Source organism: Tursiops truncatus, chromosome 4 (assembly GCF_011762595.2).
Source record: "Tursiops truncatus isolate mTurTru1 chromosome 4, mTurTru1.mat.Y, whole genome shotgun sequence".
Taxonomy (NCBI): Eukaryota; Metazoa; Chordata; class Mammalia; order Artiodactyla; family Delphinidae; genus Tursiops; species Tursiops truncatus.
Genome location: NC_047037.1, coordinates 101,224,681 through 101,296,769, shown reverse-complemented (window position 1 = coordinate 101,296,769; position 72,089 = coordinate 101,224,681).

Sequence of the window (72,089 nt, the reverse complement as noted above, 5' to 3'; positions counted from 1 at the left end):
ACTGTTTTAAAATACTTTTAAAAGATATCTTCATTTTAGCTTTTTCCTTTCATTTATTTTATTTTCACTTATTTATTATCTGTAGTTACAGCTTACATGCAAATAAAATTAAATCCTAATAAAACAGGTCCTGATCAGTGATGAGCCTATTTCTTCCAACTCGTTTTTTGTTTGTTTTTAATTATCAGAAACTCTCCATTCTTAAAAGTGAAACTTCAGGTTGTATTTTTATCACCGTCATCATCATCATCATCATCATCATCATCATCATCATCATCACTGTTGTTATTCCTATTAATTCTATAGTTTCTGCTTTTTTAGTAGTATTTTTTTTGTTCTGTTAAAATACACATAACATAAAATTTACTATCTCACCCTTTTTTAAAAATTTAAGTATAGTTGATTTACAATGTTATTAGTTTCAGGTATACAGCAAAGTGATTCATATATATATATATATATATATATATATATATATATATATATATATATATTTCTTTTTTCTTTTTTGTTCTTTCTGATTCTTTTCCCTTATAGATTATTATAGGATATTGAGTTCCCTGTGCTATACAGTCGTTCCTTGTTGGTTATCTATTTTATATATAGTAGTATGTATATGCTAATCCTAAATGCCTAATTTATCCCTCCCCTCCTTTACCCTTTGGTAATCATGAATTTGTTTTCTATATCTGTGAGTCTATTTCTGTTTTGCAAATAAGGTCATCTGTGTCATTTTTTTAGATTCTACACATAAGCGATATCATATGATATTTTCCTTTTTCTATCTGAGAGAAAAGAAAGATTATCATATCACTTAGTATGATAATCTCTAGGTACATCCATGTTGCTGCAAATGACACTATTTTATTCTTTTTTATGGCTGAGTAGTATTCCATTGTATATATGTACCACATCTTCTTTATTCATTCATCAGTTGATGAATGTTTAGATTGCTTCCATGTCTTGGATATTGTAAATAGTGCTGCTCTGAACATTGGGGTGCATGTATCTTTTCAAATTAGAGTTTTCTCCAAATATATGCCCAGGAATGGGATTGCAGTATCATGTGGTAACTCATTTTTTAGTTTTTAAAGTGACCTCCATACTGTTCCCCATAGTGGCTGCACCAACTTACATTCCCACCAACAGTGTAGGAGGGTTCCCTTTTATCCACACCCTCTCCAGCATTTATTATTTGTAGACTTTTTGATGATGGCCAGCCTGACTGGTGTGAGGTGCTACCTCGTTGTAGTTTTGATTTGCATTTCTCTAATTATTAGCAATGTTGAACATTTTTTCATGTCCCTGTTGGCCATCTGTATGTCTTCTTTAGTATCTCACCCATTTTTAAGTGTACAGTTCAGTAGTATTAAGTATATTCAGATTGTTGTACAACTATCACTATGATCCATCACCAGAACTCTTTTCACTTAGCATAACTGAAACTTTGTCCCCATTAAACAATAACTCTCCGATACCATTCTCTCAGCCCCTGGCATCCACCATTCTGTTTTCTTTTCTTTTTCTTTCTTCTTTTAAAAAAATACCCCCTATACCTCCACATCCTAGTCTTTGGTAACCACCATTCTACTCTCTGTTAATATGAGTTTGGAGTTTTATTTTTTGGATTCCACATATAAGTGAGATCATATAACATTTATTTTTCTGTGTCTGACTTATCTCACTTAGCATAGTGTCCTCTGTCTTCATCCATGTTGTTGCAAAGGAAGGATTTCTTTTTTTTTTTTAAGGCTGCGTAATATTCTACTGTATGTGTGTGTGTGTATATCACATTTTCTTTATCCATTTTTTGGTTGATGGACCTAACATCCTAACCTAAATAGCTTGTTTCTGTATCTTGGCTATTGTAAATAAACTGCGGTGAACATGAGAGTGCAGATATCTCTTCGAGATAGTGATTTTATTTCTGTTGACTAAATACTCAGAAGTGTGATTGCTGGATCATGTGGTAGTTCTAGTCTTAAGTTTTTGGGGAACCTTCATACTCTTTTCATAGTGGCTGTGTCAATTTACATTTCTAACAACAGTGCACAAGAGTTCCTATTCTCTCCATCCCTGACAATATGTGTTATCTTTTGACCTTTTGATGGTCACCATCCTAACAGATTGCCTTTTCATTTTGTTGATTGTTTCCTTTGCTGTGCAGAGACATTTTAGTTTGATGTGGTCCCACTTGTTTATTTTTGCTTTTGTTGCTTGCACTTTTGGTGTCAAATCCAAAAAAATCATTGCCAAAGACCAATGTCAAGGAGCTTTTCCTCTATGTTTTCTTCTAGGAATTTTATAGTTTCAGATTTTCTGTTTAAGTCTTTAATCCATTTTGAGTAGATTTTGTGTGTGATATAAGATAGGGGTCTAATTTCATTCTGTTGAATGTGGCTATCCAGTTTTCCCAGTACCATTTATTGAGGAGACAATCCTTTCTCCATTGTGTATGCTTCATGCCTTTGTTGATTTTTTTGATTACTGTAGCTTTGTAATACAGTTTGTAGTCAGGACATGTGATGCTTCCATGTGATATTCTCTTGCTCAATTGCTTTAGTTATTCAGGATCTTTGGCAGTACCATATGAATTTTAGGCTTTCTTTTTTAAATTATTTCTATGAAAATGCCATTGGAATTGTGATAGGGATTACAGTGAATCTGTAGATCACTTTGGGTAGTATGGGCATTTTATCAATATTAATTCTTCCAATCCATTTCATTTATTTGTGTCTTCAATTTCTTTCATCAAAGTCTTTTAGATTTTTCACCTCCTTGGTTAAGTTTAGTCCTAAGTATTTTCTTGTTTTTGATGTTATGGTAAATGGGATGATTTGCTTAATTTCTCTTTTGTAGTTTGTTGTTAGTGTATAGAAACAGAGCTGATTTTTGCATATTGATTTTGTATCCTACAACAAAACTCATTTATGAATTTTAAGAGTTTTTTGGTAGAGTTTTTAGGGTTTTCTATATATAGGATCATGCTATTTGCAAACAGAGACAATTTTACTTTTTTCCTTTCTGATTTGCCTGCCTTTTATTTCTTTTTCTTGACTAATTACCCTGGTTAGGACTTCCAGTACTACGTCTGAACAGAAGTGGTGAGACAGGGCACAACTTATCTTGGTCCTGATCTTAGAGAAAAAGCTCTCAACTTTTACCATTGACTATGATGTTGTTGTGGGCTTGTCATATATGGCCTTTATTATGTTGATTCCTTCTGTACCTAATTTTTTTGAGAGTTTTTATCATGACAAGATGTTGAATTTTGTCAAATGCTCTTTCTGCATCTGTTGAGGAGATCATGTGATTTTTATCATTTATTCTGTCATGTGGTGTATCACATTTACTGATTTGAAGATGTTGGACTATACTTGCATCCCAGGGATAAATCCCACATGATCATGGTGTTTGATCCTTTTAATGTGTTGTTGAATGTAGTTTGCTAGTATTTTGTTAAGGATTTTTGCATTTATGTTCATTGGAAATATTGATCTGTACTTTTCTTTTTTCTTGTAGCATTCTTATCTTACTTTAGTGTCAGATAATGTTGGCTTCATAAAACAAGTTTGGAAGTGTTCTCTCCTCATCAATTTTTTGGGAAGAGTTTGAAGAGAATTAGTATTAATTCTTATTTAAATGTTTGGTAGAATTCACCAGTAAAATTGTCTGGTCCTGGGTTTTTCTTTGTTGGGAGATTTTTGATTACTGACTCAATCTCCTTCGTCATTATTGGTCTGTTCAGATTTTCTCTTTCTTCATAATTAAGTCTTGGTAAGCTGTATATTTCTAGGAATTTATTCATTTCTTCTAGGTTTTCCAATTTGTTAGCATATAAGTTCATGGTAATCTGTTATGAACTTTTATATTTCTGTTGTGTCAGTTGTAATATCGCCTCTTTCACTTCCGATTTTACTTATTCAAATCTTTTCTCTTTTTTCAGAACTTAGTCTAGCTATAGGTTTGTCAGTTGGCTTTTCTATTGGTTAACTAATCTCTATTTCATTTATTTCTGCTCTAATCTTTATTTTCTTCCTTATACTACATTTGGGCCTAGGTTGTTTTTATTTTTCTGGTTCCTTGAGGTGTAAACGTAGGTTGTTATTTGAGATCTTTTTCTTAATATAGGTGTTTACTGCTGTAAATTTCCCTTTTGGAACTGCTTTTGCTGTATCCCTTAAGTTTTGGTGTGTTATGCATTCATTTTTGTTTGTCTCAAGGTTTTTTTTAATTAATAAACTTTATTTTTCAGAACAGTTTAGATTTACAGAAAAATTGAGCAGGTAGTACAGACTTCTCAATGCGGTTTCCCCTATTATGAACATTCAAGATATTTTTTGATTTCCCTTTTGACTTCTTTTTTGACTCATTGGTTGTTCAGAAGCATGTTGTTTAATCTCCAGATATTTAAAAAATTTTCAGTTTTCCTCCAGTTATATTGATTTCTAGTTTCATACCATTGAGGTTGGAAAAGGCTTGACATGATTTCAATCTCTTAAATTTGTTAAGACATATTTTGTGGCCTAACACTTGATCTATACTATTGAATCCTTGTGCATACTTGAGAAAAATGTATATTCTGCCATTATTGGGTAGAGTATTCTATGTCTGTTATCCATTTTTCTATAGTATAGTTGAAATCCAATATTTCCTTAATTGAATTTATGTCTGGATGATCTATTCATTGTTGAAAGTGGGGTACTGAAGTCCCCTACTATTAATGTATTGCTGTCTAGTTCTCCCTTCATATCTGTTAACATTTGCTGTTATATTTAGGTGCTTCAGTGTTTGGTCCATAAATATTTACAATTGTTGTATCTTCTTGAAGTATTGCCCCCTTTACCATTATATAATGATCTTCTTTGTCTCTTGCTACAGTTTTTGACTTAAAGTCTACTTTATCCGATGTAAGTATAGCTACCCCTACTCTCTTTTGGTTTCTATTTGCATGAAATATCTTTTTTCATCCCTTGGCTTTGCTTTTAGTCTCTGTGTAAAATGAGTCTCTTGTAAGCTTATAGTAGGGTTTTGTTGTTATTATTATTATTTTTAATCCATTCAGCCACTCAGTGTCTTTTGATTGGAGAATTTAGTCTGTTTATATTTAAAGTGAATAGTGATAGGTAAGGACTTACTATTGCCATTTATTTAACTGTTTTCGGGGTATTTTGTGGATCCTTTTTTCCTTGCTTACTCTCTTGCCATCTCCCTTTGTGATTTAATGATTTTATGCTTTAATCTCTTCACTTTACCTTTTGTATATTTACTATAATTTTTTGCTTTGTAGTTACCTTAAGGCTTACATGTTTTATAGTTATAAAAGTCTGTTTTAAGCTGATAACAATTTAACTTCATTGTATGCATATAAAAGCTTTACATTTTTATACTCCCTTCTTTTTATGTTTTTGATGTTATAATTTATATCTTTTTATATTGTGTATCCACTAAACTTTTGTAGCTATAGGTATCTTTAATAAGTTAGTGTTTAACTTTTATACTAGAGTTAAAAGTGGTTTACACACCATGATTACAGTATTATTTTGAATTAGACTATATATTTGCCTTTACCAGTGAGTTTTATACTTTTACATTACTAACTAGCCCCCTTTTTTTCAGCTTAAAGAACTCCAGAAGAACTATAGCATTTCTTATAAGGCAGATCTAGTGGTGATAAAATCCTTCAGTTTTGTTTGTCTGGAAATATCTTTATCTCTCTTTCAAATCTGAAAGATAACATAGCTGGATAAAGTATTCTTGGTTGGAGCTTTTTTCTTTCAGCACTTTAAATATACCTTATCAATCTGTTCTGGCTGGCAAGGTTTCTGCTGAAAAATCTGTTCATTGTAGGGGGTTCCCTTATATGCAACAAACTGCTTTTCTCTTGCTGCTTTCAAAATTCTGTCTTTAAACTTTGACAATTTGATTATAATGTTCTTGGTGTGGGTCTCTTTGATTTGTCTTATTGATATTTCTAGGGCTTCTTGGATCTGGATATTTATTTCTTTCCCCAGATTTGGAAGTTTTTAGCCATTATTTCTCTGAATAAGCCTTTTGCCCCTTGCTCTCTCCCTCCTCCTTCTGGGACTTCCATATTGCATATGTTGTTCCAGTGATAGTGTGCCATAAGACCCTTGTGCTATCTTCACTCTATTTCATTCTTTTTTCTTTTTCCTCCTCTGATTGGATGTTTTTCATTGAATTGTCTTCAAGTTTGCTGATCTTTTCTTCTGTTTGATCTCTGTTTTTGAGTCCTTCTATTGAATATTTCAGTTCAGTTATTGCACTCACCACCAGCTTTATGGTTTTGGTTTGGTCCTTTTTTATATTTTCTGTTTCTTTGTTGAAATTCTGTTTGTTCATGCATTGCTTTCCTGATCTCAGTGAACATCTTTATGACTTTTATTTTGAGTTTTCTCTCTTGGATAAATCACTTATCTCCTTTTCATTAGGGTTGGTTTCTGGAGATTTATCTTGTTCTTTTGTTTGGAACATATTCTCCTATTTCTTAATTTTCTTCCACTCTCTCTCTTGGTTTCTGTGCATTACATGAAATAGTCACCTCTCCCAGTCTTGAAAGGCTGGCCTCATGTAAAATGTAATCTTTGCCAGTCAGCCTGGCCTGAGATTCTGGGTGCTTCTCAAACCTTTCAGTTTGTTCCAACTGCCATCTTTGTTCTTAGTGGCCCCAGGAGATTAGTGTGTGCCAAGTCCTGTCAGTGGCCAGAAGGTGGAGAAAATGCTACATCCCTGTTCGCACTCCCAGAGGACTACTAATTTTCTGCCCTGTCAGCTCCCAGATGCATGCTAATTGGAAACCCAACTTTTAGGCAGCAGCTGGGAAAGTCAGAATGTTAGATTTGCAATCTAGCCTCCATCAGGAAGAAACTGGGAGCTGGGTATTTTTGCATACTTGTTTTGTGCTAAGCCTGTACGAATAGCCACAGGGACTGCTTGTGTAACCATATAAAACTGCTTCTCTGTTCTCTTTGGTCCTCGGGGACTTGTGAATGCCACATCCTGTTAGCTCCCAGAATTAGGTGATTTAGGAGCTAGTCTCTCAGGTGGCAGTTGAAGAAGTTGGGGGACTTGTGAATGCCACGTCCTGTTAGCTCCCAGAATTAGGTGATTTAGGAGCTAGTCTCTCGGGTGGCAGTTGAAGAAGTTGGGGCAACAGATGTATGAACTAGATCCTTCTAGGGAAAAGCTGGAGACTTGGTTTTATCTTTGGAGTGAGCCTGGGGGAGAAGGTGTGGGAAGGGTTCTTTCAGGCTCCCAGAAAAGCCCAGTGAGCTTCCAGATGCAGGCTGATTAGAAGCACAACCCTCAGGAAGCACCTGGGAAAGTACGTAGTAAAACCTTTTCCTAGGAGGAACTGGGAGTTGGGTATTTTTGCCTGCCTGGGGGAACAGCTGTGAGAAATGCTTATGAGCCCATGAAAAACCAACTCTTCATTTTCTGTGCCACTGGGGGACTTACAAATGCTGAGCCCTGTTGTCTCTGAGAGCTGGGTAATTTCTAAGCCAGTCCTCATAAAAATTGGGGCACTAGATATGTGGTCCAAACCCTTTGCTTCTCAAGGAGAACATGGGTATTAGCGATTCTCTACTGATTGTAAGGTGCTGTGCTGAGGGTGGGATTTATGGTGTGAGTGTGTCTCCACTTTTCCTACCCATTTCAATGTGGGTGTTTTCTCAGTTGCCTGCTGTGTAGGAATCAGTAACTGTTTTCTGCATTTATTTCAGATATAATTAATCTTTATGTAGCTGTTTATTTGGTGTGGTCCATGGGAGGAGGGAAAGATGGGAGCCTGCTATTCCACTGTCTTTCTAATGTCTTCCTCTTGCAACTCTTAATGAAAGAAATTCACTCAAACAAAAGGCGCCAAAGAGTCCTTTGGAGTTTTAAACGGATTTGTTCTGTAGTTTGCACACAAACACGTAAACTTGAATCTTCTCTTTTACTTCTTGTTTTATTGTAATTTATCACATATTTAAATTAAGAAATGATAGTACATGTTCATTATGTAAAACTTTGATCACTATAGAGATGTGGATTGAAGAAAGTAAAGGTTCCCATAAACCCATCCCTATAGATAACTTTTATCAACTACTTGATGCATGGTCTTTAGTTTTTCTATATATTATTATTATTTTTTTTGTGTGTGTGTGTGCTACACGGGCCTCTCACTGCGGCGGCCTCTCCTGTTGCAGAGCACAGGCTCCGGACACGCAGGCCCAGCAGCCATGGCTCACGGACCCAGCCGCTCCGCGGCATGTGGGGTCTTCCCGGACCTGGGCACGAACCCGTGTCCCCTGCATTGGCAGGCGGACTCTCAACCACTGCGCCACCAGGGAAGCCCTCTCTATATTATTTTTATTAGTATTATTTTATAAAAATTAAAATCATACTATAAATACTATTTTACAACTCACATTTTACTTACATTCTATTTGAACATAGCTGTTTAGATCAACTTTATTCTTTCTCGTGGCTGTGTTTGTATACCTTTGTTTAACCAATTCTCTGCTGTTGGATGTTCTTTCCTTAATCTTTGTCTATTACAAACATTTTCCTAATTAATATCTTATACATGTATCTTGATGCACTAGTGTGAATGTCTCAGTTTTATAAAATTCCCTAAGTGGAATTGATGGGTTGCATGATATAAAACGTCATAATTTTAATATATATATATTGCAAAATGGCCCTTCAAAATAGCGGTATCCATATAATTCTAACAACAATGTATGAGTTGTACATAAGAATATCAATTCCTCTATTTCAGTGACTGACAATGGATAGATTAAAAAGTATATTTCACTATGGTTTGGTTTTGTTATTTGTGTGTTCTGTTGTATATAAGTTTGAACATAATTTAATTAGGCCATTTACTTATCTCTTTGAGTTGTCTCTTTACATCTTGACACACTTTTCTTTTAGGGTGTTTGATTTGTCAGAGGTCTCTTTCTGTCTTGTCTCTCTGTCTCTGTCTCTCTCTCTATATATTTACATAGGTACATTAAATTATTTATTGTATATGTTGCAATTGTTTTTTTTTCCCTTTTCCATTTACTTTTTAAATTAATTTGAATTATATTTTATGGATATAAGTTTCAAATATTTATGAAACCAAATCCATCAATCTCTTTTTAAAGATCTCTTTATGGTTATAAACATTTAAAAAATCTCTTTATTCAAAAATAGATAAAATATTTTTCTATATTGAAGTATAAAACTTTTTGTTTTTTATTTTACCTTTTGCATTAAGATTTCTTATTCATCTTTTTATTAAATTTTTATATGCTAAAAATAAAATGGCATATTTTTATATGCCATTTCTACTCTAGGTATTGATCTTAAGTAAAAATAATATTTGAACATTTATATTTACAAAATAAATAAACAGATTTAATAAAGAATTTCTTTCAGTATCAAACTCTAATAGTGTATCTAAAGTATAATTTACCAATGTCCAAGTTATGCTGAACTCTTCAGAATCGCTTCTATTGCATAATTCAAGTTTTCTAGTTTCACCATTGGTTCTTATCTTTCCTTCTTGACACCAGAACTCTTCTTTCAGTGAAGTAGGGCTATTTCACATATTTAAAAATGCATTTTGCCTTTATAAGTTTCAGCAAGAAGGTGGAAATGAAAGACAATTGAGGGTGAAAGATGTAAGAATAAAATGTAACCATAAAAAGCTCATTAACCCAAGGAAGAAGTGAGAGCCAGCCAGGCAGCCAACCACATTACTAGCATCTGTCACTCGTTGGTACCCATGAAACAATACTATTACATACACTTTTCTGCTAAGGGCAAAAGATTTACTTTTGAAAAACAATTCTATTAATTCACTATAAATAAATAAGAACAGATTGTCTTGCTGACAATTACCATCAAAAAGCATCTTTTTGCTGTTTAAAGAGCTTGTCTAGATTATTTTTTTCTTCCTATATCTGGTGTAAAAAGTTAGGCAAATTAAACATGCATTGTGTTTAGGAAGTTGCAGAAAATGCTTGTCTTTACAGCATTCTATTTCAGTTCTCCTGATTGTACAGCATAATTAAAGTCAAGTCCTCAAACACAAACAGCTTGTCAAACACTTCTGGAAGTTTCTCCTGCCTCAGGCCTTCAGTGGCAAGAACACATTATAAATACTATAGGTGCTCTCCACTTAAGGGAATATGTGCTCCAGAGAGTTTGAGACGTGCTTTCCCCTTGACTTTGTATTTACATAAATAAAATATATAGGATCTCTGTGAAATAGTAATGAGGATGATGATGATAATGATGAATATGATGGTAATTATAATAATGTTACTCATATTTGAGGAGTCTCGACATAGTAATATCATATAATAATTATCATTCATCAAGTATTCTGGTTACTATGCTATATAATAAGTAACCCTAACATTTAGTGGTATAAAATAATGATTTATTTTAGCTCATCAATTCTGTGGATTAAAAGTTTGGAAAGGGCACAATAGAAATGACTTGTCTCTGCCCTGGGATGTCTGAGGTCTCAACTGGAAGATTCCAGGCTGAGAGATGGTATGATTTAAAGGCTCCTTCACTCATATGTCTACTGGTTAATGATGGCTGTCAACTAGGACCTTAGCTGGGGCTTTCAGCTGGAACATCTACACATGACCTTTCCATGTGTCCTGGGCTTCCTTACAACATGGTTGTTAGGTTCTAAGAGTGAACCAGAAGCCATATTATCTTTTATGATCTAGCTTCAGAAGTCAAGGTACTTCTACTACCTTCTTTGTGTTAGGAGAGTTACAAAGATCTACCCAGTTTTAAAGGGAAGTAAAATAGATCCCACCTCTTGGTGGAGGGGTGCCAGTATCATACTATAAGAAGTCAGTGTGAAGTAGGTGGAATGGGATACGTATATATGCCAACCATCTTCAGAAAATATAATATTCCACAATGAGAAATTATCTTTTGTTAAATACTTAACATGTAACATTTTATTTAAATGTTACAGTTATGACACTGGTCTCATCTTTAACTTACAGATGAGAAATCTGTAAGATCAGAGAGTTTAAATAATTTAAGCAAAGTCATATAGGTAAGTAGGAAAGCCATAATTCAGATTTTGGATATCTGTTCCAAAGACAGTGTGCCCACTTACTACACTGAAAGTGATTATTTACTGATACGTTTTTAAAAATAATTCTCAAGTAGGGATTTCTGTTAAGGGTTTAAGTGTTAAGGAATCAAGATATGCTTGGAAAACTTTGGGTGATAGTTCAGAGAAAAGAAACACTGGAAAATAAGAAAGAACAGGAACGAGCCTCTACAATTTCAGGGCTGGGAATTCATGGATAAATAGATTGTCTTTGGGTCCTCAGCAATACCTTTAGTGGCCCAATGGCAGCTCCAGAAAACTGCCTTGTTTTTTGACTAGTCACTTTCTGTCCTTAGTGTCTACTGTGTGTCTGCCTCTATGTTCTTACTAACAACAGTGAACTCTTGGTGTGTGGTTTACTCTATTGTCTGAATTCCTGCCTTTGCTTCACATATAGACTCTCTGTGAGAAGATCTGATTTAGTCTACTAGTCAAAACTCCACAGAGAATACCTTCATTGGTCAGCCTCTAGAGGTCAGCACCTACTTCTAGTCCAGTTAATTCAGTTTCAGATCACATAACCACCCCCTCCCCCCGCAAAAAAATCCTAGTCCAGAGTTTCAGATCACATGACAAAATCATGAACATTAATTCCAAAGGACCAATCCTTTGTTACTTTGCTCACATGGCAACTTTTGGTGGGGTTAGCAGTCAAGATGTCATAAATTATTTAATTCAGAAACGTTAAATATAGGAACTTAAACTGTTTCAGAGCATTCTAACCTCCAAGGAAGCATAAGATTCTTTAAATGATGTATTTTTTGGGCATAGCAATTTCTGGACATTTTTGCCATGAAGTTCTAGGCACTAGTCTTCTTAACTGAAGTGGTTTATAGTAGCTGCTTATAACAGGCTCTACTCATTTTTTCTGAGCACCACTGATAAGAACTTGAACCAAGAGTTGTCCCAGTTGGCACTACAGTCACCAAGATTCTCTGCTAAAGGCCCTGAAAAAGTCACCGACAAAATTACCTACTTGATCAGGTTTGAGGGGTTGCCATTCTCTGCTATCCCGGTGTTAATGACTTTAATCAGTATGAAATAGACAAGAAACATTGGTGTTTTAAGATTTTCTCATTAGAAGGTATGGCCAGCTGTCTATCAGGAAAGCTAATAAGTTAAAAAATTCAGAAATTTTGGTAAGTGGATCAGGCAGACATTGAAACTTTAAACTCTGTTTCATCCCTCAGAATCTCTGTGGAGTGCATAATCCTGAAAAGAGTTAGTAAAATTGTGACTAATGGAAGATATATAAACTCTAGACCAGTAAACACAGAAGCTGGAAGTATTGAGAACTGGTTAGTTAACAATGAATTGATTCGTTATTTTCAAATGATTAGTCCTGGAACCTAGGTTCTTATGAATATTTCTAAAATAGAATAAAATCAATATTCTATTCACTTGTCACAAATAACTATGGCCTTTAGTTACTAATACCGTTTATTTCAAAGCGGTGAGCAGATGTCCCTAAAAGCTCCCATTTGCTGGTGACAGAAGACAGCCATAAAGCCGACTTTTCTATTTGTGGTTAGATTTCAAAATGCTGAAATAGACTATAATAAAGTGTGCTTTGTTACTAGAAAACTGTGCAGCTTGTGTGGCTTTTTACACTCTACATTTTTTTCTTCTCTCTTTAGGGATATCTTTTTTTCAAACTTAATTCTCAGCTAGCTCATATTGAGTAGATCTCTGTAAATTATACCACCCTTTAGCTTGTTAGTGAGTCCAGAAGACTGAGATTCATATTTGACATCTTCTTTCTCATTCTCCACATTATATTTACCACTAAATCCTCATAATTTTACCTCCAAAATGTGTTTCAGGCCACACCCTTATATCCATCTCTACCGCCACCTTTCTAATACAAGTGAACATTATTTCTTGCCTGAACCACTGCAATAACCTCCAAATTCATCCTCCCATTTTCTCTTGACCCTCTCCAATCCATTTTCTACATAAAAGCCAAAGAATTATTTTTAAATCTTTAATTGAATCCCATGCTATTTCCCACCTTAACATTTTTAAGTGGCTTTGCATTACCCTTAAAATGAAATCCAAACTCCTAATTTTCAGCTACAAGATCCCCGTTGAAATATCTTCCCCATTAAGGTTATGTATGATGGATAATTTTTACTTACTTCTTCAGATTCAGATATCTGGGTGGGAGCAGAGTGACACCAGGGCATTTACACACTCAATTATCTCTCTGCAGTTGGTTGTGCCAGCTCCATTCAGATGGACAACTAACTACTCCACATTCTCATAACTGCTCACTCCCTGCTCCTTCAGGCCCAGAGTGATAATGTTTTCTGACTGTTAGTATATGACTGATAAAACATCTGGTAGTGGAGGTGCACTGAAAAATGGATTCTTGGATTGAATAGCTCCATACATTTGAGAAACTCATAGATATTCTTTTGGTAGGGAGGAATAGAACACTAGTAATCTATGGCTTACCGTGTCATCATCATTACTCAATTTTTCACTCGTGCAGCACAGGCTTAAGTGCAAGTAGAAAGCATTGGAGTAGGAGATCAAGTGCTGTGGCACTTGGTCTTATGGTAGCAATAGTCTCTGTAAAGATTGTGGATCAGTTGGCTGTTTCTGAAGTCCTGGAGATCATACAGGATAAAAGGGACACATTCAAGGTCATAAAAATACAACCCAGAGTATAAGATGGAAGTCAGAAACTTTCAAGGGCATCTTTGAAGGAGTCTTTCATTTCCTGTAGTCACAAGGCAGATATGGCTGAGGACCAAGCCCAAGGCCTGATTGTAAGAGTTGCGGAGCTGTAGTGCCAACTCAAGGCTCAGTCCAATGGGGATAAAGGAATCTTAACCCCCTACCCTATCTGCAGGAATAAGACTTTCCTTGAATGAAATTTTAATGACTGCTCCTGGGTGAGTTGTCTCACTAAGAAGTGCCAGTTCTCCTTGGTACTTACTGCCACTCTCCTTCATGGCTCCTCTGCCCATAATGAGTTAGATCCCACTATGGACCAGATGGAGACATACAAAGCCTGCTCTGGAAGAGCATAGCGTACACATCCAGAGGGTTGTTGGCCACATCAGTTTGTATTAGTAGCAGTCAGGAGCATGTATAAGTGTGGATTTTATGGGTGTTATTTGATGGGACAAAAATGATTGATATGTACATACCCATGAAAATTACAGAATTTAATGTGGTGCTTTAAGCACCTAGGGGTGATTTTGATCAGTTATAGGCTGGAGTCACTGGTGGCCTACCATCAAAAAAGTGTTAATGCTGGAATTTCCCTAGCATACTACAGAAGGAATCAAAAGTCCCAGGGAGATAGGAATATTGAATTCATTTAATAGCACAAACTGCTCAGATCCTCCTCTAACCATACCTATCAGGAGGGCCAGGAACACTTTCTCAAAAAGGCATTAAAAAAAAAGATGCCTTGGTGAGGGGTCACTGATGTCCTTGAAAAATTGTGGTGGTTGTACTCTGTAGGCTGGAGGTCATGGTGGGGATGATGATTAGCTCTCTCTCCTTAACTAGATAAATCCCAACTTTGGGCTTGTAGATTTCAATAATAGCTGAGGATTGATGCTCTGAATGGCACAATTAAAGAGCAGATAATAAAACCCCATTTCCAATATCTCCAAATCCTGGTAGTGCACACTCCTGTTTGACATAAGGTTGTAAATCAGAAGTCTCGGAAATCAAAAATATTTATTCTTTATTGATATTAAACAATTTGGTGATTTTTCTCCTTGCGTCTTTTTAGTCATAGTAATTCTAAATTCTGTTTGCTGCTTGCTTTTTTAACCCTTAAACCCTTTCTCAAAAATCAGGTCCAATTTATAAAATTTATGTTGTGTAAATATATCATTTATATATTAATATAAAACTTACACATATGTATATTCCAATTGGAGTTAAAAGAGGAATGTAGATAAGCATGTGGGAAAGGTTAAGAAGATTTTAATAGGCTCTGAAGAGCATGGTTGGAAATCCATTGGTCAACTAGGCAAGGTGATTTGCTTTTAGAAATGTCCTTTCCCTTTCTAAAAGGAAGGTGATGAGTTATTGCTATCAGAGGCACTGTGTCCTCCAAGAACTCATAAATAATATTTAGTGGCTCAGGGATTGCTTTAGTCAATTCCTTAAGTACCTTGGGATGTGTGTTATTAGGATCTGATAATTGGACGGAATCCAGTTTTTTAATGTAATCTTTGATATGAAACTGAACTGTTTTTACCACCCTATCACATATCTAGTTATTGACTGGTATTGAAAATTAAGGAAAAGTTGCTTTGCTAGTATCATTAGTGTACTTGTTTTTTCTTTTGCTATAGGTCTAGTAAAATAAAAGTGAATTTCAAATTTATTTTTCAGGCTTCCCATGAAGAGAGAACATGCATGTCAAGAGAAATATTTTATAATATGATGCTATGAATAAGAATTAATGAAATTTATCAAATATGTCAGTGGTTGTTTTCTCATGACAGTAGATTTTAATTCATAGGAAAATACTCACCAGCTTGCTTGAAATTGAGTATTCAGAGGTTTACATAACAGCCATAACAACAAAAATGAAGACTAATATTTGTTGAGCATTATGTTCCAGGCCCTGTGTGTTAAGAGCTTTATACAGGTGATCTCATTGAATCCTCAGGTCATATTACAATCTATGTGGTATCATATACAATTTCACAAGTGAGGGAACTAGGCTTAGAGAGGTTAAGTAAATTTCTCCTGGTCAGACAGGTAATAAAAGTGGCTTAGACAACATTGAAACCCAGGCAATGTCTAAATCCACGGTCTATGCTAAACTCTTCCCATTGATGTTGTTTCTCTCTAATTATGGTGTTGGGGACAGCAGAACTAGGAAAAACGGGCAGTTAATACTCTCAAAGAAGTGTAAAATTAGATGTGAAAGGAAATTTAGAAGTTATCTAGTCAAATCATCTTCTTTTACTGATAAAGAACATGAGGCCCAAATAGTACAATGTAGAATCCATATTGCCTGGGTTCACCTACTGCAAATTAAGGGAATTTAGGTCTCTCAATTCCTCAGTTTTCTCATCTGCAAAACGGGGATGATAGTAATGGAACTTACCTCAAATTGTTGCTCCAAGAGTCAATATCATTCATGTTATTTGTATCTAGCTTTCCCTCTTCCTAAAGTTTAAGAACAAGAGAATTCATGAAGTGTAAGGGTTAGGAAGGATGAGTAGATACACAGTTCTCTATGTGTCATTTTATAGTATCATTCCCAGAAATATTAGAATAAAGAAGCATCTGGCCAGGAGCACACATAGCAAAATAAAAAACTAATTTCATATTGGTAGCAGGGGTGAAGGCCATACACACACACACACACACACACACACACACACACACACACACACACGTATATTTTCTTTTTGATTTCTTAGGGTAATTTGTAGACAGGAGGAGGTTTACTATCTTTATCAAGTTGCACACTTTAAAAGTAGCAGAAAACCCAACCAATATTTACCTTTCCAAACTAAACAGTCATTATCTTGATTAACAAGAAATGCTAAGTCAGCAGTTGGTGGCACTGGTTTATCTATAATCCTATTAGAGTTGCTGTCTCTAAATTGTATTGGCCTTCCTGTCCTGGTCTCAAGATTGTTGTTGCATGTCCAGAAATCATGAGCTGTGTTAACAAAAAGGAAGGAAGGAGGGAAGGAATGGAGTGAGCCTCCTCTGGCCCTTTCACTGGGAAAAACAAAAGCCTTCCAAGAAAACCCTAGCTCATCTAATATCTTGTTTGCCAGAACCAGGGCTATCATGTTTCCAACTGGTTTTTCCATGTAGGCAGCCAATGGACAGTGGAGTTGGGAATGGATTTTGACTAGTCAACAGTATTATTTAGATTTATGATTATTATATATTGATCACATTTATATATTAGCTGGGATATATATTAATGGAAATGGGGAAAGAAACTGCTACTTACAGAGTAACTATTAAGTTCTAGGTTGTACATTAGGTACTTTATGGTCATTATTTCATTTAATCCTCAAAACAACCTTGAGAACATAGATGAATAAATTGAGATTCAGGAAGGTGAAACCCATTGCAAATATCTTATATTACATAATATTCTTTGAACCTGGGTCTGACTAACTTGAAAGTCTATGTTTATAGTTGGAACATGAAAAAATGAAGAAAGCTGTAGAATAATAGCCACAAATTAGTGAATGCTTACTAAATGCTAGGCATCACAAAAACTAACACATTTAAAAATAAATTATCACTTCTATCCTCACAACAATCTTTTGAGATATTTTTATTGCTATTTTATAAGTGGGTAAATGGAGTCAGGGAAGTTGACTAGCTTGTTCAAGTTTACTCAGCTAAAGATTTGAGGCTGGGGTTGGTATCTAGGTTTCACCTAAATCCAAATAATTTGCTCTCAAGCACTGAAACAGATTTCCATTTATCATCTATATTTAGGAGAGTGTTGTTTAACCTCCCATCTTAACACGTGATGATTCTAGACATATACAGAATATAACAAACAGGTAGGTGTTGAAAATGTACACTTGAGTTCTTCCCCATTTATCTGTTAGAAATGTCAGGATAAAGTCCCAGGTGAAAGGTTTCAGGAGAAGAAAGGAAATATATGTAAGGTAAGGGATGTCTGGCATAGCTACTCTATCTTACCTGATGGTCTGGAATAGCTCTAGGTTGGAAAAGACAGTTAAATAGAAAAAGTTGCCTGGAAGCAACTTGTTCTATCCTTTGTGACTACAGTGCCATATATTCTTTATTTAAATCTTTTTAAAATGCTCTAACCAAACAAACCAAAAACCGCAACACCCTAAGACCAACATTTCTCCACAGCTGAGTGATAGCTTTAACATTCTCTTTGCATGCTAGAACATTCCAGAACCAACAGCTTTATGGAAGTGAGAAAAAGGCAAGTATAAGGCATTATCTTTGTTAATGATGAGATGATAGTATATACTTAGCAGGAGGTTTAGAATGGTCACTGGGGGGTGGAGGGATGAGGACTAATTTTTCCCCATATAACTTCTCATTAATTTAAAGATGCTCTAGAGGCCTAAATCCCTTCAAAGGCAGTCATGAAGGGTTTCAGAAAGAGATGTTTCAGCACAGTTCACTGAGCAGAGTGAAAACATTTGCCCTGTGGATATTAAAAACCTAGGGAAAAAGAGTACCTACAATAGCTGACAGCAAACACCAAAGGAAAAAAAATAAAGTAAGAAACAGGTATGAGATTTTATTGCCAGCACAACTATGAGGAGTTTATAAAGGGAATTTGTACCTCAGGTGTCTGGTCAGAACATCTGAATAATTTTATTTCTCAAGGTGTCTGTCAGTGGATCTGTTCATTTTTCCTTTGGTCCATGCTATGGGTGAACTTCTCCACTCTAATGATTAGGAAAAGTGACTTCATGCAACACTAATCCCAAAAAGAGGGTAATTAGGCATTTTGAATCCCCCTGGTTCTCTTCAGTTTAATAAACATTCCTTTCTGTAGTTTGAAGCTATAAATACGTGACATTATATTGTAGTTTGTAACATAGTTTTTTTTTCCATTCTTGCTGCAGGACAGACACATACAAATTGAATCTTTGTGTTTTTCTGAATAATTTAAATATATAAAACTTTATTCTGATCTTCTAATATTAATATGTTCAATAATGGCATGACTTTATTCTAATGATAATAATTACAAATAATAGTCATAACTAACATTTTTTGAGTTACTGCTAAGTGCTAGACTTGTAAATATTTTGTAAGCCTAATCTCACTTAATTTTCTCAGCAACCTTATGGAATATGTGCCCTTATTATTTTTATTTCACAGCTGAGAAAATGATCCCCAAAGTGATATGTAACTTGCCCAAGAGAGCATAGCTTATAAGTGGAAAACTTAGATCTGAGTCTGGAGCCTCAACATATAAGACAGTGCTAGAGAAATTTAGGTTTTACAGCTATCTGAATTTAAAACTTCCATTTAAAAATTGTAAAACTATACTGAATTATAACAGTTTCCTGTTGGGAAAGTAGAAATGTTTATGGACACTGCTCCTTACAGTTCATAGTAATGACTTTTGCATAGCTGGTGCTCCAGTGAATGTTTGGTGAATGAATAAGTGAATCAGTGATAGGATACAGAGGAAATGCTAATGCCTGTGTAATTTAGAACAATTTTATTTTTTTATTATCTTCAATCATATTCAAAATATTGAAGAGTCGATAGTTGCTGGTTCTAATTTCAATGCGATGCATTGTTGACCACTTATACATGGATCATCTATGTTCCATGTTATTTTTTCTATTGAAAATATATAATATGTTTTGGACCACCTTTATCTGGATTCACCCTGGTCCTTTTGACAGAGACACTTGTTAAGGGGCACACGATCAAAGCTTTGAGCTGATTGAGCAGACAAAAAACATTCATGTGGCAGCAGGATAACTCCCCAGAGAGACAGGCTTTTCTATTTGATTGCTACCCAGAAGAACAGCTTTATGAACCTGCTCCTCATAGCAATTTTTCTTGCTTCAGGAAATCATGTCACAGTCCCAACCCAGCAAGGTGACCTTCACATGGATTTTGGGCTGTTCTTGCCAGTGTTCCCATGTTGTGCAGATAATTGAGAGTTGACTAAAATATATACATTTTCCTTTAGGGTAATCAGTGGAAATAATGGCTGTCAAAGAAAAGTAAATCACTTTCTCCTTGAGGTTTGAAAAAATTGAATTCATAAAACTTTAGTGTGTAGTATCAAATTCTTCAAAAAAAAAAAAGAGTACGATACTAATTTCATAGTTCCACTTTACTTCTTCAATGTGTAAAGTCCAAACAACTCAGCTTGGTATTCAAATCTTCCAAGCCCCAACCCCAACATTTATTGTCAGCCTTAAATCCAACTTCTTCCATAATATGTTATATAAGGCCAAATTAGACTATAAATTATTTCCTGGAATTCACTATATATTCAATTTTCATCTCTATGGAAATCCTACTCATTTTTCTAGGATGCAAACTCATTTATGAAGTACTGACTGATGCCTCTAAATAGAGATGATTTTTCCTCTTTTGAATTTCTTAATACTTTATGATTCTCTTGTAACACATACCAAGTTTTATTTTTACTGCAGATATTTCTATATTTGTCATTTGCAAATTCTTGTAGAGCCTAGGAAATAGCCTGTGCTTCTGGAAGGAGAGTATGTTGGGGAGTGGTAAATTGATACATTGTGGGCACTGTGGAATTAGGTATGATGTACAAGAGTCAGAAAATAGGAGGTTCAATTAGCAGAGAATTATTGGTACTTAAGGAAGTCCATTTAAAGTCAACCCAATTTGAAAGGAGATCAAACTTATATAATAAATTGTTAAAATATCTTACTGGTATTTTATCTTGAGAAATGAAAATACTTTTTTTCTTATATTTAATTTATATCTGAATAACAAACCTTTTCTAATTATTAGACTGAACAAAGAATTATTTAAGGGATGTTTTTCCCCTGGTATGATTTTCCTGAATAAATTGTCACATTATCACTTCATTTGTGACTCTGCAGATCATGATTTAGAGTATCACTTTACAAAATTATTCATCAGTTTTCCCAAAGCCTCTCTAGGTTCTTTGATATTCAGATTATTTCCTATTAAATTTCAAATTGTGTTATCATCCGTGTTGACCTCTCTTCTTCAACTTCTAAATGTCTAGACTTGCCATTTCCTAATTTGATAATGATGGCTCTTGTGATTCAAGCAATCTCCAATGTCAGTCTCATTATCTTCATGAAACTGTGCTTATATTACTAGAAATTCAATATCTTTTAAAAGTACTTCACATTATATTTGTATTGTAGGCCGATACTCAATGAAAGACTGTCAGGCAAAAATGTTGAATTTAAGAGCTGTGAAGTAGGAGTAATGTTTCAATTGAAAATAACCTTATAAGTGATCTGTTTATTGTGTATAATTTTATGTTATTCTCCCCACTACAGCTTTGGACAATGAACACTCAGATGAGAATTGTCTCCTGTGGTTTTTTGAATTGACCTGCTTTCCTGCCTATTTTTTCCTTGGTGTTCTACCCAGGGTCACTGAGTTAAATTGTGCAGTTTGTGTCTGCAAAAGGTGCCTAACTGAGGGCAATTGGGCAATTGCTTTCTTTCACTAAGTCTAGTGTAAACTGCATCTCCTTGGAGAAGAGATAACTTTATCTTTGCACAAGGTCCATGTTCACCAGTGGCATGCCTTTAAAAAAAATTAAAGACACCACATAGGTTAAAGCTTGCCTTGGTCCCATCATTCTTCTCTTGCTTGCTCCTCTTCAGCCATGCATATCATCTTGCAGGTTCTGTATACTCTGTGCAAACTACCTCACCAGGGCCTTTGTACTTGCTGTTGTCTCTTGCACCTGAAGTGCTCTTGATGAAAATATTCACGTAGTTCTCTAGCTCCTTTTTTCAGGTCTCGGCTCAAGGATCACATTTTCAGAAGGGTATTGTCTGGCCATCCTACCCCAAATATCATCATTCATCATTTTCTATTCCCTTTTCTTTTTTACTTTTCTTCTTCACACCGCTTTCTTTTTTTCTTTTATAGCACTGAGGTTATATTACATATTTTCAGCCTTATAGCACACTTAGAAGAGTATTCAATCAATACGCTTGAATGAATGATTTTCTAAACCATCAGGTAATCTCACCTTCAACTCTTCAGGTTGAAGGAAAAGACAGCTTATTTCTTAAAAGTTTTAGAGCCATATGGTGGATCTGTTCTTAACAGGCTTAGCAGTTTAAACAAGTTTTATTTTGGTTTTTAAAAAAATTTTTTGCTTGATTCAGAAATTACTCTAGGGAAATTTACCATCAGTTTTAACCAATTGATCACTGTTTAATCCCAAGAAGTTTTATACAGCTTCTTGCACCTAATAAGGATTTTTGGGTCACCTACTACCATGCCCTCAAAGAAAGCCAGATGTGACTTGAATTGGAATGAAACTGTCCGATCTGATATCATTCAACTGTAGTTTTATTTTGCCCATTGCTGGTGGCCTATGATGATCAAGTAACATTGTGCATCAGTGGAAACTCGCAAAAGATTTGCAGATATAGCAGCCAAGAGAGTTTATATCTGTTTGGTATTTTAGTGCATAGTGTTTCCTGGACAACTGAATGAAGCCACTTAGAGATGAGCATTATTGTTTCAAAATTAAAAAATATTAAATCGTACAAAGTTTAAAAGAATAGTACAGTAAGTACACATCTATCTTTCCCTTAGATGTTCTAATTTTTATGATTTTGCTGTATTTGCTTAAAAACCTCTATCAATATATACATTTTTCATTTGTACCCTTTTTTGCTGAAATTAAGTTGCAAACATAAAGATATTTTACTCTGAATAGTTCAACGTGTATCTCACAAGAGCATTGACATCCTTCCACATGAACACAATATCATTTTCATATCTAAGAAATTGAATATCATCACAAAAGTATCTGAGATGCAGTTCTGTTCAGATTTCTCCAGTTGTCCCGATTGTCCTTTATAGTTGTGTGAATGTGGCTTTTTTTTTAATACCTTTATTAGAGTATAATTGCTTTACAATGGTGTGTTAGTTTCTGCTGTATAACAAAGTGAATCAGATATACATATAAATATATTCCCATATCTCCTCCCTCTTGTGTCTCCCTCCCACCCTCCCTATCCCACCCCTCTAGAGGGTCACAAAGCAGCGAGCTGATCTCCCTGTGCTATGCAGCTGCGTCCCACTAGCTATCTATTTTACATTTGGTAGTGTATATATGTCCATGCCACTCTCTCACTTCATCCCAGCTTACCCTTCCCCCTCCCCATGTCCTCAATTCCATTCTCTACGTCTGCGTCTTTATTCCTGTCCTGCCCCCAGGTTCTTCAGAACCATTTTTTTTTCTTTAGATTCCATATATATGTGTTAGCATATGGTATTTGTTTTTCTCTTTCTGACATATTTCACTCTGCATGACAGTCTCTGGGTCCATCCACCTCACTACAAATAACTCAATTTCGTTTCTTTTAATGGCTGAGTAATATTCCATTGTATATATGTGTCACATCTTTATCCATCCATCTGTCGATGGACACTTAGGTTGCTTCCATGTCTTGGCTATTGTAAATAGAGCTGCAATGCACATTGTGTTACATGACTCTTTTTGAATTATGGTTTTCTCAGGGTATATGCCCAGCAGTGGGATTGCTGGGTTGTATGGTAGTTCTATTTTTAGATTTTTAAGGCACCTCCATACTGTTCTCCATAGTGGCTGTATCAATTTACATTCCCACCAACAGTGCAAGAGGGTTCCCTTTTCTCCACACCCTCTCCAGTCCAGCAGTTATTGTTTGTAGATTTTTTGTTGATGGCCATTCGGACTGGTGTGAGGTGATATCTCATTACAGTTTTGATTTGCATTTCTTTAATGATTAGCGATGTTGAACATCCTTCCGTGTGTTTGTTGGCAATCTGTATATCTTCTTTGGAGAAATGTCTGTTTAGGTCTTCTGCCCATTTTTGAATTGGGTCGTTTGTTTTTTTGATATTGAGCTGCATGAGCTGCTTGTAAATTTTGGAGATTAATCCTTTGTCAGTTGCTTCATTTGCAAATATTTTCTCCTATTCTGAGGGTTGTCTTTTCATCTTGTTTATGGTTTCCTTTGCTGTGCAAAAGCTTTTAAGTTTCATTAGGTCCCATTTGTTTGTTTTTATTTCCATTTCTCTAGGAGTTGGGTCAAAAAGGATCTTACTGTGATTTATGTCAAAGAGTGTACCTTTGAACACTGTTTTCCTCTAAGAGTTTTATAGTGTCTGGCCTTACATTTAGATCTTTAATCCATTTTAAGTTTATTTTTGTGTATGGTGTTAGGGAGTGTCCTAACTTCATTCTTTTACATGTAGCTGTCCAGTTTTCCCAGCACCACTTATTGAAGAGGCTGTCTTTTCTCCATTGTATATTCTTGCCTCCTTTATCAAAAATAAGGTGACCATATGTGTGTGGGTTTATCTCTGGGCTTTCTGTCCTGTTCCATTGATCTATATATCTTATTTTTTTGTGCCAGTATCAAATATCTTGATTATTGTATCTTTCTGGTATAGTCTGAAGTCCGGGAGCCTGATTCCTGCAGCTCCATTTCTCTTTCTCAAGATTGCTTTGGCTTTTCGGGGTCTTTTGTGTTTCTATACAAATTGTGAAATTTTTTGTTCTAGTTCTGTGAAAAATGCCACTGGTTGTTTGATAGGGATTACATTGAATCTGTAGATTGCTTTGGGTAGTAGACTCATTTTCACAATGTTGATTCTTCCAATCTGAGAACATGGTATATCTCTCCATCTGTTTGTATCATCTTTAATTTGTTTCATCAGTGTCTTATAGTTTTCTGCATACAGGTCTTTTGTCTCCTCAGGTAGGTTTATTCCTACGTATTTTATTCTTTTTGTTGCAATGGTAAATGGGAGTGTTTCCTTAATTTCTCTTTCTGATTTTTCATTATTAGTGTATAAGAATGCAAGAGATTTCTGTGCAGTAATTTTGTATCCTGCTACTTTACCAAATTCATTGATTAATTCTACTAGTTTTCTGGTAGCATCTTTAGGATTCTCTATGTATAGTATCGTGTCATCTGCAAACAGTGACAGCTTTACTTCTTCTTTTCTGATTTGGGTTTCTTTTATTTCTCTGATTGCTGTGGCTAAAACTTCCAAAACTATGTTGAATAGTAGTGGTGAGAGTGGGCAACATTGTCTTGTTCCTGATTTTAATGGAAATGGTTTCAGTTTTTCACCATTGAGAACGATGATGCCTGTGGATTTTTTCATATATGGCCTTTATTATGTTGAGAAAAGTTCCCTCTATGCCTACTTTGTGGAGGGTATTTATCATAAATCGGTGTTGAATTTTGTCAAAACCTTTTTCTGCATCTATTGAGATGATCATATGGTTTTTATTCTTCAATTTGTTAATATGGTGTATCACTTTGATTGATTTGCATATATTGAAGGATCCTTGCAGCCCTGGCATAAATCCCACTTGATCATGGTGTATGATCCTTTTATTGTGTTGTTGGATTCTGTTTTCTACTCTTTTGTTGATGATTTTTACATCTATATGCATCAGTGATATTGCTCTGTAATTTTCTTCTTTTGTAGTATCTTTGTCTGGTTTTGGTATCAGGGTGATGGTGGCCTCGTAGAATGAGTTTGGGGGTGTTCCTCCCTCTGCTATACTTTGGAAGAGCTTGAGAAGGATAGATGTTAGCTCTAAACATATGATAGAATTCGCCTGTGAAGCCATCTGGTCCTGGGCTTTTGTTTGTTGGAAAATTTTTAATCACAGTCTCAATTTCAATGCTTGTGATTGGTCTGTTCATAGTTTCTATTTCTTCCTGGTTCAGTCTCTGAGCATTTCTAAGAATTTGTCTATTTCTTCCAGGTTGTCCATTTTATTGGCATATTGTTGCTTGTAGTGATCTCTCATGATCCTTTGTATTTCTGCAATGTCAGTTGTTACTTCTCCTTTTTCATTTCTAATTCTATTGATTTGAGTCTTCTCTTTTTTTCTTGATGAGACTGGCTAATGGTTTATCAATTTTGTTTATCTTCTCAAAGAACCAGCTTTTAGTTTTATTGATCTTTATTATTGTTTCCTTCATTTCTTTTTCATTTATGTCTGATCTGATCTTTATGATTTCTTTCCTTCTGCTAACTTTGCTTTTTTTTTGTTTGTTCTTCTTTCTCTAATTGCTTTAGGTGTAAGGTTAGGTTGTTTATTTGAGATGTTTCCTGTTTCTTGAGGTAGGATTGTATTGCTATAAACTTCCCTCTTAGAAATGCTTTTGCTGAATCCCACAGGTTTTGGGTCATCATGTTTTCATTGTCATTTGTTTCTGGGTGTTTTTCGATTTCCTCTTCGATTTCTTCAGTGACCTCTTAGTTATTTAGTAGTGTATTGTTTAGCTTCCATGTATTTGTATTTTTTACAGATTTTTTTCCTGTAATTGATATCTAGTCTCATAGCATTGTGGTTGGAAAAGATACTTGATACAATTTCAGTTTTCTTAAATTTACCAATGCTTGATTTGTGACCCAAGATATGATCTATACTGGAGAATGTTCCATGAGCACTTGAGAAGAAAGTGTATTCTGTTTTTTTTGGATGGAATGTCCTATAAATATCAGTTAAGTCCATTTTGTTTAATGCGTTATTTAAAGCTTGTGTTTCCTTATTTATTTTCATTTTGGATATTCTGTCCATTGGTGAAAGTGGGGTGTTAAAGTCCCCTACTATCATTATGTTACTGTCGATTTCCCCTTTTATCGCTGTTAGGATTTGCCTTATGTATTGAAGTGCTCCTATGTTGGGTGCATAAATATTTGCAATTGTTATATCTTCTTCTTGGGTTGATCCTTTGATCATTATGTAGTGTCCTTCTTTGTCTCTTATAATAGTCTTTATTTTGAAGTCTATTTTGTCTGATACGAGAATTGCTACTCCAGCTTTCTTTTGATTTCCATTTGCATGGAATATCTTTTTACCATCCCCTCACTTTCAGTCTGTATGCGTCCCTAGGTCTGAAGTGGGTCTCTTGTAGACAGCATATATATGGGTCTTGTTATGGTATCCATTCAGCCAGTCTGTGTCTTTTGGTTGGAGCATTTAATCCGTTTCCATTTAAGGTAGTTATCGATATGTGTGTTCCTATTACCATTTTCTTAATTGTTTTGGGTTTGTTACTGTAGGGCTTTTCCTTCTCTTGTGTTTCCTGCATAGACAAGTTCCTTTAGCATTTGTTGTAAAGCTGGTTTCGTGGTGCTGAATTCTCTTAGCTTTTGCTTGTCTGTAAAGCTTTTAATTTCTGCGTTGAATCTGAATGAGATCCTTGCTGGGTAGGGTAATCTTGGTTGTCGGTTTTTCCCTTTCATCACTTTAAATATGTCCTGTCACGCCCTTCTGGCTTGCAGATTTTCTGCTGAAAGATATTTTTTAGCATCTAATCAAGGATTACAATTTGCATTTAGTTGTCATGTCTCCTTAGTCTCCTTTAATCTATCAACATCCCTTTGCTTTTTCTTTTCTTTCTCTTTCTTTCTTCCTTTCTTTCCCTTCCCTTCCCTTTCTTTCCCCCTCTTACTCCCTCCCTCCCTCCCTCCCTCCCTCCCTCTCTCTCTCTCTCTCTCTCTCTTTCTCCCCTCCTCCCTTTCTTCCTTCCCTCCCTCCCTCCTTCCTTCCTTCCTGTCTGTCTTTCACAACTTGACAAGTTTGTCAAATCCAGGCAAGTTGTTTTGCAAAGTATTCTACAATTTTGACTTGTTTCCTTTCTCATGTCTAGTTTCAGGTTTAAATATTTTTCACAGGAAATACATCACAGCCATAGACCATAGGTGCTAGATTATACTTTCCAGTGCATCATATCAGAAGCAACAAAATGCTAATTTGTCCCATTACTGGTGATGCTTACATTAATTCCTTGGTTCAGATGCTATCACTAATATAAAAATATCTTTTTTCTTCATAATAAATAATCTGTTGGTGAATCTTTGAGAATGTGGGAATCCTATTATCCTATGTTTTTTTAGCATCATTCAGTGATTCTTTTTTTATAAATATTTATTTGTTTATTTATTTTTGGCTGCGTTTGGTCTTTGTTGCTGCACCTGGGCTTTCTCTATTTGTGGCGTGCGGGGGCCGCTGTTTGTTGTGGTGTGCGGGCTTGTCATTGCAGTGGCCTCTCTTGTTGTGTAGCATGGGATCTAAGCACTCAGGCTTCAGCAACTGTGGCTTGCAGGCTTCAGATCACAGGCTCAGTAGTTTTGGCACACAGGCCTAGTTGCTCCATGGCATGTGGGATTGAACGCTAGTCCCCCGCATCGGCAGGCGGATTCTTAACCACTGCACCACCAGAGATGCCCCATGTGGTGATTTTGCCTAAATCAGATCTTACATTCTCACTTGTGAAATGGTAATTTTCTAATTTTATTTTTCCTTCTCTGTACAATAGCTAGCATTCTTTTATTACATAGAGCTTTTCCTCCCTTCCTCCCCCCTATGCATTTAATTGACTCTTCTTAAATGTAATATATTATAATTTATTATTTTCTTTTTAAAAAATCTCCAATTTTCCCAGATTTGGCCAGTTGGATCTTTGAAGCTAGCCCCTATATTTTTCTGTTAGGTCCCCATTAATCACTGAGTAATTTTTTGCTTTCTGATACTAGAAGAACATTTAGCGTTGCTAGTGAATTTTCCTTTCCTTGGCCACTTCTCCAAGGAATTCTAGTTCCTTTATGTGGAGAATGATATTTAGAAACCAAGATCTTCGCACTAGACGAGCATATTGATGTTAGGGCAGGCATAAGTAATTTTTGCTTCTGTTATAAACAGTCCACTTCCATTCTTCTGTTCAATTTTGTATTATATACAGTTACAGCATTTTCTTCCTTTGCATTTTCTTCAGCTAAGTATTTAATTTCAAATGCTGCTACCTAAAATTGTACATGATTCCTAAGAATTGGCAGAGGGTGAGAATCCCTCTGTCTTCATCTGACAGTGTGAAAGCTCTAGATTTCACACTTCATTCAAATCTTTCTCATTCACCTCTGTTTGTTTCTCTTTTTCTTTTCTTTTTTTTTTTTTCTTTTTTTTGCAGTACGCGGGCCTCTTAGTGTTGTGGCCTCTCCCGTTGCGGAGCACAGGCTCCGGACTCGCAGGCTCAGTGGCCATTGCTCATGGGCCTAGCCGCTCCACAGCATGTGGGATCGTCCCGGACTGGGGCATGAGCCCGTGTACCCTGCATCAGCAGGCGGACTCTCAACCACTGTGCCACCAGGGAAGCCCCTCTGCTTGTTTTTCATCTGATTTTTACAGATGTTCTGAAGTTCCCAAAATAAATAGGGTAATTAGTGAACCACAGTATCTGGAAGATAAAGCATGTGTTTACCTGTTCGCTTTGCCATCTACTCCAGTTTGGATTGGATAAGTACATATTCAGTGACCCCAAACAGCGTGCATGTCTCAAATACCCACTGTGACTGGCTCCAATTCTATCTGGTTGATTCTGATTATTTCATTACAATTGTTCAGATTTATAAACCCAGCAATTAAAAGAACTTAGACATGTTAATACCTATGTAGTCCTTAACCACCATGCCTTGAAAAAAGTGTGAGAGGTTTTACAAGACATTGTTTCACTGATGGACTATTATTATTTTAATGGAACATGTTAAACATTCAAATTATTTTAAAAGGTTTCTTTCTTCCTTTTTGGATTTGTCAGGCCCTCATTTACTAATAGAAGATTAACTATACTTTATTTTTAATTGTTCCAAATGTGATGATAGTGAAAAGCAACAATACAAATCACAACTTTTTTTTTCTACCCATGATTCTACATGAAGATTAAGAGTGTCTGTGACTAGATCTAGGGTGATCATTTCAATTGGCTCAAGTCCATTAACTGCAGGGAAAAACACCTGACAAGGCGGTTGGTAGCAGCCTGTTCTTGTTAACCTTTCAGCCTTCACAATAACTATCAGCAGGCGCAGAGTCAGGGCCTCTAATTAACTGGCATTAGAGATTCTGACAGCTAATAACGTTTTATGGGTTTCCAGGACTAAGTAAAAGAAAATGTTCTGATTAACTAGAATCAAAGAATTTTCAAATTCCATAATCCTAGAATTGAATAATTTTTAGGCATATAAAATAAGGATTAATGCAGCCTCTCAGAGACATTTACTTATAAACAAAATATATTTTCAAAGTATATTATTTTAGCTACTTTAATCCAGTTAATTTTCAGCTACTGTGCTCTTTTATTTTTGGTAAAAAGGGAAATAGCTAAGAAATAGAAAACTTAAGAGTGTCAACTCTAGAAGTAGTTTTAACTAGATTCTTCCCACCTGTAAAATAATTTCTACTAGTGAATTATAGAAGCTCTTTAATCCCCAGTAAATGTGGGAGATTAAACCTCAGTCTTGGAGGGGAACCAGTTTAAGGAGAATATTTAAAAGCTTGACTGATGTCCTTCTTTTTGATTTAAGAAAATCAAACAACTTGCAGGTGACCTATATCTATAAAGAGAACCTGCTCAGCACTGGTTGTATGGAAGCTAAAATGGGCTTGAGGAGAAAACCAGAGAGGGAGAATCACTGGAACAACTATGGAATTGCAAAAACTTGGTCAGAAGACATTTTCTTTCTTGTGTCAGACAGTTGAGGCTCAGGTGCTGGACACAACTCTATTTGAAGAAGGCATGGATAGAGATTGGAGCAAGGAGCCACTTCATGTCATTTCTGACTTAAGGCAAAGACAGTTAACCATTTTTGCACCAGAGTGAGGTTTCTTAGAGGCAAGTCTCAGCTAACTATGGTGGCAGGAGTGTGTGAAGTTATATCCACACTCATGGCCCAGCTGCTCTATGGGGAAGGGATTAATATTATTTTTAAGAGTGTTGAGAGGCTCCTGAGACAGGGAGTGGAGACCTGTATTGGAAAAACTACCCAGTCCTTTGCCTCCTGTGTGTCTTCTTTATTCCTCATACTCCTCATTCAGAGTACTTTATTTCCTGTCACTGCCAGTGACAGGGAGGTTTTTCCTGTGTGTGTTTTTTTCCCCACACCAAACAATGCTGTAACACCAGCTGGGTGCCCTACCATTTAACTCAATTCTGACATTATCTCTCTGGAGATATCATCAGATCCTACAGGCCAAGGACCCAATCCCAGAAGACTGCTCCCCATTTCAGATGACAACAGCTAGTAATAGGTCCCCAGGTTACCCACAACTTTTGGCTACAAATTAGGGGTTCCCATGACCTTCTCCCTCTTGGATTTGAATTATTTGCTCAAGTGGCTCACAAAACTCAGGGGAGAACTCACTTATGGTTATCAGTTTATGAAAGGATATGATAGGATACAGATGAACATCTAGATGAAGACATACATAGGGGGAGGTCTGGGAAGGTCCTGAGTGCAGGATATTTTGTCCTTGTACAGTTGGGGTGCATCAGTCTCTCAGTGTGGACGTGTTTGCCAACCTGGAAGCTCTCTGAACCCTGTACCACTGGGATTTTTATGGAGGCATCCTCACAGAAGCATGACTGATCATTAACTTCATTTTCCCCCCTCCTTTCTAGAGAATAGGTTGTGGGGTGGGGATGGGACTAAAAATTCCAAACATCCAAACACAGCTTGGTCTTTCTGGTGACCAGCCCCTATCCAGGAGCCATTAGGAGCCCACCCAGAGTCACCTCATTAGAACAAAAGAGGCTCCTAGTACCCTTTGACTTAGGAATTTATAAGAGTTTTAGGAGCCCTGTGTTAGGGGTGGGGTCAAAGATCAAATATTAGAACAAGAGATACTCCCAGTGTTCTTATTATTTAGGAAATTACAAGGGTTTTAGCAGTTCTGCGTGCCAGGACCAGTATATATATTTTATATTACCTCGTAAGTACCCAACAGAGTAAGCTGAAAACTTCACCCAACTTCCAATCTTACACCCAATGTTAGAGGGCCTGGTGAAAATAGTGCTTTTGGCTGTTTGCATGTAGGAGGTAAGATTCTGGAGAAACAAATTAAAGTAAGGTCCCACTTTCTTAGCATGGTGGGGGCTTTGAAATAACTTTTTTTCAAGGATGCAAATATTTCCAGTGGGAAAGATGTGGCAGGATAATACTTTGAAATGTTAACTGTAGTTCCTTATAGTTCATTGCCTTTTTTCTAGAGCAGGCAGCTATAATATTCCACATTAATGTTTCAGGGAACATTAATTGGATATAACCAATATAAGAAATGAAGACAGAAAAGAAGAAACAACTTTTTTTTTAACATCTTTATTGGAGTATAATTGCTTTACAATGGTGTGTTAGTTTCTGCTTTATAACAAAATGAATCAGCTACACATATACATATATCCCTGTATCTCCTCCCTCTTGCATCTCCCTCCCACCCTCCATATCTCACCCTTCTAGGTGGTCACAAAGCACCGAGCTGATCTCCCTGTGCTATGCAGATGCTTCCTACTAGCCATCTATTTTACATTTGGTAGTGTATATATGTCCATGCCACTCTCACTTCATCTCAGCTTAACCTTCCCCCTCCCCATAGAAACAGCTTTTGAAAGGACCTTTGAAATTCCTCATTAAGAGAAAGGACTTAGGACTTTCCAAAGCTTAAGTTTTAAAAGAAAAACAAATCAAACAATGGAATTAGAAGAACACATGATAGGAGGACCTTCAAGATGGCGGAGGAGTAAGATGTGGAGATCACCTTCCTACCCACGAATACATCAGAAATACATCTACATGTGGAACAACTCCTACAGAACTACTGAATGCTGGCAGAAGACCTCAACTTCCCAAAAGGCAAGGGACTCCCCATCGTACCTGGGTAGGGCAAAAGAAAAAAGAAAAAACAGAGACAAAAGAATAGGGATTGTACCTTTACCTCTGGGAGGGAGCTGTGAAGGAGGAAATGTTTCCACCCACTAGGAAGCCCCTTCACTGGTGGAGACCAGGGAGTGGGCGTGGGGGGAATCTTCGGAGCCATGGAGGAGAGTGCAGCTACGGGTGCAGAGGGCAAAGCGAACAGATTCCTGCACAGAGGATTGGTGCCAACCAGCACTCACTAGCCTGAGATGCTTGTCTGTTCACCTGCCGGGGCGGGTGGTGGCTGGGAGCTGAGGCTCGGGCTTCGGAGGTCAGACCCCAGGGAGAGAACTGGGGTTGGCTGCGTGAATACAGCCTGTAGGGAACTAGTGCACCATAGCTAGACAGAAGGGAGTCGAGGAAAATGTCTGGACCTGCCTAAGAGGCAAGAGACCATTGTTTCAGGGTGCGCAAGGAGAGGGGATTCAGACCACCCCCTAAACGAGCTTCAGCAACAGGCGCGAGCCGTGGCTATCAGCACGGACACCAGAGACGGGCATGAAACGCTAAGGCTGCTGCTGCAGCCACCAAGAAGCCTGTGTATAAGACAGGTCACTATCCACACCTCCCCTCCTGGGAGCCTATGCAGCCTGCCACTGCCAGGGTCTCGTGATCCAGGGACAGCTTCCCCAGGAGAACACACGGCGCACCTCAGGCTTTTGCAATGTCACTCTGACCTCTGCCGCCACAGGCTCGTCCCGTATTCTGTACCCCTCCCTCCCCCTGGCCTGAGTGATCCAGAGCCCCCTGATCAGCTGCTACTTTAACCCCATCCTGTCTGGGTGGGGAACAGGCGCCCTCAGGTGACCTACACTCAGAGGTGGGGTGAAATCCAAAGCTGAACACCAGGAGCTGTGTAAACAAAGAAGAGGAAGGGAAATTGCTCCCAGCAGCCTCAGGAGCAGCGGATTATATCTCCACAGTCAATTTGATGTACCCTGCATCTCTGGAATACCTGAATAGACAACAAATCATCCCAAAATTGAGGCAGTGGATTTTGGGAGCAACTGTAGACTTGGGGTTTGCTTTCTGTATCTAATTTGTTTCTGGTTTTGTTTATCTTAGTTTAGTATTTAGAGCTTATTATCATTGGTAGATTTGTTTATTGATTTGGTTGCTATCTTCCTTTATTTTAAATTATATATATATTTTTTCCTTTTTCTCCTTTTGTAAGTGTGTATGTGTATGCTCCTTTGTGTGATTTTGTCTGTATAGCTTTGCTTTTACCATTTATGCTAGGGTCTGTCTGTCTGTTTAATTTTTTTTTTTTTTTTTTTTTTTTTTTTTTAGTATAGTCTTTAGCACTTGTTACCATTGATGGATTGGTTTTTTGGTTTTGTTGCTCTCTTCTTTCTTTATTTTTAATAATAATATTTTAAATTTAATAACTTTATTTTTATTTTATTTTATTTTTGTTTCTTTTTTTTTCTCCCTTTTCTTCTGAGCCATGTGACTGACAGGGTCATGGTACTCCGGCTGGGTGTCAGGCCTGAGCCTCTGAGATGGGAGAGCTGAGTTGAGGACATTGGTCCACCAGTGACCTCCCAGCCCCACGTAATATCAAACGGCAAAAGCTCTTAAAGAGATCTCCATCTCTACGCTAAGTCTCAGCTCCACTCAATGACCAGCAAGCTACAGTTCTGGACACCCTATGCCAAAAAACTAGCAAGACAGGAACACAACCCCACCCATTAGCAGAGAGACTGCCTAAAATAATAATAAGTTCACACACACCCCAAAACACACCACCAGACAAGGGCCAGCCCACCAGAAAGACAAGATCCAGCCTCATCTACCAGAACACAGGCACTAGTCCCCTCTACCAGGAAGCCTACACAACCCACTGAACCAAGCTTACCCATTGGGGGCAGACACAAGAAACAACGGGAACTATGAACCTGCAACCTGTGAAAAGGAGACCCCAAACACAGTAAGTTAAGCAAAACGAAAAGACACAGAAATACACAACAGAAGGAAGAGCAAGGTAAAAACCCACCAGACCAAACAAATGAGGAGGAAATAGGCAGTCTAGCTGAAAAAGAATTCAGACTAATGAGAGTAAAGATGATCCAAAATCTTGGCAATAGAATGGAGAAAATACAGGAAACATTTAACAAGGACCTAGAAGAAATAAAGAGCAAACAAACAATGGTGAACAACACAATAAATGAAATAAAAAATTCTCTAGAAGGAATCAACAGCAGAATAACTGAGGCAGAAGAACGGATAAGTGACCTGGAAGGTAAAATAGTGGAAATAACTACTGCATAGCAGAATAAAGAGAAAAGAATAAAAAGAATTGAGGACAGTCTCAGAGACCTCTGGGACAAAAATGCACCAACATTCGAATTATAGGGGTTCCAGAAGAAGACGAGGAAAAAAAAAAAAAGGAATGAGAAAATACTTGAGGAGATTATAGTTGAAAACTTCCCTAATATGGAAAAGGAAATAATCAAGTCCAGGAAGTACAGAGAGTCCCATACAGGATAAATCCAAGGAGAAACATGCCAAGACACATATTAATCAAACTACCAAAAATTAAATACAAAGAAAAAATATTAAAAGCAGCAAGGGAAAAGCAACAAATAATACACAAGGGAATCCTATCAGGTTAACAGCTGAACTTTCAGCAGAAGCTCTGCTAGCCAGAAGGGACTGGCAGGACATATTTAAAGTGATGAAAGGGGAAAACTGACAACCAAGATTACTCTACCCAGCAAGGATCTCATTCAGATTCAGTGCAGAAACTAAAAGCTTTACAGACAAGCAAAAGCTAAGAGAATTCATCACCACGAAACCAGCTTTACAACAAATGCTAAAGGAACTTGTCTATGCAGGAAACACAAGAGAAGGAAAAGCCCTACAGTAACAAACCCAAAACAATTAAGAAAATGGTAATAGGAACACACATATGGATAACTACCTTAAATGGAAACGGATTAAATGCTCCAACCAAAAGACACAGACTGGCTGAATGGATACCATAACAAGACCCATATATATGCTGTCTACAAGAGACCCACTTCAGACCTAGGGACACATACAGACTGAAAGTGAGGGGATGGTAAAAAGATATTCCATGCAAATGGAAATCAAAAGAAAGCTGGAGTAGCAATTCTCATATCAGGCAAAATAGACTTTAAAATAAAAACTATTACAAGAGACAAAGAAGGATACTACATAATGATCAAAGATCAATCCAAGAAGAAGATATAATACCTGTAAATATTTATGCACCCAGCATAGGAGCACTTCAATACATAAGGCAAATGCTAACAGCCATAAAAGGGGAAATTGACAGTAACATAATGATAGTAGGGGACTTTAACACCCCACTTTCACCAATGGACAGATCATCCAAAATGAAAATAAATAAGGAAACACAAGCTTTAAATGATACATTAAACAATATGGACTTAATTGATATTTATAGGACATTCCTTGCAAAAACAACAGAATACACTTTCTTTTCAAGTGCTCATGGAACTTTCTCCAGGATAGATCATATCATGGGTCACAAATCAAGCCTTGGTAAATTTAAGAAAATTGAAATCATATCAAGTATTTTTCTGACCACAATGCTATGAGACTAGATATCAATTACAGGAAAAAATTTGTAAAAAATACAAACACATGGAGGCTAAACAATACACTTAAATAATGAAGAGGTTACTGAAGAAATGAAAGAGGAAATCAAAAAATACCTAGAAACAAATGACAATGAAAACATGATGACCCAAAACCTATGGGATGCAGCAAAAGCAGTTCTAAGAATGAAGTTTATAGCAATACCATCCTACCTCAAGAAACAAGAAATATCTCAAATAAACAACCTAACCTTACACCTAGAGCAATTAGAGAAAAAGGACAAAATAGCCCCAAAGTTAGCAGAAGGAAAGAAATCATAAAGATCAGATCAGTAATAAATTTTGCAAAAATGAAGGAAACGATAGCAAAGATTAATAAAACTAAAAGTTGGTTCTTTGAGAAGATAAGCAAAATTGATAATCCATTAGCTAGACTCATCAAGAAGAAAAGGGAGAAGACTCAAATCAATAGAATTAGAAATGAAAAAGTAGAAGTAACAACTGACATTGCATAAATACAAAGGATCATGAGAGATTAGTACAAGCAACAATATGCCAATAAAATGGACAACCTGGAAGAAATGGAAAAGTTCACAGAAACGCGCAACCTTCAGAGACTGAACCAGGAAGAAATAGAAAATACGAACAGACCAATCACAAGCATTGAAATTGGGACTGTGATTAAAAATCTTCCAACAAACAAAAGCCTAGGACCAGATGGCTTCACAGGAGAATTCTATCAAACGTTTAGAGAAGACCTAACACCTATCCTTCTCAAGCTGTTCCAAAATATAGCAGAGGGAGGAACACTCCCCAGCTCATTCTACAAGGCCACCATCACCCTGATACCAAAACCAGACAAAGATGTCACAAAGGAAGAAGACTACACAGGCTAATATCACTGGTGAACATAGATGCAAAAATCCTCACCAAAATACTAGCAAACAGAATCCAAGAGCACATTAAAAGGATCATACACCATGATCAAGAGGGGTTTATCCCAGGGATGAAAGGATTATTCAATATATGCAAATCAATCAGTGTGATAAGCCATATTAAGAAACTGTAAGAGAAAAACCATATGATCATCTCAATAGATGCAGAAAAAGCTTTCAACAGAATTCAATACCGATTTATGATAAAAAACCCTCCAGAAGTAGGCATAGAGGGAACTTAACATAATAAAGCCACATATGACAAAGCCACAGCCAACATCGTTCTCAGTGGTGAAAAACTGAAATCATTTCCATTAAAATCAGGAACAAGACAAGCTTGCCCATTCACACCACTACTATTCAACATAGTTTTGGAAGTTTTAGCCACAGCAATCAGAGAAGAAATAGAAATAAGAAGAATGTAAATCAGGGAAGAAGTAAAGCTGTCACTGTTTGCAGATGACATGATACTATACATAGAGAATCTTAAAGATGCTACCAGAAAATTACTAAAGCTAATCAATGAATTTGGTAAAGTAGCAGGATACCAAATTAATGCACTGAATTGTCTCACATTCCTATACAATAATAATGAAAAATCTGAAAGAGAAATTAAGGAGACACTCCCATTACCATTGCAACAAAAAGAATAAAATACCTAGGAATAAACCTACCTAAGGAGACAAAAGAGCTGTATGCAGAAAAGTATAAGACACTGATGAAAGAAACTAAAGATGATACAAATAGATAGATATACCATGTTTTCGGATTGGAAGAATCAACATTGTGAAAATGACTATACTACCCAAAGCAATCTACAGATTCAGTACAATCTCTAGAAAACTACCAATGGCATTTTTCACAGGACTAGAACAAAAAATTTCACAATTTGTATGGAAACACAAAAGATCCCGAAAAACCAAAGCAATTTTAAGAAAGAAAAACAGAGCTGGAGGAATCAGGCTCCCTGACTTTGGACTATACTACAAAGCTACAGTAATCAAGACAATATGGTACTGGCACAAAAACAGAAATATAGCTCAATGGAACAGGATAGAAAGCCCAGAGATATTCCCACACACGTATGGTCACCTTCTCTTTAATAAAGGAAGCAAGACTATACAGTGGCGAAAAGACAGCCTCTTCAATAAGTGGTGCTGGGAAATTGGACAGCTACAAGTAAAGAATGAAATTAGAACGCTTTCTAACACTATACACAAAAATAAACTCAAAATGGAATAAAGATCTAAATGTAAGGCCAGACACTATAAAACTCTTAGAGGAAAACCTAGGCAGAACACTCTATGACAGAAATCACAGCAAGATCGTTTTTGACCCACTTCCTAGAAAATTGGAAATAAAAACAAAAATAAACAAATGGGACCTAATGAATCTTAAAAGCTTTTGCACAGCAAAGGAGACCATATACAAGACAAAAAGACAACCCTCAGAATGGGAGAAAATATTTGCAAATGAAGCAACTGACAGAGGATTTTTCTCCAAAATATACAAGTAGCTCATGCAGCTCAGTATCAAAAAGCAAACAACCCAATCCAAAAATGGGCAGAAGACCTAAACAGACATTTCTCCAAAGAAGATATACAGATTGCCAGCAAATATATGAAAGGATGCTCGACATCACTAATTATTAGAGAAATGCAAATCAAAACCACAATTAGGTATCACCTCACACCGGTCAGAATGATCATCATCAAAAACATCTACAAACAATAAATGCTGGAGAGGGTGTGGAGAAAAGGGAACCCTCTTGCACTGTTGGTGGGAATGTAAATTGATACAACCACTATGGAGAACAGTATGGAGGTTCCTTAAAAAAAACTAAAACTAGAACTACCACATGACTCAGCCATCCCACTACTGGGCATATACCCCGAGAAAACCATACTTCAAAAAGAGTCATGTAACACAATGTTCATTGCAGCTCCATTTACAATAGCTAGGACATGGAAGCAACCTAGGTGTCCATCGACAGATGGATGGATAAAGAAGATGTGGCACATATATACAATGGAATATTACTCAGCCATAAAAGGAAATGAAATTGAGTTATTTTTAGTGAGGTGGATGGACTTAGAGACTGTCATACAGAGTGAAGTAAGTCAGAAAGAGAAAAACAAATACTGTATGCTAACTCATATATATGGAATCTTAAAAAAAAAATGGTTTTGAAGAACCTAGGGGCAGGACAGGAATAAAGATGCAGACATAGAGAATTGACATTTGGACACGGGGTGGGGGAAGGGTAAGCTGGGATGAAGTGAGAGAGTGGCATGGACATATATACACTACCAAATGTAAAATAGATAGATAGTGGGAAACAGCCACGTAGCACAGAGAAATCAACTCGGTCCTTTGTGTCCACCTAGAAGGGTGGTATAGGGAGGGTGGGAGGGAGATGCAAGAGGGAGGAGATATGGGGATAAATGTATATGTATACCTGGTTCACTTTGTTATACAGCAGAAACTAACACACCATTATAAAGCAATTATACTCCAATAAAGTTGTTAAAAACAAACAAACACGGGCTTCCCTGGTGGCGCAGTGGTTGAGAGTCGGCCTGCCGATGTAGGGGATGCGGGTTTGTGCCCCAGTCTGGGAAGATCCCACATGGCATGGAGTGGCTGGGCCCGTGAGCCATGGCCACTAAACCTGTGCATCCGGAGCCTGTGCTCCGCAACGGGAGAGGCCACAACAGTGAGAGAGGCCTGCGTACTGCAAAAAAAAAAAAAAAAAAAAAAAAACATGATGGACAGAATCAGTATTTTCCAAATCTACTTGGACTGAGAAGAAGGAAGTAATAATCAGATGATAAGCAAGAAAGTTTATGTATGGTTGGCCCTGTGTTCTGTCCCTCCACCCTGCTCGAAAACTGGGAAGGCATAGACAGATCCCAGATCTCAGAGCAAGATTTATTCCCTATTTCCAAGTGAGTACCCAATCAAGTCCCAAGATCCAGACCTCCCCCTCGTTCTCAGTGTTGTGTGGAGGCAAAGGCAGACTGGTATGGCATGTGTAATATGAGACAGCCTAGAGCAGCACAGAATTTCTTACAACCTACAGCAGTCAGGAGGGCAGCTGGTTGTTTTCTCTGCGTCTGAGAGACTGTATAATTAACAGAGAGAGCCAGACCTGGAGGGTTCCTACAGGAGGGGGCATTAGACAATGCAGAGGCTACCTGCATTGGTCAGTGAGTGAGGATTAGCTGCGAACATGTTCATCTCAAAGGATGCAGACAGGAAGAGCTCATGAGTAGGAGAAATACCATCTTCTCATTCCTTAATACTGAGGCATTACCTAAGAACCCTAAATTTATGACAAAACCCCTGGAATAGAGGAAATGGTCCTGACTTAAGATTTTGTTTTCCTCATTTGATCAAATAGAGACCCAAAATACAAAGTTAAGTTGAAGTATAGAAAAATAAACAAATTTATACTTCTTGCCCACCTGAGCTTTATGGAATAGGATTTATAACCATTATATTTTAAATTTAAGTTTATGTGTCAGCTTTATTAAATTCCATTAGAATGTGAGTTACTGAATGATAGTGGTTTACCTCTCTTTCATCTTTCTGATTTCCAGGTATCTCGAAAACAGTAGAAACTTAATATTTATTCAGTGGTATTGAATGGCTTAATCCAAAAATCCTCCTAGAAGCAAATTTTCTTGGTTAGCTAACTCATTCATCCACTATTATCAATCCTGGTGCTCAGGTACTTTTACCCTTTTGGTGAGTCTTCAGACATAACGAGCTATAGGTGAACTTCAGCTAATCCAAAGACTTTGTGAAAGGGAAGCAACCAGAAGATCCTAAAAACTTGAGCACAGAGACACCCAGTCTCAATATCTGATATTGCTCTACTTCTTGAAGTACTGTCTTCACTTGGTTTCTAACACACTTGACTCATCTAGCCTTCCTCCTATCTTTTTATCCACTCCTACTCAAGTTGGTTTTTGTTTGTTTGTTTTTTGCTGTTTCTTCTTCATTGATCTTATTCAGTCTCTAGGCTATAAATTCCATCTGTGTACTGATGATTCACACATTTATATATCTGACTCATATTTCTCTCCTGAGCTCCAACTGCCCTCTTGACCTGTGTATCTAGATGTTTAATAGGCTTCTAAAATTTAACATGTCTAAAACTGAGCTCCTGATATACCTCCCCAAGCCAACTCCTCCAACAGTTTGTTGTCCATCTCAGTAAATGACAATCTTCTGTTTCCAGTTTTTAGTCCAAAATCCTGGTGCCATCCCTGACTACTCCTTTTTTCTCAAACGTCACATCCAAGCCCACAAGGAAATATACCCAGAATCTTACCATTCTCATCATGGCTACTGCTTTCACACAAGCCACTACTATCATTTTTTTTAAAAATATTTATTTATTTATTTATTTAGGCTGTGTTGGGTCTTCATTGCTGCACGCAGGCTTTCTCTAGTTGCGACGAGCGGGGGCTACTCTTCACTGCGGTGCGCGAGCTTCTCATTGCAATGGCTTCTCTTGTTGCGGAGCACGGGCTGTAGGCGCGTGGGCTTCAGTAGCTGTGGCACGTGAGCTTGGTTGCTCTGCAGCATGTGGGATCTTCCTGGACCAGGGCTCGAACCCATGTCTTCTGTCCACTGAGCCACCAGGGAAGTTCCCCACCATTGTCTTTTGTTTAGATGATTGTAACAGCCTCCCAGCTAGACTCTCTGTTTGTAACCTTGTTCCCCTACAACCTATTATCAACACGGTGGCCAGAGTAATTCTTTTAAATTATAATCAAATTAGGTCACTTCTCTGCACCAAAGTTTTCCATGGCTATTTCAGAGTAAAACCCCAAATCCTGACTATAACTCTGCATGGGATCTGACTCCACATGACTTCTCAGCCTTCATTCCTCTCTCTTAGGACCTCCGTAACTCTGGCTGCCTTGCCCTTTCTCAAACATATCAGACTTATTTTCAAGGCAAGTCCTCCGTACTTGCTGCTCTCACAGTTTAGCATGTACTTCCCTATTAGATCAACATGGCTAGCTCCCTCACTTCCCTCATATTTTTATTCAAAAGTCATCTTTTTGCTATGACTTCCCTGGTCACTCTATCTAAGATTTCAAAGCCTAATCTTTACGTTTCATAGGGTTTTCCCTGTTTATAATTTCTTCTTAGAGCACATCTTTTATTCACATATATATTTACTTTATTTTTCTTTATTGTTTGTCTCCTGCTTGACAGTGTTTCTTTCACTACATGGTATCTGGCCGTACAGTAGTGCTTAGCATATGGTAAGTACTCAGTAAATATTTACTGAATGATCATTTACTAAATAAATTAGTATATACTAAACTATCACCAGACTCTTTTTTAGTTTTATTAATTTGTGGCCATGTGAAAGAACTCTATCTTGCTAACGTTTTTCAGCATGGGTTTTATTCTATTTCATTATAAAACCCAATATTAAAATGCTTCTGTAACACTAGTTCGCATCTGATAAAATATTACTTTTCTCCTAGTAAATACACTTTCTGACTACAATGCTATCTGGAAAAAGCTCTGTTAGTAATTAACATAAATGTTATTTTGCCTCATTGTACATTAGTTCTTTATCCTAGGATGATTTCTGGGCCAAATCATAAAATAAGCAATATACTTCTATTTTTATTATTATTTTTAATATTTATTTATTTTTGGCTGTGTCGGGCCTTAGTTGTGGCACACAGGATCTTTCACTGCAGCACATGGGCTTCTCTCTAGTTGTGGTGCATGGGCTCAGTTGCCTGGTGGCATGTGGGATCTTACTTCCCCAGGGGTTGAACCTGCATCCCCTGCATTGGAAGGTGGATTCTTAACCACTGGACCACCAGGGAAGTCCCAAGCAATATACTTTTGAATGAAAGCTGTGTCTTTGTTGACGATCTTGTTTGCTTCCTTCTTTACCTATGTTGTTCTTTTTTATTAGAATTTTCAACCTCCTCATTTCTGTCCATGGAAACCCTATATATTAAAGGTGTAATATTTTTAATACTTGTTAAATTATTTTCCCTATTAGTAAACTGATTTTCTCTGCAAATTGTCCACTATTTTGGCATCAGTGAAGGGGAGAAGGACAATGCTGTCTCTGAAAGGAGGAACATATGAAGTTGGGGCAAAAGTGATGGGATTTTAATCTGTTTCCAATGCTTTAAAGCCCCAGAGTGGGGAGGAAGTTCACTGCATGTGTCTAAGAGCAGAAGGGCTATAGCCTTGCTCAGCATTTGGTCCTTCAGTAGGAAACTCCAGGGCTGCTTTCGCCAACATATAGTAAGTATCTTGGCACAGTCAAAAGGGTTGGTAATTTGGTTTGATGGCGAGAGGGTCTCATTGACACGTGCTTGCTTCCTCAAGTTGCAGAGATCATAGATACTGGTTTAAGGCATACCAAAGAACTTAGTATGGTGGGAGCAACCTACGTCAAAGGATAAGATGAAAGGTGTGGCAATGACTCAGCGTGGTATGCAGAATCAGGGAGTAGAGGGGAAACTGTGTCACATTGGAGGGGTAAGAGACCAGTCAAAGCTGACAAATTTAGAATCACAAGGGTACAGCATAGAACAAATAGGCTAATTCTGGGAAGTGATCACTGGCTAACACACCCAAAGATTAGCTTGAGGGTAGAACAACCTTGCTCCCAGTGCTTAAGGTCATGTAAGCTGCCCACATTCAGTATGCAATTACCAGGCGACAGCAAATTGTAGCCCACAGGACAATACTGTGTGCTGCCTGATTTTGTATGTCCCGTAAGCTAAGAATGGTTTTTACATTTTTAAATGGTTGGGAAAAAAAAAACCCAATATTTTATAACATGTGAATATTACATGAAAATCAAATTTCATTTAAAGTATCCATAATTAAAGCTTGATTGGAACATAGCCATGCCCATTCATTTACATCTTGTCTATAGTTGCTTTCCTGCTACAGGGGCAGAGTTGAGTAGCTGCAATAGAGGCTATATGGCCAATAAAACCTAAAATATCCTGTGTAGCCATTTACAGATAAAGTTTGCTCACACTTGCAATATACCGTCTTAGAAAGTAGACTAAGGAGAAAGAGAGAAATCTGAAGAACTAAGCCATAACCTGAAAGAGACAGAATTAACCCCCAAGAGACCATTTAATTATTAAATCCACTAAATTTAATAGACAAAAATTAGGATTATGAAGAAATTCTGGATGATGCCAATTCTTGTTCCTAAATGGCTCAATAGGCATCCTTAGTTATGAAGTATCTCAGACAGAGGTACCCTCAATAGACTCTCAACAGACTCAGTGCAGATTTTCTTTAGACCCTCAATAGGTTCAGTGCCGATTTACTCACACCTTATGTGATGATACTTTATAGCAAGTATCGGACACATAAAGACTTTATTAGAACCCCATCTTATGAAATCTCTAGGAAAAACTGTGAAGTAGCTTCTTTTTTCTTCCTATTCTCCTTTTTCCCTTTCCCAGTCTGTTGGCAGTCCTATTTCCCTACTTGCTAAGGTACCAACCTCACTCAGGTGGTTTTGTTGATGTCTGTGTCATTCCTGGATGTCCTCCCCTATTCTCCACAAGCCAGTGGAAACGCCTCATTTGTTTACATTGAATATGGATGTCTAATAGTTACGAATATGTCTCCCAGATATTTTGAAAACAGTGTTTTATTAATGCAAAAGAATAAATTCCTAATTGGAAGAACATAAGTAGTGAAATTTGGTTATGTGCTTTTAGAATTTAAGCTGTGGGTTCATGCTAACACAATAGGCCAATTTTATAAGGAATCGCATGTATATATGTGCTACTTTCTTTGTTTTTAAAAATTTATATTACTTCCTGCAATTTTAAAAGAGATGAAATAGAAATAGATAAGAATTGATGTTGGTTAAAGACACATCTGGATTTATAAGCCAAGTGGAAAGAAATATGTAAATAATCACCTATTTAATCTTGAATTTAAACATTACTGTTGATTAGGGGTTATTATTTCTCTGATTAGTTACATAACAACCATACCATTAGTAAAAGTGCCCTATTTGTTAAGTGTTTTTAGTGTTGAGTCTTTTGATTTCAGTTAATTCCTAAAAGCAATTCTGTGAATAGATATTTCAATTTCCCAGCTATTGGTATTAGTAAATTTAATCATTTCCCCACTGTGGGTTATGTAGCCTATAAGTAACAAAACCAGGAGTTAAGCTCAAGTCTGTGTAACTTCAAAGACTTTTTAGGTTAAAAATCTGAGCCACTACTTGACTCTACTTTCTAATGTTTGAAATACATTTTTGTAAATAACTTAGTTTAAAAAAAAATAATTGTTGAGTTTTCTTTTCATAGGTCCTTAAAGGCTTCAGCAGCCTACTTTATTTCTCTAACCCTGCAGGTTAAATGGCCCAGTTTAGCTGTGCTGGCATTCTTCTTGGTAAAAGAGGTATGCCAAGCTAGCAACACATTTCACAGAGTTGACCTTGAAGTTATTTGATATTAAATCAGTTTTACTTAGGGATGTTTTTTCACCCCCCAAGGTCCCTTTTATTCTGTCATACAATTTGCTGTCAAACTAAATGATGCATTTAAGTAAAATGACCAAAGATAATGACTTTAACAAGGGAGAGACCAGAACAATTGCTGTTGTAATGTCATTCTCATCTGAATGACCCTGTTACATTGGAGTCATGATACAAGGAGTGTCAAGTCATGGTAACTTGTCACTCTTTCTCAACAAAATAATGGGTTGCCATTTAAAGAAAAGTTACCCAAAGTGTAAGGATTTATTATAAGATAGACTCAGGAACAGTCATAACACTAATTGGAAGTAGAATGTAAGAACAATGCACTCAAATTGATCATCAAACTGAATGACATTAAAATCTGTTTCTTACTAGACCTTATATAGCATGATAAAATAATGGGGAAGAACAGTGTGGTCACCAAATTGGCTTGTCTACCTTGTGAAATAGAAAGATAATTGACAAGATGTCTTTCAAAGACAACTGGGTTTGTGAACTTAAGAGTTGAATTTTTGTGATGGATAAAATCAACTGCAGATTTCCAGATTACCTGACAGTCTAACAGAATAATATCTTTTTCTTCTTTCCTTCTTTTTTTCTTCTCACCCTCCCTCCTTCCCTCCCTCCCTCCCTCCCTCCCTCTCTCCCTTCCTTCCTTCCTTGACTAAGGTGAGAAGACCCTAGAGGCTATTATTATTTGACTCACTCTTATAATTTTATTTTTATCTCTCACTTTTCAGTGATATGAATTTAACACCTGTATATACTTGATTTAAGTTAATTAATCTCCAAAAGAAATGGACTACATTTTATAACTGCTTTCTGCCACTTGTTTCATGCATCATTAACTAGATTTTTTTGTTTCATAAGCCACTAGAGAGAGACCAGAAAGTTTTGTTTCTTAAAAATTCTGCTCAATGACATCTTGTACATTTTCTTAATTTACTTCCAAGTTGAAATTCTCATAATTTTCCTTGTAACTATTTTTTCTCATTTAATATATGATCTGTTCTTAATGCCCTAGTTCATGGATTCCCTTCATGAATATGGAGTCTACTGAGACTAGATTTTGATTTTGCAATTCTTATATGGTTTGGGATTTTGTTCTCTTAATAACAACAATATTTTTGTTTTATAATCAGAAGCCAAACTTAAAGTACATCATCTTTCTTTCCAGCAAAACTCATCAAATAACCAGTTTGCATATCCTTATGTTAATTATATATTCTTTTCTAATACTGGAATATATAATTATCTGCTATTTATCTGTAATATTAATCCTGCATTCTATAGGGGAGGAAAATAAAATTTTTACCCTAACTTTTTTTTTTTTTTTTGCGCTATGCGGGCCTCTCACTGTTGCGGTCTCTCCCGTTGTGGAGCACAGGCTCTGGACGCACAGGCCCAGCGGCCATGGCTCACGGGCCCAGCCGCTCCGCGGCATGCGGGATCTTCCCAGACCGGGGCACAAACCCATGTCCCCTGCATCGGCAGGCAGACTCTCAACCACTGTGCCACCAGGGAAGCCCCTACCCTAACTTTTTAAGTTCTAGGCTGGGGACCCTATAACAAAAGACAGATTAACAAAGGAAAACAAACAGAAGTTGATTAACGTGTATAACTTGTGTATACATGTGAGATACCAAGAAAAAAGTGAGTAACTCTCAGATGTGGCTTAAAATTCAGTCTTAAATACCATCTTCAGCTAAAGACAAAGGGAAAAGGGTGTGAAGGAGGCCAGTTATATGGAGGTGACCAGGAAAAGTATGGTAAATAAGAGTAAGGATTTTTTATACAATTTAAGTTGGCGTCTTCTCCATTGAAAGGAGTTTCTAGTGAGTCATCCTCTTCTTCTTGGTATACCCTCACAAATGAAGACTTCCTTTATAAATGTGAATTTTCCTTACAAAAGGGTCACTTCTGTGTTTTCAGAGGTTCTCCTGTGTCTGCTGTTTCTCAAAATAAAAACGTATTCTACCACGCTTCATTCCCTTTTAGTTTTGATATTTTTAACACTTATTTTATGTTTAAAGGGAAAATAATTTTGAAGTATTTTTAACAGAACTTAAAAACAGTTTATAGGGCTTCCCTGGTGGCGCAGTGGTTGAGAGTCCGCCTGCCGATGCAGGGGACATGGCTTTGTGCCCCGGTCCGGGAAGATCCCACATGCTGCGGAGCGGCTGGGCCCGTGAGCCATGGCCGCTGAGCCTGCATGTCTGGAGCCTGTGCTCCACAACGGGAGAGGCCACGGCGGTGAGAGGCCCGCATACCACAAAAAAAAAAAAAAAAAAAAAGAAACAGTTTATAAAAAATCTCTCTACAGAGGACATTTGAAAAAGTGGACTTAAATATTTAATAGTAACAGTGAATTGCAACTAAATATCAAGAAAACAAACAAGAAAGCATCCAACTCTTTCTTCTTGTATTTGGTGACTTCTCTCATTGAATTTGATGGTATTTCCAATCTTGCTTAAAGTATTACAGTAAAATTCAGTATAACTTTTTTTTTTCTTTTTGGCTGTGCCCTGTAGCATGTGGAATTTTAGATTCCCAACCAGGGGTGGAACCAGTGCCCCCTGCATTGGAAGTGTGGCGTCTTAACCACTAGACTGCCAGGGAAGTCCCCCTTCAGCATAACTCTTCCTTCTAGTTTTTGCACTGATGATTATCTCTCAGTTCAATGATTATTTCTCAGGTGTTCTCACTTCTTACAGCATACTGTTCTTGATTCTCTTCCTAGCTCTCTAAGTCCTTCCATGTCTTTGTCTTCCCCGTTAAATCAGTATTTCTCCAAGTACGATCTCTGGTTCATCAGCATGCATAATAATCATTATAATAGGATTCCTACTAAAAATGCAGATTTTTGTCCTAGCTTTGACCTCCTAACTAGAAATATCCTAGTGGTGGAGCCCAAGAATCTACGTTGTAGCAAATTTCTCTGAGAGCATCTTATGCACAGTAAAGTTTGAGATCTGCTACCTTAAAATGATGAGCTGTTTCAGGGTTCTTCCACATTTCTGCTCCAGTCACACCAAGATTCTCCCTACTATCTGAAAATGCATTGAAACTTTTCTGACCTCCATGCTTGTGTCAGTTCCAGTTTCATTCCTGAGTCTCAGAGTTCTGTCTCTCCTTGGGGGGCTCACAAAACCCTCAGATTCCCCTTGAATCCGGTCTTTTGCCTGACTACATAGCTGCCAGAACCAGAAGTTGAAGGGTAACCCTAATTTTTGTCTTTTTCCCCTAGATTCATTGATTCATAGACTCCTATTTATTCTGCCTTCTAAATATTTGTACATTTCATCCAGTTCTCTCCAGTACCATTTTTACTACCCTTACTCTGGCCCATGTTATTCCTCATCAAAATTATTACAACAGCAATTTTTATGTTTTCCCAGTCCCTAATAAAGTCTCATACACTCCCTTTCTAGGGTCTTAATGCAATCCTATCACTTCTCTGATTAAAAGCTTTCAATAGCTCTCATTTGCTTTTAATGTAAAATATAAACTCCCTCGTATGGCTTACAGTGTGCTTCATGAGTTGATCATTGTCTATCTGTCCAATTGATTTCTTAGCTCTTCCAGCCTCATGCTTTATAATTTGGTCATACTAAATTTCTTAGTTTCTTCAAGTTTCCATGCTGTTTCTTTTCTCTGGGCATTTATACAGAGTACTCTTTCTTCTTGGAGCCCTATTCCTTACCCTCTTTACTCTGATAATTTCTATTTAATATTTAGGTCTCACTTTCTCTGGAATGCCCTTCTTCTCACCTCTAGGTTGTGGGAACAGCATCACAACAGTGCCCCAAACAAGAAGAAAGAAAGAAGGGGTGGTACCAGCCAGCACTACCCTAACATTTTATTTATCTCATAGTATTTTCCAGAATCAGGTCAAATAGTCACCTGTAGCTGCAAAGGAGGCTGGGAATGAAAGTATCTTTTAAAGGGAATGAAGTGTCAAGATTAGTTCAGATAGATAATGATTCATCACTGAGACTGAACAAATTGCTGTTGGGTACAAAATTGGGATTCTGTTTTCAAGAAAGAAGGGGAAATGGCCTAAGGGGAAGTGTTTACCAGGCTCAGCCTACTCCTTAAACCAGCCCTAGTTATATCCCCCTCTCCTCAGAACCTCAGGGCTGTTTCCAAAGTAAGAAGCAAATGCCTCCACGGCTCTCCCCGTCAAGGTTAATGTCTAGGCATCTTGTGTTTGCTGCCTCTTAAGGGAGCCTTTTGCCACTTTGCATGCTACTTGTTTCTGGAGCTGAAGACACTGCTTAAAAGGATTAATTTGGTGGGTGCCCCAGAGAATCTGGAAAGTAAACAACTCCTTCTTTTTTGTCAATATGGCAATTAAGAACTGGGAGATTAAAGAAAGAAAAGTAAATGCAGCTTTTATTTCTACAGTAGACTGATAAGCTGGTGAGTCACTGCATAGGTAATGAGTACCAGAATAGTTTTAGATGAACAAATCCAGTTCAGGGATAAAGTCTCTCTCTTCCATCAACTACTTTCACCTTAAGGTACCCAAATACAGCATAGACCAAAGCTTGCCAACTTAGAATTGGGAATCTGTGATTTTTTGATTGCATATAAAAATGTTTTTATGCCAGAGACACAAATCTGCATGAAAATTTGGTTTCAAGTAAAAGCAGATTTTTCTGTAGCCAGAGTGTTACTTTTGAATTTATTGTGGATGAGAAAATTATATAGTCATGTTATTAGAGCAAATGATACAATAAGAGTGTTAGTAGCTGATATGAAATCATAGCTTCACAGAGTGAATACTAGTTCCAGTTCTGTTATCAATTTACCTGTCAGTTACCTTGGCAAAGGTAACTGTTTCCTGATATTTTAAAGAGTGGTGATAATGTCTCCTTCGCCATTGGGTATTAGAGGGCTCTTATACTTCATTGTACCCCATAACCCTAGCTTAGTGATTGACACATGATAGAAACTCAGTAAATACTCATTAAATAGAATATAGAATAAAAATCAAATGAAATATATATACAAAAGTATTGTGAATGACTATATAAAAATAACTATTTTTATTTTCTTCCATGATATATTTTGTTGCAAAACCTACTGTCGGAAATTAAGGAATAAATTAAAATCACATTATATAAACATTTAATTTGCAATACTTTAAGGATTCCATTGGCAGTCTATTGAGATTGACTTCATCTATAAACCTTAAGAATTATTTACAGGAATACATTTTATTTATAAACGATTGGAATTGTTTAAAAGGCAACTTTATAATCTTAGATTTTTTTTTCAAGCATCACTCCACTGGTAAAGGAACAAATGGAGTAGCTTTTGGTATACTGCAATTTTTATTATCAGTCATTAACAGCTAAATTAATCAAAAGCCAAACTTGCTGAAGGGTGGCCACGAAGAAGGGAATGTACTTACTGGAAAATAATTTCAGCTCAAAATCATGATAGGGTTTCCCTTGACTATTTCAATTCCTTGAAGACTTGAGATAAAGTTGCCCTTGAGACTTGGTGGAGAGTATTGCTGAGAGGAAGGCACCACGGCAGTTGCTGTCTCTCCACCTGCGAAGTCTACCTACAAATACCCAGCTAATACTTGCATATCACTTATCTCACATGAAACCTATAGGAAAAACAGAGGAGGCAGTGAACCCAAAGAGGAAAAAGGACATTTTTTCTGGGGACTTTGTGTTTTAGAAATCCCTTTGAAATATCAAGAAAGGGAGAAAACCCTGTTAAATTAATTAAACAAGGAGGCCATTAGGCTGAGGTGGCTTTAATGCCTTAGTAGCTTATATAAGCAAACCAGATTCTAAGCCTTTAATGCCTAAAGGTTTAGAAATTGAAATCTAAAGGACAATCAATCTCAAACAGGCATCTGGGCTTTCCCAAATAAGACAACCACTTAAGCTATCAATCCAATAATTTCTTTTTTTTTTTTGCTTGCTCGTCTTCTCTATAAAAGTCTTTTCCCTAACTCCTGTTGGTAGAGAGCTCCTAATCACTTCCAGGTTGGTGCTGCCCGGTTCAAATAAATTTTTGCTCAAATAAACTCAAATAAAATATGCCTCAGTTTATCCTTAAATGCAAGCGTTATTTCAGTGGTTACTGTTGCTTCTCTTATCTGCTCCTTGAGAGCAGCAACAGCCAAATTTAATTGATAATAGGTATAAATATGCTGTAATAAGGACTCTAAATTATTATGAAGTGGTCTGATGGTAAACAAATGGTGAACTAATGCCCATAAAAGGGTTAGTGTCAACATTGCAACACCTATAAACAAGGGTAATGTCACTATCTAGAGACAATCACTTGTATATAGAAGTGAAAATAGATAACATTTTGAAATATTACCCATGTTGTTTTTCCTTCTTGGTTATTGTCTTTTTTTTTATATTTATTGCAGTATAGTTGATTTACAATGTTGTTTGTTTCAGATGTACAGCAAAGTGAATCAGTTATACATATGCATATATCTACTCTTTTTTAGATTCTTTTCCCATATAGGTCATTACAGAGTATTGAGTAGAGTTCCCTGTGCTATACAGTAGGTCCTTATTGGTTACTTGTTTTATATGTAGTAGTATATGTCAGTTCATGATTAAACTAGACATGAGCATGAGGGCTGTTGCCCTCGGGAAAAAACAACAAAAAAGAACTCAGAAAGAGAGTCAAAATCCTGACTTCAAAGCTCCCAAGTAGACTTTTGTAATTTTCTGTTGGAGACATTAGGTTAAAAGCTGAAGAATGTTTGAAAAGCAAAAGCTATCCACTATTCTAACAAAAAAGGTTTGTAATGGAATAGCAGAAGTTGGGCTTGAATATATATCAAGAAGACTAGAGCATTCAAAGCATGGAATCCACACCCAAAACTGCAGGGTTGGGAAGAATAAATGGTGAACCATTTTCTGTGCCCTAAAGAACATAAATGTACACCTAGTTGAAATGAGAAACATAATTAAAACTTTTTTTTTACTTTTAAATTAAAATTTTTTTATTGAGGCATATTTGATGTACAATATTATATAAGTTTCAGTTGTACAACATAGTGATTCATAATTTTTAAAGATTATATTCCATTTATAGTTATTATAAAATATTGGCTATATTCCCTGTGTTGTACAATATATCCTTGTAGCTTATTTATTTTATACATAGTAGTTTGTACCTCTTAATCCCCTACCCAGTCTTGCCCCTACCTTTTCCCTCTTCCCGCTCATAGCCACTAATTTGTTCTCTATATCTGTGGTCTGTTTCTTTTTTGTTGTATTTACTAGTTTTATTTTTTAGATTCCACATGTAAATGATATCATACAGTGTTTGTCTTTGTCTGAATTATTACACTTAGCATAATACCCTCCAAGTCCATCCATGTTGCTGCAAATGGCAAAATTTCATTCTTTTTTATGGCTGAGTGGTATTTCATTGTCAATATATACCATATCTATTTTATCCATTACTCTGTTGATGGACACTTAGATTGCATCCATATCTTGGCAATTGTAAATAGTGCTGCTATGAACGTTGGTGTGCATGTATCTTTTTGAATTAGTGTTTTTGTTTTTCTCAGATATAAACTCAGGAGTGGAATTGCCGGGTCATATGTAGGTCTATTTTTAGTTTTTTGAGAAACCTTCATATTGTTTTCCACAGTGGCTGTGCCAGTTTATATTTACAAGGGTTCTCTTTTCTCCACATCCTCACCAGTATTTGTTATTTGTGGTCTTTTTGATGATAGCCATTCTGACACGTGTGAAGTGATATCTCATTGTGGTTTTAATCTACATTTCTCTGATAATTAATGATGTTGAGCAAGAAAGAAAGATAATTGAATTTGATGTGACTGGGGTTTAGATGTTGATGGCACCTGAAAAAGGGCCGTTCCCACACACCCCTGAGCAGATGATAGCAATTCTCTTAAATCTCTAAGTACTAGCTTTGGCTTTTGTTTTTATTATGTGACTTAAAAAAAAAGAACTGTTATCAAAACAAAGAAAAAGTCACCCATAATCTCATCAATTTGCTAATATATATATTTAAGTGCTTATTCTGCTAGGCATTTTTATCTACACATACTTATATATTTTATCTATATAGCTGTATCTTTTCCTATACTCTATTTGCATCTGTATCTACATATGTAGCTATAGCTGTACCTATATCTGTGTCTAAAAGTAGTATGTCTTGGGAAATTCTGGGAATATAGTGACAACTAGAAAGAAAAACAAAAAAACTCATAGTCAATATTTATAACAAAACTAGGTCACAAGCTATTCCCTTGAACCTTAGTATAAACGTGGGAACAAATCACCAACAGCCACAAAACCTGCATAGCAACAACATCTTCATCAGAAGAAGCAAAAGGAAATAACAGGGTGACTGAAGGACCTGAGATAGGAATTCACAAAATAGCCAATAAGTATCACTGGAAAGAGTGATGCATCCATTAGAGAATAACAGCTAAAAGTGGAAGGGTTTCTCCTGTTCCTGTAGTGGGAGAGTGCATTTAAGGGTCTGGGGTTGGCTAACCCCCATGAACTCTTGACACTGATTAACCAGGATTTCCTTCCAGGAGAGGGTTCCAGCCTGGGGAGAAACTGCTAGGAGTAGAATCAAAATTGGTCAGGATAGGGACAATAACAAGAAAGGCACATCCATGTAAAAGTGGAAAAGGAAAACAGAACCAGAAAATCTCATAAAGCAAGTCACTATATTTTTTTAAATACTAAACACCAGTACTAGAAGAAGGAGCCTTGTGAAGTTAGAAAATTCCATTAGAACCAAGATCCCTTCTAAAAGCTCAGGAAAATAATTTCACATGAAAATGAAGAACAAAAAAGTGTAGTTCTAAATCCCATTAAAAATTATGAAGATGCAAAGAGACTAAAGGTGAAAGCATGCTAAAATGATCTGCCTATAAAACAGATAAAAATTATAACCTGCTATTTCAAAGCAAGTTTAAAGACATTAAGATGTAATGCAAGATATAAATGAATGACATATGTCAGAATTAGAAAAAGTCAGAAATAAGGTGATGGAACTCAAGAAAGAAGTAGACATAAAAAAATTGTATTGGATGGGCCAAAAAAACAGCAAATAATGTCTTAATAAAAATGAAATGTTAAAAGTTAAAAAAATTAAAATCCAAAAGGAAAAAGGAACATTGGAGATAAACAAAGAAGATATACCACACAGTTGATAGGAATATCTGAAAAAGAAAACCAAAGCAAGGAAAGAACCAATACTCAAAACTGTAATTCAAGAAAGTTTATCTGGAGGTTAAAAAAGAGATGTTAAATTCTTATTGAAAGAACACATTGTATACTCAAGAATACCAACATAGAAAGACTATCATCAAGACCTATTTTAGAAAAACTCCTGGACTTGAAAGAAAAAAAGAAATCCTTTGGGCATCCAGGCAAAGAGTGTATAACTTATAAGGGAAATTATATCATTATCATACTTTTTGTTTTTTAGTTATTTCTGAGATATACATTTTAAACTAATAGCTAGAATTATGACTTATAACACTATACCAGAACATATAAGATTTTTAGAAATTTCATGTAATGTCTGAAACATTTATATTAACATATTTCCATACAAATAACCCAAAGAAAGTTTAGTATTAGTTGTTTTTTTTGTTTGTTTTTTTATACTGCAGGTTCTTATTAGTCATCAATTTTATACACATCAGTGTATACATGTCAATCCCAATCGCCCAATTCAGCACACCACCATCCCCACCCCACCACGGTTTTCCCCCCTTGGTGTCCATAAGTTTGTTCTCTACATCTGTGTCTCAACTTCTGTCCTGCAAACTGGTTCATCTGTACCATTTTTCTAGGTTCCACATACATGTGTTAATATACGATATTTGTTTTTCTCTTTCTGACTTACTTCACTCTGTATGACAGTCTCTAGGTCCATCCATGTCTCAACAAATGACTCAATTTCGTACCTTTTCATGGCTGAGTAATATTCCACTGTATATATGTACCACAATTTCTTTATCCATTTGTCTGTCGATGGGCATTTAGGTTGCTTCCATGACCTGGCTATTGTAATTAGTGCTGCAATGAACATTGGGGTGCATGTGTCTTTTTGAATTATGTTTTTCTCCAGGTATATGCCCAGTAGTGGGAATGCTGGATCATATGGTAATTCAATTTTTAGTTTTATAAGGAACCTCTGTACTGTTCTCCGTAGTGGTTGTATCAATTTACATTCCCACCAACAGTGCAAGAAGGTTCCTGTTCTCCACACCCTCTCCAGCATTTGTTGTTTGTAGATTTTCTGATGATGCCCATTCTAACTTGTGTGAGGTGATACCTCATTGTAGTTTTGATTTGCATTTCTCTAATAATTAGTGATGTTGAGCAGCTTTTCATGTGCCTCTTGACCATCCGTATGTCTTCTTTGGAGAAATGTCTATTTAGAAATGTCTTCTGCCCATTTTTGGATTGGGTTGTTTGTTTCTTTAATATTGAGCTACATGAGCTGTTTATATATTCTGGAGATTAATCCTTTGACCGTTGATCTGTTTGCAAATATTTTCTCCCATTCTGGGGGTTGTCTTTTCATCTTGTTTATGGTTTCCTTTGCTGTGCAAAAGCTTTGAAGTTTCATTAGGTCCCATTTGTTTATTTTTGCTTTTATTTCCATTGCTCTAGGAGGTGGATCAAAAAAGATCTTGCTGTCGTTTATGTCAAAGAGTGTTCTTCCTGTGTTTTCCTCTAAGAGTTTTATAGTGTCTGGTCTTACATTTAGGTCTCAAATCCATTTTGAGTGTATTTTTGGGTATGGTGTTAGGGAGTGTTCTAATTTCATTCTTCTACATGTAGCTGTCCAGTTTTCCCAGCACCACTTATTGAAGAGACTGTCTTTTCTCCATTGTATATCCTTGCCTCCTTTGTCATAGATTAGTTGACCACAGGTCCGTGGGTTTATCTCTGGGCTTTCTCTCTTGTTCCATTGATCTGTGTTTCTGTTTTTGTGCCAGTACCATATTATCTTGATTACCGTAGCTTTGTAGAATAGTCTGAAGTCAGGGACTCTGATTCCTCCAGCTCTGGTTTTTTCCGTCAAGACTGCTTTGGCTATTCAGGGTCTTTTGTGTCTCCATACAAATTTTAAGATGATTTGCTCTAGTTCCATAAAAAATGCCATTGGTAATTTGAAAGGGATTGCACTGAATCTGTAGATTGCTTTGGGTAGTATAGTCATTTTCACAATATTGATTCTTCCAGTCCAAGAACATGGTATATCTCTCCATCTGTTGGTATCATCTTTAATTTCTTTCATCAGTGTCTTATAGTTTTCTGCATACAGGTCTTTTGTCTCCCTAGGTAGGTTTATTCCTAGGTATTTTATTCTTTTTGTTGCAATGGTAAATGGGAGTGTTTCCATAATTTCTCTTTCAGATTTTTCATCATTAGTGTATAGGAATGCCAGAGATTTCTGTGCATTAATTTTGTATTCTGCAACTTTGCCAAACTCATTGATTAACTCTAGTAGTTTTCTGGTAGCATCTTTAGGATTCTCTATGTATAGTATCATGTCATCTGCAAACAGTGACAGTTTTACTTCCTCTTTTCCAATTTATATTCCCTTTATTTCTTTTCCTTCTCTGATTTTCGTGGCTAGGACTTCCAATACTATGTTGAATAATAGTGGTGAGAGTGGACATCCTTGTCTCGTTCCTGATCTTAGAGGAAATGCTTTCAGTTTTTCACCATTGAGAGTGATGTTTGCTGTGGATTTGTCGTATATGGCCTTTATTATGTTGAGGTAGGTTCCCTCTATGCCCACTTGCTGGAGAGTTTTTATCATAAATGGGTATTGAATTTTGTCAAAAGCTTTTTCTGCATCTATTGAGATGATCATATGGTTTTTATTCTTCAGTTTGTTAATATGGTGTATCACATTGATTGATTTGCATATATTGAAGAATCCTTGCATCCCTGGGATAAATCCCACTTGATCATGGTGTATGATCCTTTTAATGTGTTGTTGGATTCTGTTTGCTAGTATTTTGTTGAGGATTTTTGCATCTATATTCATCAGTGATATTGGCCTGTAATTTTCTTTTTTTGTAGTATCTTTGTCTGGTTTTGGTATCAGGGTGATGGTGACCTCATAGAATGAGTTTGGGAGTGTTCCTTCCTCTGGAATTGTTTGGAAACGTTTGAGAAGGGTGGGTGTTTGCTCGTCTCTAAATGTTTGATAGAATTCATCTGTGAAGCCATCTGGTCCTGGACATTTGTTTGTTGGAAGATTTTTTTTTTTTTTTTTTTTTTTTTGCTGTCCGCGGGCCTCTCACTGTTGTGGCCTCTCCCGTTGTGGAGCACAGGCTCCGGACGTGCCGGCTCAGCGGCCATGGCTCACGGGCCCAGCCGCTCTGCGGCATGTGGGATCTTCCCGGACCGGGGCATGAACCCATGTCCCCTGCATCGGCAAGCAGACTCTCAACCACTGCGCCACCAGGGAAGCCCCCATCATCATACTTTTTGACAGCAGTGCTTCACACCAGAAAATAATGAAGATATATATTAAATGTAACCAAGAGGGGAAATGTAGAAATAAGAACTTTATATCCAGAAAAATTATACATAAATCAGGCACAAACTTTTGTCAATATACAGGAACTCAGGGATATTGGGAATTTCCTATGAGAACATCTCGGAGGAATCTGCTGCAGAGTGAACTTCAGATGACCAGAATGACTAGGGTGACATTGACATATGTAATAGTGATAAGAATACATAAACCTAGGAATAAAGGAGGGTTAAAAAGAAGAGAGTATGGTATGTGATATCTGTATGCTCTGAAAATATGCCTGTCATATAAAAATAAAAATGGGGATAGAGAAGGGAATAGCCTATATAAAATTAAATTGTTTTTTATAATTATTATTGGTGGTGTCTTTTTGGTATTACTATTCTGAGAATAATCTGTGTATAATGTGGGATAAAACAAGGGCATCTCCTTTGTGCTTGAGAACCAAGATTCTTAGCATGAGAGAAAAGATACAAATATAATGTAGAAGAGATTAAACAAAACCGATGTAGTTGTGACTGTATTTATGTATATATGTATGTGTATATATACATAGATAATTGCAATATATATTTTTATATATTATTTTTTATATATAGTTGCTATATATTTCCTATATATATTTGCTATATAGCTATATATATATATATCTTTGCTATATCTTTGCTGTATATATATATATATATCTCCACTGAAAAGGCCTGGAAACAGTGACTAACCTAGTCACAACACATATTTTTGCTGACCAAATTGTGTCTTGAAATACCTTATAACTTTTAAGAGAAATGGGAAAACAGCTGATTCTACATGTAGGACTGGAAATGTATGAGTTTGAAAAATCTTGTTATACCAGGTAGCAAGTGAGCTATCAAACACTTTTTAGGATCACATCAAAGGGAATTAGGCATTACCTTGAAGGGTTTCTCACTGGCTAAATATTGGACAGTATGAGCTTAAGTAAGCATAAGACATACATGTATCCAAATCTATACAGTTTGTTTAAATTCACAGGTTTATAATAATGTAAAAATTAGTCACCCTTTTGGAGATGTAAGGGAATTAATACGTATCTTGAGAAAGGATATATAAAAGGAAAGAATAATGCATTTATGTTGCCTTCTTATATGAACTGTACCACTGGCTGACCAAATGGTAGAAAAGGGGAGTATCTCTTTATAAAATTATTTCAGCTAATTAAAAATGTGGTAGAATTACCATATCAGTATTTTTCACAATAAAATGCTCCAGGATGAATTATTTCCACCTACAATATGAAGTGACTGATAGTGTCTCTCATAAAACCTTTCCAAACTAGACTCTCAGTGCATATATGAAATATATAAATGTTATTTATAAAATTGGAATAATACTGAATGTAAAATATATGTAAGTATATAAACTAAAATGTATAATATATAAATATATAATATATAAAACTGTAATAATACTGTTGTCTTATCTTTTAAAGTAATTTAAAAATATACATAAATATTTTCCCTCTTTTAGCATACTATACAACATTTTAATGATTTCATAAAAGTCCAGTATATGGACATATAACATCAGGCTCATAATTTAAGTAATATGCTATTTTTATTGGACATTGAGTTTGCTGTCTTATTTATTTTCTATTATGAATATGGCCTCAAAAAAACCCTTCTGTAGTAGAATGTTTTCTATAGCCATGATTATTTTCTTAGGAAAGTAGAATTATTAATCAACTATATATTTAGTGATTTTGATGCCAAGTTTCAAATTGTCCTTCAGAAAAATTTACTAGTTTACACATCCACCAGCAGAGCATAGTGCCCCTATCCTTGCCTTATCCCTTTACATATATGTTTGTAAAAGTTTGCAGCAGTAGCAAGGATAAAGTACATTATTTTTCAGGGACAGTATTATTCTTATTTGAACACAATTTGGAGAAAAAAGATTGAATTTACAGACATTCAGTTAATCTGCAACTTTTATGTAAGGTCTAAAGTCTAAAGTATGTTTTATGCATCTAAATTAAACCTTAAATAACCCTTTTCACTGTTTTAAATACTATGAAAGCTGGTAAAACAAAAATTAAAAAAGTAAATATGTAGTTAGTAAATAAAGTGTCTTATCTGGTCTTCTTTATTTGCTAAAAATAATTCATTAGTAACTAAGGCCAATCAGCTGTTTCAAATTTTTCTATAAATTGAACAGGTACTTTGTTTAACAAAAGCTATGAGGTTAACCAGCAGTGCATTTACTTATCATTTATTATTTATTCTGATGAATTAGTCCAGTTAGCCTCTTTATCTTCTTCTGCTATTAAGAATTAGAAGCTAAGGAAAAAATCCAGCTTTGGTTTAACATTTTTCTGTAAGTCACTGAACACATTTGAGAATAGATGGTAGATTCCCCCCTTGACACAATCTTTCACATATCCTCAAAGTGAGCTTCGTAACCTGCTGTGGAATGAGAGATTTCTAAAATGCAGGCCCTGATGTCGAGGCCTCCTATGGTATGTGGTGGTCCTGGGATTGGATTACCATCCATCTTCCTGGCAGAGATTCTTTTAAGTGACTCCTAAGTATTTGAGTGTTGAAGTTAGCTGAGCCTCTTTGGAATGAGAGAAGCTCCTTGAAAGACCTAGGTGTGTGTTACCTATTTTTTAAAAGGATGAAATGCTGATTTTTTAACAGTGGCAGAGTTGTGATATACTCTTTGTTAATATTTGCAGGATATTCCCCAGTAGAAGATCTCTGTTTTTGCCTAATATTTTTCTTAAAACAATGTTGTTTTAAGAATAATGTTGCTATTCCAATCTGTCACTCCCTGGGGCAAAAGAGCATGGCTGATAAATTTCCTATCTCATGTGTCTGGAGCTTCTCTACAATAACGTATTTTGAACTTAATGCACCCTTCTTGCTATGTATGTGAGACACATAGTTTGTCATATTGTTCTTCATCTTGTAGCTTTCACTCCTTTAATCAGACCCACTTCTGTATATTAAAGAAGTTAATTGGTTGAAACACTATTTCAGGAATATATTAGAATATGTATCAAGTTAGGAAGGTTCCTTAGAGATTTCATTAGCCCCTGCGGTGTATAACAGTTGAAATAGCAGAGACCAGAGAAGTTAAGACTTTCCAGTGTTCAAAAAGCAAGTTCACAGATGATACTTTTTGTAACTGTACTCAGGATGTGAGTTTATTTAAATTGTAATCCATGTAACAACAATGAAAAAAAAATTTCCTGGACTATTAATGGTTTCAGAAAGACTGAGTTACCAATATGGATCCTCTAAAGTTATATGTAGAAAATACATATTACTGTTTGTATAACTGATTTTTTAGAGTCATGGGTACAATACCAAATAAAATGAAATATGTTAATATTGTTGCATTATTTGTTCCATAATACATTCATGTTGCTTTGCATTACATTTACTCTATGGACTTTAGAAATATTGAGAAAAACAGATGATACCAATTTATGAGAGCTTTAATTAAAATAGTAATGAGTGTTTTATTACCAAAATTGATTTAAGTTGTGATAAAATATTATCCTTTTTCCTGACCCTTTGGCAGCCTTGCCATGCAGGCTGATTCTTAGAAATGCAAACTTTTCCTTGTCTTAGTGGCATAGGCTACTCTGGTTTTCTGTACACATCCTGTGGGCTTTTTACTGTTTTTTACTCCTATCTCTTAAAATTAGCAATCTCTAAGTTTCTTTCCTTGATTCTTTTAATTTATATCCCCATGCTTTTTGTATTTTCAAGCATTTCCACATATTCAACAATCATCCCAGCATACATGATTTCTAGCATTTTCAGCTTTTCCAACTACTGAAACTGCATTTATAACTGCCTGTTAAATAGGTTCATTTTGATGTTTGCTGGTATACCAGGTTTAATATGTCCAAATCTGAATTCATTATTTCCTCAACATCCTAAACCAGCTTGCCCCTCCTTATTTTCTTCTTTCTGTTAATGTCACATCTTACTCCTAGTTACTTATGCTCAAAGTCTAGGAATAATTTTTCCTTATTATATATCATTCCCATATCCTTGACATTCATAGAGTTGTCAAGACTTGCAGATTTTACTTCTGAAATGTTCTCTCATCCATCCTCAATTATGCATTTCTCTCCTGCAATCCTAATTCATCTCTTTCCAGACCATTTATAAGAGTGAACTGTTGGTCTCCTTACCTCTGAAAGTCTTTGTAAATTACCCTGCAAATATGTTATGCTAAAGCATAGCCCTGGCTCACATGGTCAAAGGCTGACAATGGTCCCAGTAGCTAACAGTGTTTTGTTTTCTTTCAGTTTTTTTTTTTTTGGTCAAAGCATAATAATTTCTCTACGAAATGGCTCCAGACTACCTTGCTATAGTCTTTTCTTTCACTTTGCTACAGGGCCCCTATCCAAGTGTTTCTCAAATTTAACATGCATGCAAATCAAATGTAGATTATGTACTTTCGGAAAGTATTATGGTACTTTCTTGGTTCTGTGCTATTCACTGCCTCTAATACCTTGTCCCCCATCTCCTTCTATTATAATCCTATTCCTCCTTCAAAACACATCTCAAAAGCCAACATATCCATGAGACCTTATCTGCATGAATTTTATGTCCTTTCTCAAATTCTGAAACATCTATATGTATATTGTTCATAACACTTAAACTATGTTACCTCACATGATAGTTTCTCAAGTGGAAGGTAAGAATTGTGAAGCTGGGCTATGTTCTATTTCACTCTAAATCCCCTATAGACCTTGCTGAACACGTCACATGAAGTAGGTGTTCAGTAACTATTGTTTAAATGGAATTATTCTATGTGACGGAACGACGCTGGTAGAATAAACCACTAGCAAACAGACTTGAGTTCGTAATTAATGTTTGTGATATTTCCTGTAAACTGGAAAAGCTTAGATTCTCTTTAGCTGTGGCCTTTTCAGAAATGTTTGTATAAATTCCAAATATCAAACTCTGCCCTATTGTTAAAACAACAGCAGATTTCAAGTCAACTTGAAGTTTGAAATTAAAAAGGAAAATGCTACGTCGCAATGAATACGAAGAAGGTTAAAGCTTTTAATGTTTTTTTTAAGGAAAACTTAAATTGGTATAATTAAGTAGGAACAGGGTGTTCCTGTGGCTGAACTGGATTCTTTTACCTAGTTGTTCAGCATATTGTTTGAGAAATGCTGTATGTTTTCAGTGCTTGTCTTAGTTTGTCACCACCCAAGCAGAGGGAGAATTGTGTCCATTATAAAGTGAGAATTGCTGGAGCTTTGGACTTAAAGGAAAAATGCCCCTGAGGTGCTCATTCAGCCATTCATATTTCTTGTGCTATTAATAGGTGCCCAGCAACGTGTAATAGATGGAGAACTGAAAGTCATAATCATTTTATAATCTGCTGAAAATCTAGTGGGAGAGATGGAAATATAAACAATCACTAACAAAACAATGTGACAAGTTGTTAAAAATTGGGGAAGCTCTGGCACCTAAAAGAATAAGTAGGATTCATTTTATAGAACAGGCAGGAAAGGACATTTCAGAGTGAGCAGTGTTCCTCAGTCTTTTTTTTTCATTATCACCCTCCTAAGGAATAATTTTAGACACTTTTTTCCTAAATGCTAGCCCCACCCCCATGAAATGTTAATACCACAGATATATTGTATGTCCCTTTATGTATATGGCATGTTGGAGAGCCATAAACCATTATAATATCTAACATTTTTTGTCCCCCCCAAGAGCCAATTTTCATTCCCTTGGGGTGATATCACCCCATTATAGAATGCTTGGCATGGAGGGATTAACTGCCTAGATCTAGTCAGTTAATTTGAATGCCCTAGTGTCAATCTTGGCAACCATTTTAGTGTCCTACTGCCCTTAGATTGTTGTCTCTACCTTGCTGTCAGCGATTAGCAACTGATTATGGCTTAAGTATTACAGCCAACTGGCTTTTGGGGTAACCTTCTCTGTATTTAGTAGGTTAAGATTCTTCTGTGAGTAATAGAAAAGTGAAAACTAACAGTGGTTTATGCAAGATAGTTTATTGCTCACTCTCTTTTACGTACAGAAAGGCCAGAGATGGGCAAACCAGGGCTGGAGTACGACTCTGCTCTGCGTTGTCTTGAAGGACCCAGGTTCCTTCAGTTCACCCTGCTTTGTCACTCTAGACTGGCCCTTGTCCAAGTTGGCATCTGTAACCTAGTAGCAGGAGGAAGGAACATGTGACAGCTGTCTGTTAAGGTAGGATTCAGGAAACTGCCACGGAGGACCCCTACTCACAGGGTACTGGCCAGGACCCCTACTCACAGCGTATTGGCCAGGACTTAGGCACATGCCCAGACCTGACTACAAAGGAGATTGGGACATGTTGCCTTATGCCCAGATACAATTTTTATGAAAAATGAGAATGGACAGTGAGAAACCACTAGGGTTTTTGTTACTTCCTGCCAGGAAATTTTACTTTGAAGAAATTATTTTTGCTAGATAAATACTATATAATGATTGGATCAAAATACAGTACATTAAAATGACCCACAGTCAAAGATTTAACAAGTCGAGCTCCTTTAAGTATTCTTTTTTCCCATATAGTTACCGTCTAGGCACGACTTTTATATATTTATAATTAAATAGACAGATATAATTGTTTCTTTTTCATTTAACGTTTTAATAAGTTTTTCTGTGTTATAGAATCCTCATAATTTTAATGGCTTTATATTTTTTATAATAAATATTTTCCTGTGTATTAACTTCTCATTTTTTCTTATTATTTACTTTATTTCCTTTATCTTCTTACCAAAAGTGAGATAATTGGGTTAAAGGATACAATCATTTTATATGTCTTGAAATATACTGAAAAATCATTTTTCCAAAATGAATCTGCCAGTTTATTATTTTTATGTTATGTACGAGAGTGCCAGCTTGATTACCAAATTCTCTCATTGTATTGGTTTTAAAAAGGCACACTACGCTTATTTCAATGTGTTCTTTTGAGAACTAGCAGAGTTGAACAGTTTTATACAGATATTTTACTTTATTAACGTTAACTCAAATTGTTCATATCATTTTTTATTTGTGTTACTTTTCATACTAATTTCCATATGCTTTTTATAGAGTATATATATATAAATTTTTTGAATTTTTAAATTTTATTTTTTTATACAGCAGGTTCTTATTAGTTACCCATTTTATACATATTAGTGTATACATGTAAATCCCAATCTCCCGATTCATCACACCACCGCCACAACCCTCTCTGCTTTCCCCCCTTGGTGCCCATATGTTATATATTATTTTTTACATATAAAATTTGCTGCAGATATTTATCTGGATCTGTCTTCCCTCTTATAAAATCATTATTTTTATCATTTTATATATTTTTACATAATATAATAAATTTTTATATAATATAAAATAGCTCTTTTATGCATATGGAATTTACATATTATAATATATAATGATATACATTGTGAGATTATATTTGGCTTATATTTGTTTCTCAAAAGTCTTCAGCAGTTATCACACTCCATTTTATTTATTGATTTATTTATTTATTTTTACATCTTTATTGGAGTATAATTGCTTTACAATGGTGTGTTAGTTTCTGCTTTATAACAAAGTGAATCAGTTATACATGTGTTCCCATATCTCTTCCCTCTTGCGTCTCCCTCCCTCACACCCTCTCTATCCCACCTCTCTAGGTGGTCACAAAGCACTGAGTTGATCTCCCTGTGCTATGCGGCTGCTTCCCACTAGCTATCTGTTTTACGTTTGGTAGTGTATATGTGTCCATGCCACTCTCTCACTTTGTCACAGCTTACCTTGGGCCCTCCCCATATCTTCAAGTCCATTCTCTAGTAAGTCTGTGTCTTTATTCCTGTCTTACCCCTAGGTTCTTCATGACATTTTTTTTTTTCCTTAGATTCCCTATATATGTGTTAGCATACGGTATTTGTCTTTCTCTTTCTGACTTACTTCACTCCGTATGACAGACTCTAGGTCCATCCACCTCACTACAAATAACTCAATTTCGTTTCTTTTTATGGCTGAGTATTCCATTGTATATATGTGCCACATATTCTTTATCCATTCATCTGATGATGGACATTTAGGTTGTTTCCATCTCCTACCTATTGTAAATAGAGCTACAATGAACATTTTGGTACATGACTCTTTTTGAATTATGGTTTTCTCAGGGTATATGCCCAGTAGTGGGATTGCTTGGTCATATGGTAGTTCTATTTGTAGTTTTTTAAAGAACCTCCATACTGTTCTCCGTAGTGGCTGTACCAATTCACATTCCCACCAGCACTGCAAGAGTGTTCCCTTTTCTCCACACCCCTCTCCAGCATTTATTGTTTCTAGGTTTTTTGATGATGGCCATTCTGACTGGTGTGAAATGATATCTCATGGTAGTTTTGATTTGCATTTCTCTAATGATTAGTGATGTTGAACATTCTTTCATGTGTTTGTTGGCAATCTGTATATCTTCTTTGGAGAAATGTCTATTTAGGTCTTCTGCCCATTTTGGGATTGGGTTGTTTGTTTTTCTGATGTTGAGCTGCATGTGTTGCTTGTATGTTTTGGAGATTAATCCTTTGTCAGTTGCTTCATTTGCAAATATTTTCTCCCATTCTGAGGGTTGTCTTTTGGTCTTGTTTATGGTTTCCTTTGCTGTGCAAAAGCTTTGAAGTTTCATTAGGTCCCATTTGTTTGTTTTTGTTTTTATTTCCATTTCTCTAGGAGGTGGGTCAAAAAGGATCATGTTGTGATTTATGTCATAGAGTGTTCTGCCTATGTTTTCCTCTAAGAGTTTGATAGTTTCTGGCCTTACATTTAGGTCTTTAATCCATTTTGAGCTTGTTTTTGTGTATGGTGTTAGGGAGTGTTCTAATCTCATACTTTTACGTGTATCTGTCCAGTTTCCCAGCACCACTTATTGAAGAGGCTGTCTTTTCTCCACTGTACATTCCTGCCTCCTTTATCAAAGATAAGGTGACCATATGTGTGTGGGTTTATCTCTGGGCTTTCTATCCTGTTCCTTTGATCTATATTTCTGTTTTTGTGCCAGTACCATACTGTCTTGATTACTGTAGCTTTGTAGTATAGTCTGAAGTCAGGGTGCCTGATTCTTCCAGCTCCATTTTTCTTTCTCAAAATTGCTTTGGCTATTCGGGATCTTTTGTGTTTCCATACAAATTGTGAAATTTTTTGTTCTAGTTCTGTGAAAAATGCCAGTGGCAGTTTCATAGGGATTGCATTGAATCTGTAGACTGCTTTGGGTAGTAGAGTCATTTTCACAATGTTGATTCTTCCAATCCAAGAACATGGTATATCTCTCCATCTATTTGTATCATCTTTAATTTCTTTCATCAGTGTCTTATAATTTTCTGCGTAAAGGTCTTTTGTCTCCTTAGGTAGGTTTATTCCTAGATATTTTATTCTTTTGTTGCAATGGTAAATGGGAGTGTTTTCTTGATTTCACTTTCAGATTTTTCATCATTAGTGTATAGGAATGCCTGAGATTTCTGTGCATCAATTTTGTATCCCGCTACTTTACCAAATTCATTGATTAGCTCTTGTAGTTTTCTGGTAGCATCTTTAGGATTCTCTATGTATAGTATCATGTCATCTGCAAACAGTGACAGCTTTACTTCTTCCTTTCCGATTTGGATTCCTTTTATTTCCTTTTCTTCTCTGATTACTGTGGCTAAAACTTCCAAAACTATGTTGAATAAGAGTGGTGAGAGTGGGCAACCTTGTCTTGTTCCTGATCTTAGTGTAAATGCTTTCAGTTTTTCACCATTGAGGATGATGTTGGCTGTGGGTTTGTCATATATGGCCTTTATTATATTGAGGAAAGTTCCCTCTATGCCTACTTTCTGCAGGTTTTTTTTCATAAATGGGTGTTGAATTTTGTCGAAAGCTTTCTCTGCAACTATTGAGATGACCATATGGTTTTTCTCCTTCGATTTGTTAATATGGTATATCACATTGATTGATTTGCATATATTGAAGAATCCTTGCATTCCTGGAATAAACCCCACTTGATCATGGTGTATGATCCTCTTAATGGTGTATGATCCTCTTAATGTTGGATTCTGTTTGCTAGTATTTTGTTGAGGAGTTTTGCATCTATGTTCATCTATGTTCATCAGTGATATTGGCCTGTAGTTTTCTTTCTTTGTGACATCCTTGTCTGGTTTTGGTATTAGGGTGATGGTGACCTCATAGAATGAGTTTGAAAGTGTTCCTCCTTCTATTTTGGAAGAGTTTGAGAAGGATAGGTGTTAGCTCTTCTCTAAATGCTTGATAGAATTCGCCTGTGAAGCCATCTGGTCCTGGGCTTTTGTTTGTTGGAAGATTTTTAATCACAGTTTCCACTTCAGTGCTTGTGATTGGTCTGTTCATATTTTCTGTTTCTTCCTGATTCAGGCTTGGCAGGTTGTGCATTTCTAAGAATTTGTCCATTTCTTCCAGGTTGTCCATTTTATTGGCATATTGTTGCTTGTAGTAACGTCTCATGATCTTTTGTATTTCTGCAGTGTCAGTTGTTACTTCTCCATTTTCATTTCTAATTCTACTGATTTGAGTCTTTTCCCTTTTTTTCTTGATCAGTCTGGCTAATGGTTTATCAATTTTGTTTATCTTCTCAAAGAACCAGCTTTCAGTTTTATTGATCTTTGCTGTTGTTTCCTTCATTTCTTTTTCATTTATTTCTGATCTGATCTTTATGATTTCTTTCCTTCTGCTAACTTCGGGGTTTTTTTTTGTTCTTCTTCTCTAATTGCTTTAGGTGCAAGGTTAGGTTGTTTATTTGAGATGTTTCCTGTTTGTTAAGGTAGGATTGTATTGCTATAAACTTCCCTCTTAGAGCTGCTTTTGCTGCATCCCGTAGGTTTTGGGTCATCGTGTCTCCATTGTCATTTGTTTCTAGGTATTTTTTTATTTCCTCTTTGATTTCTGCAGTGATCACTTTGTAATTCAGTAGTGTATGGTTTAGCCTCCATGTGTTGGTATTTTTTACAGATCTTTTCCTGTAGTTGATATCTAGTTTCATAGCGTTATGGTTGGAAAAGATAGTTGGTACAATTTCAATTTTCTTAAATTTACCAGGGCTTGATTTGTGACCCAAGATATGATCTATCCTGGAGAATGTTCCATGAGCACTTGAGAAAAATGTGTATTCTGTTGTTTTTGGATGGAATGTCCTATAAATGTCAATTAAGTCCATCTTGTTTAATGTATCATTTAAAGCTTGTGTTTCCTTATTTATTTTCATTTTGGATGATGTGTCCATTGGTGAAAGTGGGGTGTTAAAGTCCCCTACTCTGATTGTGTTACTGTCGATTTCCCCTTTTATGGCTGTTAGTATTTGCCTTATGTATTGAGGTGCTCCTATGTTGGATGCATAAATATTTACAATTGTTATATCTTCTTCTTGGATCGATCCCTTGATCATTATGTAGTGTCCTTCTTTGTCTCTTCTAATATTCTTTATTTCAAAGTCTATTTTGTCTGATATGAGAATTGCTACTCGAGCTTTCTTTTGGTTTCCATTTGCATGGAATATCTTTTTCCATCCCCTTACGTTCAGTCTGTATGTGTCTCTGGGTCTGAAGTGGGTCTCTTGTAGACAGCATATATATGGGTCTTGTTTTTGTATCCATTCAGCCAGTCTGTGTCTTTTGGTGGGAGCATTTATACCATTTACATTTAAGGTAATTATCGATATGTATGTTCCTATTCCCATTTTCTTAATTGTTTTGGGTTTGTTATTGTAGGTCTTTTCCTTCTCTTGCGTAGAGAAGTTCCTTTAGCATTTGTTGTAAAGCTGGTTTGGTGGTGCTGAACTCTCTCAGCTTTTGCTTGTCTGTAGAGGTTTTAATTTCTCCATGAAATCTGAATGAGATCCTTGCTGGGTAGAGTAATCTTGTTGGAGGTTTTTCTCCTTCGTCACTTTAAATATGTCCTGCCAGTCCCTTCTGGCTTGCAGAGTTTCTGCTGAAAGTTCAGCTGTTACCTTTATGGGGATTCCCTTGTGTGTTATTTGTTGTTTTTCCCTTGCTGCTTTTAATATGTTTTCTTTGTATTTATTTTTTGACAGTTTGATTAATATGTGTCTTGGCATGTTTCTCCTTGGATTTATCCTTTATGGGACTCTCTGTGCTTTCTGGACTTGATTAACTATTTCCTTTCCCATATTAGGGAAGTTTTCAACTATAACTCTTCAAATATTCTCTCAGTCCCTTTCTTTTTCTCTTCTTCTTCTGGAACCCCTATAATTCGAATGTTGGTGCATTTAATGTTGTCCCAGAGGTCTCTGAGACTGTCCTCAGTTCTTTTCATTCTGTTTTCTTTATTCTGCTCTGCAGTAGTTATTTCCACTATTTTATCTTCCAGGTCACTTATCCGTTCTTCTGCCTCAGTTATTCTGCTATTGATCCCATCTAGAGTATTTTTTTTTTTTTTTTTTTTTAGGTTTCCTCTGTCTTTTTGCTTTATTATGTTTTTACATGTGGACTTCATTTTCTAGGTCACAAAAGAATTGCTAAAACTCAACCATAACTCAATCTGCTTTACAGGTTAGAATTAGAGAAAAATGCAAGGAGACAAAAGGAGCTTCAGATGGAAGCTCTATCTGTATTCTTTAAAAAGCTCTCCTTGAAGCTCATCAAACAACATTCACTTACATATCATTGGTCAGTACTTTTAGTTTTTATCTGGTCTTTTTTTTATCCTAAATAAAATCAAGGTTTTATTACAGGAGAGCAAGGGATCATGGATACTGCCAAATAGCATTCTATGCTATTTCCTTTTACCATTAAATATTTTTCTATGACCACACTTTTTTTGGTTCATATTTAACACTAACATTTAACTAAGTCCTTGTGTTGGACGTTAGTTGTTCTAAAGCCTTCACCCATCTAGAGTATTTTTAATTTCATTTATTGTGTTATTCATCGTTGCTTGTTTCATCTTTAGTTCTTCTAGGTCCTTGTTAAATGTTTCTTACATTTTGTCTATTCTGTTTCCAAGATTTTGGATCATCTTTACTATCATTATTCTGAACTCTTTTTCAGTTAGAATTCTTTTTCTATTCCCTGTTCATTTGTTAGGTCTGGTGGGTTTTCATCTTGCTCCTTCATCTGCTGTGTGTTTTTGTCTTCTCATTTTGCTTATCTTACTGTGTTTGGGGTCTCCTTTTTGCAGGCTGCAGGTTCGTAGTTCCTGTTGTTTTTGGTGTCTGTCCCCAGTGGCTAAAGTTGGTTCAGTGGGTTGTGTAGGCTTCCTGGTGGAGGGGACTAGTGCCTGTGTTCTGGTGGATGAGGCTGGATCTTGTCTTTATGTGGGCAGGTCTACGTGTGGTGGTATATTTTGGGTTGTCTGTGGACTTATTATGATTTTAGGCAGGCTCTCTGCTGATGGGTGGCGTTGTGTTCCTGTCTTGGTAGTTGTTTGGCATAGGGTGTCCAGCACTGTAGCTTGCTGGTCGTTGAGTAAAGCTGGGTGTTGGTTTTGAGATAGAGATCTCTGGGAGATTCTCCCCGTTTGATATTACATGGAGCTGGGAGGTATCTTGTGTACCAGTGTCCTGAAGTTGGCTCTCCCACCTCAGAGGCACAGCACTGACTGCAGCACCAAAAGCCTTTCAGCCACACGGCTGTGTAAGTAAATATCATCGTGCTTGGTTCTGCCCTGTTGACTGTGCAGTGGGCAGCCTTGGCTTCAGCACGGACCCAAAGATGGGAAGATCTTGTTTCTTTTAGACCGGAGAGGTCAGACGGCAGCAGGCGGGTTGGTACGTGCACATGTACAGAGTGAGCTCTGAAAACCCATTCCCAGAGGCCTGAGATGTCCACACTCCATTTTAAAATCACTCCTCCCTTTATATCTATGATGTAGCATTTT